Source organism: Micromys minutus (genome assembly GCF_963924665.1).
Source record: "Micromys minutus genome assembly, chromosome: 17".
NCBI classification, from domain to species: domain Eukaryota; kingdom Metazoa; phylum Chordata; class Mammalia; order Rodentia; family Muridae; genus Micromys; species Micromys minutus.
The window spans coordinates 31795020-31867108 of record NC_137952.1 but is presented as its reverse complement, the minus strand read 5'-3'; the positions used below and the strand labels follow the sequence as shown (position 1 = coordinate 31867108).

General features: G+C 44.6%; 1 protein-coding gene across 1 annotated transcript; it reads right to left on the bottom strand.

The window, feature by feature from the left end:
• Positions 1-13312: 13312 nt before the first annotated feature.
• Positions 13313-66862, bottom strand: SEMA6D (semaphorin 6D). Its single transcript, XM_080931028.1, has 19 exons — positions 66740-66862; positions 27221-27383; positions 26707-26818; positions 26127-26187; positions 25941-26003; positions 25734-25835; positions 25410-25500; positions 24852-24971; positions 24059-24147; positions 23120-23337; positions 22835-22966; positions 22348-22503; positions 22094-22267; positions 21204-21344; positions 21029-21106; positions 20575-20636; positions 20166-20222; positions 18530-18697; positions 13313-16904 (listed from the first exon to the last, which is right to left on the bottom strand). Exons 2-19 carry the CDS (start codon positions 27327-27329, stop codon positions 15616-15618), a joined length of 3222 nt encoding a protein of 1073 aa, XP_080787154.1. The 5' UTR covers positions 27330-27383; positions 66740-66862; the 3' UTR covers positions 13313-15615.
• Positions 66863-72089: the final 5227 nt, after the last annotated feature.

The following is a 72089-nucleotide window of genomic DNA, read 5'->3' as shown; positions in this document are numbered from 1 at the left end:
TTGGCAAGTCAGCAACCTAGATCCAGGTTCAGTAAGAGACCCTGTTTCCAGGCAATGAGGTAGAGGGTGGTACATCATGATGTGAGATGTCCTTTCTCGGCATATATTCTCCTAAACAAGTGGTGTTACTGCATACACACATACATACACACACACTCACAGACACACACACACACATGCACACACATGCACACACACACACATACACAGTGGTACTTTACTGTATAAGATGACCACAAATACTTTTAAATTGAAATATGTATGAAATTCTATATGTATATACTGTAGTTATAAGCAATAGATTTAGTCAAATATGCCAAATATTGTTTCCTAGTATGTAGAATTTGTTTTCTAAAAAGGAATGATAGATTGTTTGTTTTTAAATATTTATCAGGTACTTATTTGTTGAACGTCGACTGTTTTGATTTATTTTTTTTAATGTGTGGTATGTAATTGATGGATCTCGAAAATCTTCGCACGACTTCGTGAGTTATCAGGAGACTCCAATCTTAAATCAAACCAGAGTTTACTCATTAGGCTTTGCCTTTTGTTGTCGTTGTTGTTGTGGTGGTTTTGTTCATTTTGATTTGTTTGTTTTGTTTTGTTTGAGACAGGGTGGTAGCCTTAGCTATCCTGGACCTCATTTTGTAGATCAGGCTGCCTCCGAGGTGTTGGCATTGAAGGCGTGTGCCATGTCACCTGGCTGCCTATTTTGGAGCAGGTTTAGTTTCTTTACCAGGTCTTGTCAAGTGGTTCTTTTTGTAGGTGGGACCCTGAGGAATCTCACTGTCACCTCTCACCCATTCTGCATCCCTCCTTGCCTTCTTCCTTCTCCATCTCTTGCTCCTGCTCCTTCCTTCTCTCCTTCTTCTTTTGAGAAGTGTATATTTCCCAGGTTGACCTCAAACTCACTGCCTGACTACTTAGCCTCCAAAGGGCTAAGATTGGCCAATGCTGAGAACCTCCATACTTGGCCTAAACAGTTGATCTAGATAGAAAGGAATTCACAGGCTAGGTTTAAGATCTTGACTTGGATGGAGAGGTAGCTGTTGTAAAAGGTAGCACAGTGCAAAGAAAGGAACATGAGACTGAAGATAGAAGACCTCTTAATTTATTTGTCACTTATTTAATGATAATAAAGTGTGTTCCAGAGATAAAGCCATAAATGGGACAGCACTTTCCTGTAAAGCACACATCATGGTTGCAGAAGAAATGTGAACCAGCATGATCCTGGCGGTGGTGGCACATGCCTTTAATCCCAGCATTTGGGAGGCAGAGGGAGTTGGATCACTGTGAGTTTAAGTCCACCCTGGACTACAGAGTTAGCTCCAAGGCAGCCAAGAGAAAAAAAAAAAAAAAAAAACAAATTAAACAAACAAACAAACACAAAATCCAATAAGAGATAACAATGAAGAGGATGTCTGTTAGAAAGAGGCATTAGAACATGTCTGAGATGGGATTGTAAGGCTGACTGTGAAGTGTCCTTAATGGGGACAGCCTCCTGTGAGGTGGTACTGTTTGTATTGAGGCTTTTCAATGAACACTCTTAAGTATATGCACTGACTGGTTTTGTGTCAACGTGACACAGCTGGAGTTATCACAGAGAAAGAAGCCTCAGTTGAGAAAGTGCCTCCATGAGATCCAGCTGTAAGGTATTTTCTCAAGGAGTGATCAGGGGAGAGGGCCCAGCCCATTGTGGGTGGTGCCATCCCTGGGCTGGTAGACCTGGGTTCTATAAGAAAGCAAGCTGAGCAAGCCAGGAGAAGCAAGCCAGTAAGTGACATCCCTCCATGGCCTCTGCATCAGCTTCTGCTTCCTGACCTGCTTGGGTTCCAGTCCTGACTTCCTTTGGTGATGAATAGCAATGTGGAAGTGTAAGCTGAGTAAACCCTTTCCTCCCCAACTTGCTTCTCGGTCATGATGTTTTGTGCAGGGATAAAAACCCTGACAAAGACAGTATATGACTTTACTTTGAAAAGTACCTAACTCCCAGGTTATCTCAAGGATGAAAGATAGGAAAACATAAAATACTGAAGACATGTAGTTGTTTTTATGCCACCCCTGGGAATGTAACCTGCAAAATCAAAATTAGCTTGCTGTAGAGTTAGCAGTACTCCTGTTTGTCCCACACTATTCCACTAGCCAAATTAGAGAGTCAACCTAGATGCGTGTCAGTGAGTGAGTAGGTAAGATATGCCGTATATAAGTGGTGAGGTTTTATCCAGCCATAGAGAAAAATGAAATTATGTCATCTGAGAGAAAATGGGTGAAAATAGAGGTCCCTGTGATAACAAGCAAGTCTTGAAAGAGTCTTCTAGATTTTCTGTCACATATTGAATTCAGGGAAGAATCAAAACATGATCCATGGGGGCGATTAAGGTTGTGGAAAGTGAACGGGAGGGGGGTGGTAAATAAGAATACAAAAGAGTAATAGAGGGGTGGAGATGATCAAAGTTCACGTTCATAGGGAAATGTCATAAGGAAACCATTGGTTTGTACCACTAAATACAATGTGTTTAGATATTATTGTCACTGACAAAACAATGCGTTAGTTGGGATGGGCACAAGAAACTGAGAGCACACTGTCATTGTGGTAGTCTAAGTCAGGTGTAATAGAGTTTATACCACTGTGTGTAAGGTGTAGAGAAACAAAGTAGGGCTTTCCTAAGCTGTGGCCTAAGAGGAGCACAGAGCAATGGCTAGTTTTAGGCACCAAATGAAGAAGAATGGAGAAAGCTGAGCAGAAGGAACAGCTCAATGACAGGATGCCTCCAGTCTCAGCCTCAGAGTGTTGAGGGTCTACTCACTTCAGGACTGGCCCGGCATGGGAGGAGATTGCAATGCTGGACTAAATGTGGAATCTGCCACCAACAGGTTTGTCATCAAGGATGGGAGCTAGTATGTACACACAGGATTTGGTGAGTATGCAGAAAACAGCAAGAATTAAATGAAGCTATGGAGCATTCAGATAAAAACTAAGAAATTCAGCAGGGATTGTGGGATTGCTTCCAGTCAAAGGTTGTGGGAGTAACCTACCTTACCCAAAGATATTACTCTGACATGTTTCAAATTAATTATTGAAAGAGAGAGAGAGAGAAAGAGATAGAGAGAGACAGAGAGAGACACAGACACACACACAGAGAGAGACAGACACACAGAGAGAGAGACAGACACACACACAGAGAGACAGAGACAGTGGGGGGGAGACTAACTCTGGGCTGACATGGGGGGCACAGGGACTGTAGACTACAGATACTCCCTGCCCCTCCCCCACTGAATTACCAAATGCTTAGAAAGTCTGGGGTCTTCCATCTGGTCCTGCCAAACATAGGTTCTTGATCTTCCAGGTGATCTCATGAGGGAGGCCGTTTGTATCACAGGACTGCCTTGGATCCCAAGCTGACCCTTAAGCAAGCCTTCCTTGACTGTCATTCTCAGCTCTGCCTCTGCCTCTCCTTGCTGATGAACCAGCCGCAGAGAACATGGAGTAGCAGAAAGCAGAGTTTGCTGTGTTGTGCACATGGAGCAGGGCCTTCCTGTCACAAGAGATCTGCTTGTCACACTGTGCAGCTTTGTTGTTGTTGTTGTTGTTGTTGTTGTTGTTGTTGTTGTTGTTTCCTCTACTAACATGTTCTCAGCCTACAGATTTTAGAGAGCATGATCCTGTTTTTACTTTTCCATTAAAAGAGCAAAGAACCAGTCTACCATTACCGTGTGTGTGACCAACTGACTCAACTTCCTTGTAATTAACGTATACAGCTTATTTACACCCGGGGCAGGTACCTTCTCATTGTCTACAGGATGCAGGGTTGTCTAGATGCCGTACAGTTTTCCAGCCCAGAGGGCCTTCCTGTATAAGATGAGGATGTAGATACATAGAAACTGCTCTTTCAGAAAAAAGTATTGACTCCTCGCTTGAGCCCCCAAGTTACCTGACAGCAAAGTGAGAACCCAGCATTCTCCATATTCATTCCCAGTCTGTCCCCTTGATTTCCGTTGACAAGTCATTGTCCTTCTCCTTTCCTTCAGTCACCTGGGAGCCATACAGAAGCAGGACCTTATAGGACAGACCTCACCTGTTCCTACAAGAGTATTTACTATACACGATGGAGACACCCTACGCTGGAGTAACATTAGTGTCTTCCGACAACCACTCTGATCCCCTTAAGTAGTGACAATGGTAAAGACATCTTGAACCACCTTGCAGAGGCAGAATGGAGTCAGTGAGCAACCAGAGCACACCTTGACTGAGATAGCTATGTTACAACCTCTTGTCCATACCCACCCCTACTTCGTCCTCTATTTAATCCTCAACCTGACCTTTGGCTGTGAGTCTAGCCTTCAACCAATAAGCCACCTCTCAAGGTCAATCTCGTGTTAGTATCCTGGATGGTAAACATGCCATCACTGGACTCCTTCTCTGTTTCTCTTCCCAGTGTGGCCATATTGAATACGTCACTGTTCTCTCTTCCTCACTGTCACTGGTTTCTTTCATTGGTATACTGGACCAGAGCTAAGCTTCTTAGAGGTTCCAGAGCTCCAGCTTTTGCCCCAGAGCTCCCCGTTACAGGATGAGCTTACCTAGGAAAGGCTATAAAAAATTGCCCTGTTCTTTGCTGCAAGTTTTCATCATTTGCTTGTTTTTTTGCAAAGTCCTGGGCTGGGATCCTGACTGCACTCATGTCAGGCAAGTGCTTTACAGTGAGTTGAGCAGCAGCAGGGCTCTTGATTTTGGCTCTTTGCTCACCATGGAATCTCAGCTAAAGTGGATAACTTGAGCTCAGTGCGTTCTCACTAGCTTTCATAGTTTTCCTCCTAGGCTCAGTAGTAGATGCTCAGTTCAGGCCCATGGGATAAATGGATCGTACGGTTGGCAAGAGCTTCTGTATTAAGTGTACCCCAGTTCCCAGATGGTGTGCTTTCTTCTTTCCCAGAGGCCTAGCCTCACTACAAGAAGAAACAATACTTGGATCATTTTAAATCATCTTATGTTTTATACCATGCTGTGTTATATTTTCATTAACCGTGTAAACAATCTTCATTAACAACTAGAACAAAGCAGAGAACTTGACCCTTGGATTAGGGCCCCTGAGAGAGCTATAGGCTAGAATGCTGGCACTAGGTACCCAGTTTACAGTGTAGCTGGGCATTTTGTCCATGTAATAAGAGACTTTTTATATCACAGCTTGGAGTGCAGACAAGGAAGTGTGTGTGTGTGTGTGTGTGTGTGTGTGTGTGTGCGCACGCGCGTGTGTGCACATGCTCTAGACTTTTAGGATACTTCCTGCCACATTTTCTGATCTTTAGTCTCTTTGACCAGCTGGACATTACTATTTCTCCATTGCCTTCAGTTGGAACATGAAGGCTGGAGATTTTCCCCATGTTCAACTTGCCTGACATTTTCTCAAAATAATCTGTGTCATTGTGCTGCAAGCCTTGGGTTGTAGGTGCTCCCACTTGGGCTTATGTTAGGGGGAGACCTGTGTTGATCATTTTTTGAGTCTCTAGTTGCTAGTCTACTATATATGGTCCATAAAAGGTCTCTGGTACACTCTTGCTTGAGAAATGAAGGCTTCCATTAAGCAAACAATTCTGTCCTGTAAGCATGGTTTACAGACATCTGTGAGAGAAAAGAGGTCTCTACACTGAGGCCAGGGCCAGATTGGAAAGGGCCTATTATGCAAGATCTAGGAGGCTTGGTTTTTGTGCTGGTTTTGCTGTGGGAAGAACTAAAAGTTTTGTTTGTTTTACTTTGTAAGGGATCAGGGGTAGTTTAGTGATCAAGGCTGTTTTAGAAAGCCCAGTTCGATGGTTGTATCAAAGACAGCTTGCTCTGGTAATAGATGTGATGCCTGTCTGAGTCTTTGTTCCTTTCACGGTTGACAACAGGAACTTTTTACCAAATAAAGGGTTCTGGAACTCAAGCCTAGGTGCAGCCATCTTAATTCTGCTGTCGACCAGTGGGGATAAACACACCTTATCCACGCTCCATTGGCTAATGCAGAGAATAGTTTTAGAAGGCAGAGTGTCCCCCTTGAGACCACTACATACCAGCCTGCATGCTCCGTTATTTACCATTTCAATAGAGAACAAAGTCAGAAGGAACATCCTGCTTCTTAATAGTAAACAGCATTGTTCTCAGAGGAGGCAAAGGCAACGCTCCCACTTCTCTCTTTCATCATCCTCTGAAAGCCAGAATTCTCTGGTCTTCAGTCGTCTTAAGCACAATATGAAAATTAGATCACTCTATCCCAGGTAAGATTTTGGAAAGCTCACCTTAGAGAAGACTGTGGGTTTCCATACACCCTGTGAGTATCTGGGGCAATGTTCACATCTTCACGTACCCTTTGGCCAAGCACTTAGAATTCTTTTCACTGGAAGTATCATTTGTTTATCAGAATCAAGCGAAGAGCCTTTAAACGAGTAATGTCTTCATCCATTGTAGCAATAATGGTTTACTTTATTTAGTTGTTCTGGGATCTGGCCCAGACACTGGCATTTGTAAGAGCTCCCCAGGTGATTTTAATATCTAACTAGATTTTTTAAAGCCATTAATATAAAAGAAATTAATATATAGTAGGGCAGATAAACGGCAGAGACAGGGGATTTCCACCCTGTTTCTATTAGTTCATCTACTGTCAGCATTCTGTTTCTTAGGGTGCTCTCAGTTGGAAGAAAAGTTTTAATAAACAATGGAATAGGAAAGAGAGTATCCTTTTCATTCATAGAATAGACATAGGGGTCTTCCAAGTGAGTTCAGCAACTGTACAAAGCTGTCAAGGTATGGAGGGCTTTGCATTTCTTTGCTTGCTTTCTAAGGCAGAATGGTCTGCCTTCATTACTCTAAGATGGATTTGTCAGTAAAGGGTCTTTCATCTCTATTGCCTTAAAAAAAAAAAAAGCCCAAAACAATTGCATGCCTCTAAATTGCATGCCTCTGTAACCCCAGTGCCTTTAGAATAAGAAGTCAGATAGCCTGAACAAAGATATGAGCTCTAGGTTCAATGAGAGACCCAGTCTCAAAAAGTAAGATGGAGAAGAGATTGAGAAGACACCACAAGTGATCCTGTGGCTTCTAGATGCCTGCGCTCCCATGGGAGATAAAGGGAGGAGGAGGAGGAGAGAGAGAGAAAATAGGGGAGGGAGAGAGAGAGAATGTGCATGTATAGAAAAAATACCTTACTTACAAAGATATAAAACATTGAGAGCTTGTCTGTTAGAGATAGCCTCTAAAATTTCAATTTCTTCCTGACTATATGAGCTAAGATTTCCCAGAAATGTCTCTGGAGAGGAGAATGAGGGAAAGGAAGTGGAGGAGAAGGAGGAGCTTTTCTTTCTAGGGACTACTTGCTAAGTAGAGGATAGTTCCTCTTTAAAAGTGTGTGTGTGTGTGTGTGTGTGTGTGTGTGTGTGTGTGTGTGTGTGTGTGTCTGTGTGTGTGTGTGTGTGTGTGTGTCTGTGTGTCTGTGTATCTGTGTGTGTGTGCGTGTGTTGAAGGTGGGACTTGCCCTGGAGAATTTTGCAAAGGGGTGTAGCTCTCTTGACATCTTCAACTGGCTTTCAGAGAGGATTTAGCTGCTAATTACTTTGCATTTTCTGAAGTCCTCATTACCATAATCACCTCATTGTCTTCAAAGCTACCTGCTGTCTACCCTTCAGCTGCTTTGAATCTGGGAATAGAAGACAAAGGAGAAAACTGGTCTCTGAATCATTGACCTTCCAGACAGGGAGATGGATGAGACTTGTATAGAATCTTCTACTTTGTGAAGAGACTTCTCAGCTCTCCCAGGGTCCCCACAACACTTTCTTATTTTGGAACACAGTCTGTATGGCCATCCAGGGACTTGCTTTGTAGACCAGTGTTGAATTGCATTCATCCTCCTGCCTCTGCCTCCCCTGGGTTGTGAATACTGGTTACAGTGCCCTGCTGCTCAGCTCAGTCTCTCTTCCATCCTGCTTCAGTCCAGCATCTCCCACTGACTGACAGGCTCTGCTGAGAAGCTTTAGCAATCACAAGTCAAGCTTCACAGCTGTCTTCTTGCTGCTTATAGGGACTCTTTGGGCAGGTGGTTTTCAATAGTTCATCATTTCTGGAGACCAATTAACCAGACGAAATCAGATTTCTCCAGTTTTCCTTTTACAAAGGAAACAATAAGAATTTACAAAAATTAAAAGTACATATTTGAAAGAAGTATGTTGAAAATGCCTTTTCATTTTAATGATTATAGGCAGTTTAGTATTTTTTTTTCTTTCTAGAGACACACACGCAGATATGTATATGAATGAATAATTTTGAATTCTGTTGTGATAAATTATTCTCTGCCAGTGAGATGAGCCAATTTAAGCCAGATTAGAGTATATAAAGTCAGGTTTATTGATAAGTCACTCTTGGATAGGTTCACTGTCCCCAAGGAACAACGCCAAAAAAGTAGCCATTAGGAGGGGGACAGAGCGTGAAGGGAAAAATAGAAGGTGTATATTCACATAGATCATATAGGAAAGGAATTCTTGGGGAGAGGAAACCCAGCCCTGGCCTGGAAAGTTCAGGGTAGTGGGCTAGATATACCAGGAAAGGACTGAGGGATGCTGGGAGAACCTGGAGGCCAGGTTTACTTTGATACTTTAAATCTGCACCACAGGTATTTGTCCAGAATCTGAATGCCAACATAGTACAGTCTTGGTTTTAGTAATTTCATTTTCTTTCACTTGTGCTACATACTCATCTAAGTTAAGCAAACCTTGTGATCTCCTTGGAGATGGACTTCAGAAACTAAATGCTAGGTAGTACTCAAGAATTGCGAGTTTGCAAAAACATGCCAGGAACTTCACATTCTCTTTCCCGCTCCCTCAAGCTGTCCCTAAGACCTGTGGAATGCTCCTTTGAGAGGGCTTGAAGGGTCCTCAAGTCATCTTATTTGGGAAATGCTAAGAAGCTGTACACTTTTGTTTTTCTTCTCCCACTCTGGGGTGTATGTTTCAACAATGCTTGCTGGTCTCAGAAGGTACAGCTCTCCGATTAGGCCTTGCCATTTAAAGGAAGATATGACTCTTGGGCAGTCACCATATCTGTTTCCTGCCTCCCAGAAGGCCAGTCCAAATGATCAGAAAACAACGTGTTTAACTATCAATATGCAACCTCAGCACACTATGAAAAAGCAAAACAAATGTTCTAAATAAGCAGTCAGTGCCCCACCTCCACCCCCAGGGTCCCTCTGGCAGTTCAAGGTGATAAGCTGACATGTTGCCAGAGAGCCTTAGGTGGGAGGAATTTGACACACAGCTTAGGTCCTTGCAGCCCGTGCAGCATCACTCTCTCCATCCTGTTTGGTTGTCTTCCACCTACCCAGGGACTCGTCCATGGCTTTTCTCTTCTAGGGATTGGCGTGAAATGTATGACACCATGGTTGGCCTCAGTGAATGTTGATTTGTTCCGTGGCAGGCTGGCCTGTAACCCTATGACCATTGTGTCTCTGTGGCTCCTCCTGTCTGTAATGGATAGTGGAAAGAAGCCACGGTCCTTTATCAGACTCATACAGAAGGTATGCGTTTGTGGACTGGGAACGAATATGACTTTATGTGATGTGTCTTCATCTGTGAATTGACTACTCTTTATACTTCCATATCCGTCAGAGCCCCACTGAATTTAATTCCCATACTTTGAATGCTAAATCTTAATTTAAAAACAAAGTTTACACACCTATGGACATCCAATTTTTGATAAAGAAGCCAGAAATACATGATGCAGAGGCCCACAGCCAAAGACTAGGTGATGCCAGGGAATCCTTGCAGAAGAGAGGAGGAAAGATGCTAGAAACCAGAGAGGTCAAGTACACCAGGAGAACATGACCAGCAGAGTCTACAAAGCAGGGTTCATTGGTCTCACAGAGATGGAAGTGACAATCACAGAGCCTATATTGGTCTGAGCTGTATCTTCTGCATATATATTATGGCTTGCTGCTCTTATGGGGCTCCTAACAACAGGAGTGAGAGATATCTCTGACACTTTGAGTATGTTTGGGACTCTTTTTCTCTTACTGCGTTGACCTCGTCCAGCCTTGATATTAGGATTTGTGCCTAGCCTTATTGTAATTTGTTATGCCATATTTGGTTGATAATTCTTGGAGGACTGCTCTATTTTTTTTTTCCTGAAAGGAGATGAAAAAGTAGATCTGGGGAAGAGGAGAGGAGGGTAAATAGGAGTGGAGGTGGGGGGAACTGTGTTCAGGATACAATGTATATAAAGAATAAAAACAAAAAAAATTGTTGAAGATTAACTGAATATGGCTCAAAAGCCCCAGGAAATAATGCATACATTGTGTGATAGCACTGTATGTTATATTTCTATTCTCTATACAAACCCAGCATAGTCTGAAAGTATTCCAGAGATTAATCACTCTATAATCAATACCTAATTTAAAAAAGAATTATATCATAAGACAGAGTGTAGAGATATGCTCTTTTCCTTTGTATGCGAATTCTAGTTGATTCATGGTCTGAAAGTCCAGGACATTACTCACCCTCTCCCTTCATCCCCTGCACAAATCCTCCATGAGTTAGAGTGATATTATTATAGGTTCATTCCTTGTTGTTTATGGTATTAAAGCTATTTGATAGAGATCTAAATACTGACAGAGATTTAGCTGTTTAACATGTTATATATGCAAAAAGAGTAAACATCAAATATAGATCCGAGTTAAATAGCTTAAAGCGCATTGTTTATCATGCCTTACTTTATTGCTAATCTTTACATATATTGCTCATCTAAGAGGGAACAGGCCTCACACATTCATAAATGGCCCACAGAGCAAGCTGCTGAATGAGGAATATTTAAACCCAGCATTCATAAAATAAGAAATAGAATTACAGAGCTGACAGAGACCATAGAACTGTCAGAGAAATAAATGCCAAACTGTCCCAGTTCAAAAATGAAATGACTTAAGTAGCCTCGTTGCTCAAGCAAGAGAGTCAGTCAGGCCCATAGTTCTTCAGCCATGGTGGAGGGAGGGCTTACTGGAAATGCTGTTCTTTGCCACAATCTACATAGGATAAAGGACAGGAAGGGAGAAGAAAATGGAATAGATGACAAGAAAGTAAATCCCTCTGGTTCCAGAGCAGTATTTAAGCCACCATGTCACCGTCTGACTTGAAAGATGTTCAGTTCATCTCTGTCTCTGTCTCTCTCAATCTCTCTCTGTATTTTGTGTCCCACTAAGCTTCAATGCTGCTGCTTTCCATAGTAGTCTAAGTCAATGCACAGGGACAGGAGCATGGGTGTTCTGTCTTGGGTACTTGTGTTTGTGCCTTTACCCTGTAGCTTAACTATGTATTTTCTGGAAAATGCTCAAGTTCCCTTGCTGTGCCACTCTCCAATGCGATCTGAGCATCCACCTTGTGGATTCATAGATGCGGTTTTAGGGAACTCTAAATCCACTGAAAAAGAAAGTGAAATCTACTTTTCCATCCATGGCCTGCATTAAACCATCATGGTTTATGTTGAGAACAGCTTCCTAGGGGCTGGGCAAAGGATGCACTTTTAGAAAGGAAAGCCCAGGAGATCTAGAAAAAGGACTGCCCATAATATGAGCAGCAATATCACAAAAGGTGCACAGTGGAAGGAAGTAATGCAATGACACATTCCTCTTATGTCTTCCCATCAACTGCCCAAATGGAGCTACCAACCGACTCCTGCTCGGCCTTTTCTGAGACACAATGACTCCCTGACTCATTGTCCAAGCTCAGTGGGGTCCTTCAGAATGCCATATGCTGCTACAGAGCTACAAAAAAGAAACAAACAAACAAACAAAAAAGGACAAATATGCTTTCACCAGCTTCTTTTGAAAGAATTCCTGAAAGAAATATTTTTTTTTTTGAGTCAGCCTTGACCCTAGTATGCAGAGATTGTCTTGAATTTCTGATCATCTCGCCTGTACCTCTCAAGACCTCAGGCAGCGGGCACAGAGGCACACTCTATTCATTCGTGGGATGGAAAGGAGACTACAGGCGTAGTAGGCAAGTAGGTGACTGAGCTACAGCCATAGGCCAGCTTTCCATGACTCCTCATCTCTCTAGACTATTGCATCTTTAAAGGAAATGAGGGGAGCTCCTACCGAGGAACTGATGCTCAGGTACCGGTGTCTCTAACCTGTGCTTAAAGGACATCATGAAAAGGGTGAAACCCCTGACGGGATATGTCAGTGTCTGCTGCACTGCTTAAGATGCTACTGAGGTTCTCCAACTAAGGCCTCAGAAGAGCTGCAGGTAGACTTTGGCTGGGAGACGCTGTTGGAAGCAAACAGGAAGAGGTGATATGACCACTATATCAGAGAGGAATTGTGGGAATTGTGTCTACCCATGAGGCCAATATTGGCTGGCCCCAGCTACTTACACGCTAATGGAAATGCCACAGAATCCTGCTCTCACCTTCTACTTGGATATTTTGGGAATTCATTTCCTATCATACAATGGAGTGGAGGCCTTCCACATACTGAAGAGCAAGAACAGTTTGCCAGTTTTAATTCTGAACGAAAAGTACATGTATATTTTATGTGATAATATAAATCATGGTTTTCTTTTGGTGTGGTGTTTGTGCATGTTGTATGTATGTGTGTACATGTTGGATGTAGTTGCATGTTTGCCACAGTGCATGCGTGGAGATCAGAGGAAAATCATGGCTATAGATGGTCCCTCTTTACCATGCTTCAGATATGGTCTCTCAATCACCAGAATACACTAGATGAGCTAGTCTGTCTGGGAGTCTCTCCTGTCTCTGTCTCCCATCAGTTGGGAGCTTTGGTCTCATGAAACACTCCCGTGCTAATTTCAAAGTGTGGCAGTTCAGACTCTGGTCCTCATGACTGCACATCATACATTCTACCCACTGATCCATCTCCCCATCCCATAAGGTGGAAACTCTAACTTTTTCCTAAACTCAATCAAGGTCCAAGTTAAACATCTGGCTGCGGATGCAGGCTATAGGTCATGGCACTTTCTGAACTGCCTATCTTATTTCTGGCTCCGGCCACTAACAGTAGGAGCGAACGGAGCATAATGTGACCAGGTAGTAAATATTTCTATGTTATTAGATTTTGAAATACAGCATGACTATCTTAAAAGCACGATGCAGTATAAACCTCTTAATGTCAAAAGGCAGGATGTAATGACTTGGATATTTTATTTTGACTTTACATGCGGTGTTAAAAACCCAAAGTACATATTATTTACACATCCACAATACAAGTTTACAAGATATCTATACACGTTAAAGCACTCTATAAAACAGTATAGAGCCACTTCACTTTAGGGTTATTTTTTTTTATGCCGTACCATTAAAAAAGATACAATCTGTGTTTACCTTTGCACAAATGGATAAAGCATTTAAAAATTAAATTAACAGAATAGAGACTAGAATCCATGTTAGAAATTTCAACATAAATACTGATAGAACTCACAGTACAAACTCTAAGGCAGCACAATGTTACAAAATGTTATCAGGGGGACACACAGAGTTACCACGCTGGGATTAATATTGGTAAGGTAAATGCACACAACATTGTTGGTGGTAGATGTGTAGTGCTTATTGTTGGTTGGTTTAATTGATTATTAAACTGTAATATTTTTAGTTGCAAAGCTGAAGTGTTTCAGCTTTAGAGCTTCCAAGAGATCACAGGGAATCCTTTTTTCTCTAGAAAAGAATGTTCTCGAAGGAAAAGATCAACCGGATCAGTATTCTACATCCTGTATAAAAATGATCTGTTCTGAACCCCATCCTCCCCCAAGTAATGCATACTATTGTCACTGTCCCAAGATATCGCTTGAACTTTGCCTGACCGGGTCAGGAGCCTTCCTCGGCCATGGAAATTTCTAGATTAGGTTGGGTAAATGACTGGGTGATATGCAATAGGTTAACCAAAGCTGTCAGTAGGCAGCACACCTTCAGCCATCAGTGGGCTCTACCAAGCTACTTGGTTTCCGCAGGTGCCACGTTCCCTGGGAACCCTCATCTGACTTCACATTATCAGAATAGCAGGGGCAGAATGTTTACCATGGTAAGTGGGGGGGGGGGGGGGGCGTTGCTTCTGATCCTGGAGGGAGGGGGCGGTGTGTTCAACAACAAATCACTCTAGTTTGCTTTATGACTGTAAGAAATCTTCAGATGCTGGCTGTAAAACATTTACAAGTGGCACATGGGAAATGATACTCTGTATTGGAAACACTCAGCATACCGCGGAACTTCTACCACTCTCGTGAATAAGGCACAAAATGCACAGATCCAGGTAAACTCACATGGGGTATTTACAGTCTATTGTCATTGCCTGCATGACTCGGAAGAAAATCCTCACAGAACACAACACAGAGGGAGGACAGGACCACAGAGAGCTCTACAGACCCTCTTGGCTAAGCCAATTGTAATTGCTTTTCTGTCTGTCCTTTTCTGTCTGTCTCTTACTTTAAATTATTTAGTCCTAGTTTTAGGTTTCTCTTTCGCCTTGGGGGTTGGGAGCAGGAGGATTTAAGAGAGGAACGTTTTTACTATATGGAAAATAAAATAACATGACCAAAATAAACGCTGTTAAGGGCGTCCAAGGTTGAGTAGCGTGCCTCAGGCTTTGATTCACAGTGGATGGGTAAATGTTACTGCTGAATACTGGTAGATACATCAAGGATACCTCTTAATTTCTCTAACTTCTTTAGCTGGCAAAGGCTGAAATAGACGTTCTGATGGATAGCAGCACAAAATTACTTAGAACTTTTAAATAGTCTGACACTGGGTACCACATAGGTTATGTTAATCACTTGACAGTCAAAGAAGCCTTGAATATTCCTTATCAGAGCTGAACTTAGTGGACTGGTGTGGGAGGACTTGGGTTCTTGTTCAGCCATGCTTACTGTAAACAACCCCACAGTACAAAAGATGCAATGGGCACCTAAATAAATTCTAATGGGTAGATATCTCTCTCTCTCTCTCTCTCTCTCTCTCTCTCTCTCTCTCTCTCTCTCTCTCTCTCTCTCTAACACACACACACACACACACACACACACTTAAACACGCACCCCTCTCTCAACAGTTTGTTGGTGGCATTGAAAAAAAAAAGACAGTGCCACACGCAGAAAACAAAATGCTACAGTTTGGGTCAAAGATTGAATTTTCAGCAAACTGCTTGGTCACCTCCAAGCTCATTTTGTTTTGAGACATTCCCATCTTTCCATTTTGACATTTGTGCAAGAGGCAAGGTGAATGCATACATATTAAAATGTTCACATTTAATGGGAAGACCACACAGAATGGCAGTCTACATTGAACCCATTTTCAAGTATTTGCTCAGTCTTCTGAGTACTCTCTCGGCTCTTTATCCTGGTGAAGGGAGCCCTACCAGGCTACATATCCCTTCGGCTTCAAATGAAAGAAATGGAATGAGAGGGCCCTCCCTCAGACAAGTACACAGAAGCCTTGCTGTGATAGCTACATGTGGCAAGTTCTGGTGTTACCAAAGTTACAGAGTTTCTTTGGCTACTTGTTTCCTTTAAAATACAAGCAGGTATCTCCAAGGTACCTTCACAGCCTCCTTGCGACAGCAGGGACAGGATAAAGCCACACAGGAATAGCACACTTGAGGCTTAGTAAGTGTATTTGTTCAGTGGTCTGACAGATGTGGTTGGAGGAACAAAGGAAGGCTTTGGTGGCACATCAGGTTTTAAGGATGGTGTCCTCTTTAGTCCCGTCCTGGGTAGGGTGCCATTACTGGTGTAGCTGCTCTGTCTGGAGAGGGGGGGCTGCAGATGGACACTCACTGGTGTTCCCTGAATATAGTCCACTTTCGCCCCTGTTGGGGTGGGCATATATCCTCCACGGTTCATACTCGGCTGTCTAGATAACAAAACCCCATTTGGTGAGTTTAAGTTTTTAGGCACGGCAGATATGGAGTGCCTCTGGGAGGAATTTTTGTGATAACCTCTTTGTCTTTCCAGGGAAGTCATTGGGACCCCAGGAGTGGTGGGGACATCTACTCTCTTGGTTGGGCTATTTCTGGGGAGCGTTGAGGGAGGGGAGTATAGGGATGCCTCCCGGTTAGGGACCTTGGGTGGGACCTCAGACATTGGTCCCACTGGGTCCAGCATGAGGGTTTGATGGGCCATGTGGATTTCTCCCATGATGGCTTTGGGGTTACTATTTGGGTCATTTAGGTGCTTCAAGAGATCATTGAGGGTATTTCTGGAATCCACAGAACGCCGGTGCTCCCTCTTACTGGATGACTTTGTAAGAGGGTGATCGATGTTCTGAAGCTTCTTTTCAGCTTTGTGAGCGTTGGAGTTTGAGAACGATGTATTGTAGTCATGAGTGGCATTCGGAAGAACAATGGCACTGGGGATATGCCCGTGACTTAAGGGGGAATGTGGTGGAGGGCTAGAAGGGAAAAACTGGGGGTGTTCTTTCCTTGAAGCACCATGGCCGTGGGCCTTATCAGAGTGGCTCTTCATGGCCTGCAGGGTCTTCTGGTGGAGTACAGGTGTGGATTCTGGCGTGGGGAGAGCAGCCAGCTCTGGAGGCTGGCCTCGGTGGTCCATGGCCATGGATTTTGTATCCGTGTTGGGTGGCAGCTCCTTCCGACTGGTCAGTAGGTTGCTGTAGAGTTTAGGGGAGTCGATGTTCTGCTGGTATTCCTTGACAGGACTGTCAAAGAGACCATTGAGCTTGGCAAAGCTCCCACTGGAGTCTGTGCATGACTGGGCTGATTCTGCATCCTTATGAATCTTTCTGTTCTTCCGGACAAACACGTCACGATAGCAGTATACAGCCACGCCTGCGATGAATGCTCCCAAGACAAAAGCCGCAAACACACAGGTGATGAGGACGTTCATGTGGACCATCTGGTTGGAATCTCCAGACTGCACCTCCCACCGCACACCTGAAACAGACGTGTGAAGACTTTGAACAAAGTGCTTTTTAAAATATTAAATATAAAAGAGCTCATACTAAGTCAATACTACCTTCAAACTCTCCATATGCCTAGCTTACAGGAGTAAGTAGAAACCAAACTTTCACAGTATCCCACCCCCTGAAGTCTCAGTGAAATTTCCAGAAACATGTATGATTGCTGCACCAGTCATATATGGGCATATACTTCTCTCTCCTTTCACCCAGCCTCTTAAGCAGTTGTTAGGAATTTAAAGAGTTTCTATCTAAAAAGCAGAGTTAGATCAGTCCAGAAACCATGTTATCTTATGATGCTCACCTAATTCTTAAACCAGGATTAAAGAGTTGCTGCTGGGGTTAAGGAAACGTCGGAATTAACAAAAACACACATCACGCTCAAATAACTATGCTAATACGGTTGGGTTAACTAGGACAAAAAACGTAAGTGGCCACAAACTAAAAGCAAGTACTTGGTCAATGTTAAGTACAAATGTACACCTATGCATTTGTTTCATCTTGGGATGAAATATTCACGAAGTATCTACTATGCAAGAAAACTGGACAGTGTAAGAAAGTAATTATCTACATGTTAGTTTAAGAATACTCTTAAGTTATCTGGAGGCATTTGAGAAATACTTAAATTAGACCTAGAAAGTGAAGAGTGAGTTAGTTTGTAATTATTGGCAATTTTAATGCAACCACAGACATCTAACCATAGATTAGAGAAATGTTAGGTTAAGAGGTATTCAAGTCTGTTATATGTAATAATACAGTTATCCCGGAATAACTGAGTCAGAGGGATTGGGAAGGTTGTCTGGCATCAAGTTAGTAATAAGGCCTTTGGATATTAGTTGGTTTCAATCAATTGTCAAAGCTGTGGAACTTAATGGGATTGTGGAAAGAACCAGGAGAGAAAAGAACAAAGAAATGGTATTACTGAAGAAATCAAAACAGAAATAATGATTATAAAATTGTTTGCAATGAAAATATAAAAAAAAATAGAACAAAACGAAATCAACAGAAATAAATCATAAATGACAAGGCAGTGGCATGAGAACTGGCTGGAAACCTGATACCGTAGCTTATGCACAAAGGAATAGACATTTTTTTTTCCAGAGTATTAAATCTTACAATCAAATCGATGAGACAGCGTTTCAACGTCACCTATTGTGGGCTGAACGTAGTCATCACAGACAAGTACTGTGCCGTACTTTGCCACTTGTGGCATTCAGACAACCTGTCACCCCGCATATGCTTTCCACATTACATCTGAAGATGAAGCTAAGAAGGGACTGAGACAGCCTCCTAGAGAGGATATTTGGTAACAGGTATTTGTCATCTGTGAGCTTTTGTCCTTTGACATTGAGAGGGTCACCCTCAACATCCTTTGATATTCAGCAGGCTCTCGAATCTGCAGGCAGAAACCAACGCAGATTAGATTGTCTGAGTGGCTGTCTCAGGAGCCGAGTCTTGGGCAGGAATGCACTTAGACTTAAACCACAGAAGAGCAGAGTCACTGTGGCCTGTGTGACTGCAGCTCCACTCCACTTCACCGAGAGCCAGGCTAGGGATCAGGTTTCCGTGCAGTCAGAGATGAAGTGCCTGTCCAGGCCTTACCCTTTGGGATACCTGATATAGAATCAGTAAAATCAGAAGTGTTTGGGTCATCTTGAACTACAAATTTCCGGGAGCTCGTCAGTTTAGGTCTCCAGGTATCAATCACTTTAGATGTAATTTCTGGGCTACTTGCCACAGTGGTAACAGAAGATGAGGATACCTCCATGTCTGTGGTGGCAAACAGATGTCCATTAACATGGCTAGCGTCAAGAAGACTTTCCTAATGGCTTCCTTGCATTCGGAAGTCAAGTACATGCTCTCAGAAATCCTGTCCTAGATTTTTTATTTTTTTTGTAAAAGCCCCCTTGAGGGAACCGGACCAACTCTTTTTCTTGCAAGAGAAGAGTAAAAACTAAAAGTTGACAATGAAGATACATTATGCAGATTTCCAGAGTAAAAGACACAGGAACATTCTTCCTGAAGCCTCCTTGTGGAAATGTGATGCAAGCCCAAACTAAGGCTGACTCTGGCTCCCTGCAGCTAGCTCTTGGCAATGTTTATTGGTACCGTGTGATGTACAGAGAATCTTTGTGAATGGCTGGGGTCTTTGTACCCTTTCCTTCCCTGGAGAAGCTACAACGGAATGACATTGAGAAAATACCTGGTCAGGTCCAAGAAAACACTTGATCTTGGACCTGAGAAACCTGCTCTGCCTAAGAGGCCACTCTGCTTCTTCAAGGCCTCTGTCCATTTGTGGGTTTCTTAATACCCTGAGAGCCTCCATCCTCATCGCAGCACAAACCTTGCTGTGTTCTCCAAAATGCCTGTGGAGTTTCTTCGAAAGAGTTAGCAGTAACTCATGCACAAGCAATGGTATTTATATACTAAATCAGGATGTTGGGATACATGAGATAGGCCATCCTTTTCTCCCCCCTAAGAGATGAAACGAATGTGAACCCTAAACACAGCGTAGTCAGAAGAGCAACTGAACCTTTCTGTGTCTATTATGAGCTTTAACCTAGTAGATGTCCATGAATATATAAGCATATGCTTTTAGAGACAGTACAGACTGATCCAATAGTTAGAGGAAGAGACGTCTAAACACACACAGACAGGTGTGCACAGAGACCCCACTGTGCATCTTTGAACATCATAATCCAGCTTCATTCAACTGAAGCTGGCTGGCTCCTTTCACGCCACCGAGAACACGGCATTTGGAGATTCCTGGGACTGCCACAGAAACATTCCAAAAAGATCTTTAAAACTCAGAAATACACATTTTTTGGGGGGGAAATGTGTATTGTCCATTCCTTGTTCATATGGAAGGTGGGGAGAGAAGGGGAAAACTATGCAATTCTGCCATCCATGGGATATGGATGGCTAAAGGGAGCATTCACAATGCAAAGGGGCGAGAGAAGGAAGCTGGGTGGCCGGCGTGCAACTGAAATGTAGTATACGTCAACCCCTGTGACTGTTCTCAGGGATGTGCCTTGGTCAATGATGAACCATTCCATGCTACACACGGGGGAGGGCTGAGTAAGAAAACATCTTTCGGGACCTTCAGAGGGTTATGAGTCAAAGCAGAAAAATGGAGGGCTGCCAAACTGCGCAAAAGGAGGGGGGAAGAGGGGCAGAAAATGCTGAACTGAAGGAAAGAAAAGACGTGTTAATTCAAAAAAAATTAAAAAAAACTAACCAGATGTTGGACCGCCAAATATTTTGTAATCTGGTGTAGCTGAAGTAGGCAAACTTTCTAAAGGGGATCAAAGGAACAGGTCATCAGTGAAGAGTCACGGAAAGAAAGCAAAAAACGTTTATGAACTCCAAGCAATAGAGAAAAGTCCAAAGAAAAGACTACAAACTAAAAGGCTACCGGTGACACTACCTTTCTCTAGATTGTTTTGCTAACAAAAGCGCAAATGGTGAAGGAAAAGAAAAACTCAGAATCTTTTCTAATGGACCCCCATGACCAAAGAGCTCAGCTTTTGCGAAGTTTAAAGTTAAATGCTAGGTGGTATGCATCCCTAGTCGTCATAAAGGCTGCTTGTAAAATAATGTTTGCGTGCAAATGTGGTCAAATGAAGGAAGGGAGGCGTCTGTCTTACCGTGGCAGTCCCCTAGATGGGCTGTGTTGCCATATTCAGTGTCCTGCTCGTATGCTCCAGCGCTGTGGTTATGGAAAGCAAAGAAGTCTTCAGTTAACAGCCTTCATAGGGGCACAGGGGACAACCAGGACAGAGCCGAGAACACAGGCTGGTTAGTGAGAGTAAGCGGAGAGAGCACGCTAACAATTCAACAAACGCTCCAACAGAATTTCTCGTCGGTTTAGCTAGGGTGCTTAAGAGAGTAAGATGTTCTCTCTTCACAATCTATTGCCTTCAAGGGCTGTTATATCTAAATCTCATTTCCCTTTCAAATTTTAGATCTTTTTAAAAAAAAAAAAAAACTCCCCCCCTCCCATACCAGACTAAGAAAGGGAAGAAAAGCAGAATAGCTGGGAATTTGGTACTTTATTTGTAAGCTGTTGGTCCCTGAGAGGAAACAGTCCAGTGTACTCACAGCATCCCCACGGTCACCCTCTCGCAAACTCCCTGGCTTAACCAACCACAGTACGGATCACGGGATGCGATACAAGACCTGCAGAGAAACCAAACAAACAGTGATGCGGGTTCTTCTCATCAGCACCGGGCCTGCCACTGCGAGAGCAGGAATAAATACGGAAACGGAAGCTTACTTTTTACAGGCGCTGTAGCGTTCACAGCGGCTGAGGGGGATGCGGACCACGCAGCTGGAGAAGGCCACGTATAAAGCATGGTGATCCTTGTCCAGCTGTAATGAGACGACCTTTCTGTCCTCCTCACTCTCTGTGCTGCACCTGTTTGGTGGTTACATTTGGAAGGCACACACTGAAGTCAAGCTTGCACCAACTACGTAAGAGGCCTGGTTTGGCAGCCAATCGAACCAAATTATAACTCGAGAAATAATAATGATGGGATATGGCTCTATGTTTCTGTGTAGCTGGTTACATCTGAAGCTGGACAAAGGGTCTTTAAAGTGGCTTTCCTGGCTGAATGGGGTTGCAGCTGTGAAGTACTTGTTAGACTCTAGAAAACAAGAAGGATGACATTCTAACGCATTTAAATCCTCCCACGCTAGAGGCCCCTGGGTGTCTCATGCATTCAACATCCCTCGCTCACTCCTTATGTGTTTTAACTGTCCAAACGATCTCGCTAAACTCTAAGCATAGTCTCTGTGCGCATGCTTACGACCAACTGTGCCACATGCAGCATCCCAAAATAGATCTGCAAGGTAAGATGGTGCTAAAATGTTCTCATTTTTCACAGGTTAGAAAGGAAGGAGGGGTGCCTTATTTTTAAACTCATCAGCTGTTCACCCTCCTGGCCCTAGTGGGCTTACAAAAAACAAACAAGCCTGAAAAGCATTTCAATGGGTGAGGCAAATAATAAAGGAAGAAATAAAGCCCAAAGGGAACCTGTAAGAAACACCCCTAATTTAGAAGTCTGAAAAACAATGGCCAGATAAGATGTACATTTTTTTTTTTTTTTTTTTTTTTTTTTTTTTTTTTGAGCAGGGCTAAAGAGAGTTCTTCCAAAGCATACTTACTTGGCTGGGTTATAAGCCTCAATCTCTTCGAGTAATACACTGTCATTCAAAGAGAAAGGACTGGTCTTTGCCAAAACTTTAAGCACCACGCCAGCTTCAGAGCCAACAAAGATGACTGTGTAGTTTTGATACGGCCCCGCTGAACGGTCCACCTCGATGGCTGTCAACCTGTACCTGGCCGAGGAAAGAGGCAGGTCAGATCAGGAGGCCCATCATAGGAGACATGGGTGGGAGTAGATGACCTACAGCCTCACCTGACCCGTGTCTTCGTGAACCAAGGCTCATCAGCAATGGGAGGGACAGCGGAGTCCATTAGTGGATGGGACTTGATGAAAGCCAGGGTATCATCTGGAAAGTCGATGGAGGTCTTGTAAGCTTCCGCGAGGCCGTGTTTGGCACAACAGCCGGGCCTGAAATGAAAACAGCAACCTTCAATCACTCTGTCTCCCAGACTGGATGTCAGGAGTAAGCACACACTTGTGTAAAGAAGAGGTCAAGAGAGAAAGGAGGGACGGAAAAACCAGAGGAGTAATGCCATCACCCCCGAATTCTGTGGGCTTTGCACAGCCACATGCACAGGGTGTAGCAGGATAACACTTATTGGCTTCCTGAGGACAGCCGCAGAGGGATGCCCTGCTGGGGTGGGAGGATGGGTGACATAGTCAGAAGATGGTCCCAGTGTTCTTAGGGGGGATGGGGAGGAGGGTAGGCTGTTCAATACAAATATCTCCGCCTCTTTACCTTGGTTTTGGTACTTTGTCTTCAGGAACCGCTGTCCAAACAGAATCTGGGGTTTTCTGTTCTTTGAACCGCCCTTTGAACACTTTCTCAATGTCGCCCATGCTAAAGGCACAGACGGCAGAGCCGGGAATGCTGAAAAAGGAGAAAACCATAAGGACAACCGTGGGGGGGCCACGCCCAGTTCCCACAGGGAGCACAGAGGCCGTGTGTGTGTGTGTGTGTGTGTGTGTGTGTGTGTGTGTGTGTGTGTGTGTGGTGGGGTACCAGGGTTCTGCTTCTTCCCACCTGTTGAGCTGCGTGGTGAAGACCCCAATCACGGTGGGGATGCCATTGATTAGGATTATGTCTGTTATGGACTGCAGAACATCGAAGTAGAAAAAGGAATCTCCCGGAACCGAACAGTTAAGCCGAGCCTTTAGGAAGGAAGTCCAGTGTTTCTCCAGGACCCGTTGTGAGCCACCCATGTCGTTTTTACAAATGCGAGCCACTCGGGAATACACAGCCTGCACGGAGACCAGAACCAAGCCATGAGACCGCGAGCACCGCGAGCGGAACACGACAAAATGCTGCCGCTCAAGGGACACACGGAGAAACCAAAGGAGACAAAAGGAAATAGATGTCTGGCTCAGGACGAGCGGCCTCCTCCCTGTACTGCGCGGTGAGAATGGACGAACGTTTTTTCTCACTCTGCCAAGTGTGAGAAAAGACACCTGAGCTACCTGTCTTCCTGGCTGAATGAAAACCAGGTCTGTGCTTCTGACTCTAACTTTGTCTATTGCCTCTTGTGGTGTTAATAAAATGCACCGTTCTCGAATGCGGTCACAGAAGAGTCTGCGGTCCTCAAGAAGCACGCGGGCTTTTACAGAAACACTCCAAGTTGAACAGGGGCTCCCGTTCTCCATTCTGCCTTTGACACTGGAAAGGATGAGGCGTCAATGGCTTTCTAAAGAGTGAAAAAAAAAAGGCCTCCACTTTCTATGGTGATAGAAATAAAAATATGAAAGCTTCTGAAAGCCTGAGGAGGCAGCTGTTCCCACTCTGGGCATTGTGAGGCGTTTCCCAGCAGTTAGCTGGTGCTATCAGCAACCCAGATCCCTTACTCGCCCTTAAATGCACTCAGGCGAGCACTTTGAAACAACCAGGAGAGCACCCGCCACTCTCCCAAAGTGGGTGGGATTTCACTCCGTCTAAGTCCACAGTGGCACATCAGACACATATACTTGCCTTGCCTAAGTTGTTATGTTCCACGGCAATCTCTCTGAAGAAGAAATAGACATAGTTTCCATATTCTATGGCATGGAGAAAGTGTGGTTCTGAAAGAAGATTGAGAACAAACCATTCTTAAAGGATGGTTTAATTAGTGTGAGACCCCCCCGGCTGCCAGCTCAGTTGTGTAACTACACTTGGAGTGTGGTTTTTAGGGAGTCTCAATATGGGTGTGTCCAGGCTTTGAGAGCCTGTGTCTTTCAAGTCAGCTAATGGACTGTAAAAAAGAAAAAGGCCTGCAGGGAACTGAGCTACAGCAAAGGTCTTTGTTTCACCAGATTTATTCATTAACCTATTTAACTAGGGAAGAAAAATCTCATATTGAGAATTTTTTTAAACCCCTGATTTTCAGAATTTAATGAACAAGATGACTCTATAAATATGAACTCATCAATTCTCCCTAATAAAGTTCCAAAAGGGTAGACGAGTATGGGAAGGGAGTGTGGTATAAGAGAGTGCTGTAAGCATTTGGAGTTAGACAATTTGACTCCTGAAGGCAAGGAGTCTAGGTGTTTGCTTTTGATTTGGTCACTTGCATACCTGCCTGGATGAACTTATTCCCTGACAGGACTCCCAGTCTGTTCATTCCCTGCCAGGGTTGTATTTAATAAACAAAACACCATGTGCTTTTTCTAGACAAGCAAAGTCTTGCTCTGAACTTCCTGTTGGCCTCGGCTGCCATTGCCCCTTAAGCCTTCTAACAATCTCCCCGCCCCCACCTGTCACCCTAAGGCAATGCTCCTTTAGGTACCTTTGATCCATTTGGAATCGTATTTTATTGTGCGGAGGGCAGACCCGTCACCCATGCTTCTGTAAATGACAGCATCACTGGCCAAGAAATCAGCCACTGTGGCAGAATAGAGTTTTCCATCTGCAACCAAAGTTATAATTTGGTAAGATAACCATGGTTACCTATGGTGTGTTAGCACAGCCACCCCCTGCACGGTTTCATCCGGCACCATGAGCTATGCGATACACTACTCTGGTGCTCACCCTCAACCCCTAGCTGGCTGTCCTATGGTATTACCTAATTTTACAGGTGAGGGATCTAAGTACCCAAAATTAAGCAATGCGTTCAGGGTCAGCGGCTTAGTTAATGACAGAGCCACGAGTAAGAATCCGTATGTATACCAGTCACTGAGATACACCTGTTTTTTTTCTTATTATTAATTTGTTCAGAGGCGTTAGCCTTTCAAATGCTTTTGTCCAAGTGTATCATCCAAGGCTTGAGCTTTTGTCTTCCTTTAAATTCTCTTGCGCCTTCATGTCATTTATCAGTGATATTCAATAAGACACTGTAGCTTCTTACCGGCGAAGAGGGCAACGTTGGTTTGCCGGGCATCAAACGGGCATCGTGCCAGGCCACTAATTTCTTCCCCATCATACTCTAAGGTACTCAACTGCAAGAGGAAAAAAATAATAGCGTATGTCACATCTGTTCAATGTACTTGTTCGAAGGCAATGCTGCTTTATTTATATTGAAATTCTAGTTGAGGGAATCTGTTTTATATTCTCTTATCAGAGACAAAACAAATCTCTGGTTTACAGCAGAGAAGGTTCAACCCTAACAGCATACCAGTGATGGAAATTATAGTTGAGGAGAAAAGAAAGTCATCATATAAAGCACACGTACCCTATAGTATCGGCACATCGGGTTGAAAGCATTGGTGCCACACACGAAAACCATCTCATCATTTCTTGGGACAAAGACTTTGATGAAGTTGTGACATTCGTCCTAAAGAAAAAATTGTTACATGGCGGTCAATCATCCCCTATGGTGATGTTGTGGTGGCGAGGCCACCAAGAGGGACCATGACAGGCACCCGTCCGCTGCACTCACTTTATGCTTGCCTTTCATAGCACAATTTTCTCGATCCTGCTGTCTGGACCTCCACGTCAGCTTCTAGATTAATCAAGTAAAAATCAAAGCTCAGTGTTAAACTGGACGCACTTTGAGTGGGGGGGGCAGGCATCAGGGAAGCTGGGGGAGTGTGGACCCACTTGCCCTCGGCAGCGAGCTACTCACCTTGCTTGGTATCACCTCTGTTTGGGGGATTTCATTCAAGTTCACCGTATAGACTTGATCCCTGTTGGAAACAAGGCAGTTAAAGCCATATCCTGTGAATGCTGTTTCTTATTTCATCTTTACAGATCTGCCATTACTGCATTTTGAAGATCATCTGGCTTCTCTATGGCTTGAACAAAGTCAACAGGGCACTTTCTCGTTAGCAAGATGCTTCTGTGCATGGCTGCAGCCAGGGTGACACAGTCTTTCTCTCCAGGCTTGGGGCAGACTGGGTACAAGCACACGTATATTTCTGATATTTGCCTGAAAAATTCTAAGTTAGGAAAGAATAAAGAATCACCCCCTCTTCCCCATGCTGCTTTGGGACAAAATAATGATGTATGATTTCTGGATGTGTCACTAAAGGCTTTAACTCTGCTTTCTGTCCTGGTACCTAGCACGCTCTTCATGAGACTATTTTTGGCTACTTGCAGTTTTTTGATCACAATCACATATTAGTTTTTCATGAACTAGACACATTAATGCAAGCACCACAAGAGAAAAGAATTTTAATCTAATAAACCAACGAAAGGAAAATTACCTGCCAGCAATATAAAGTGTGTCTCGAATTTTCAACATCAGCTGAAAGTCCAGCCTGTGCTGCGATTCGTTGCCTGAAGGGCGTCCTCTAAAAACCGGATATTGCCTTGAATCTGCAAGTAAAAATGGGCTAAACCATCAGTCAGGATTACGGAGCTGAAGGATCAATAGACAGTATTGATTAGCTGTATATAATACTTGTAGGAAGGGTTTTAACTAAATTCCTCTCTTAAGGTCTTGAATATAAATTAGTGAAAAATGGAGAGTTGTCAGCAAATGGTCTCTTTCTTTTTTTACTGAAAATATAGAATCTCTATGCCCAGGCTGCTTCAGGATGGCACCCAACACAACCAGCTCAGTTTCTGCACAGCCGAGGAGACTGCAGACAATTTAATGTGCCAAACTTGGTAAAGACGTCTTCAGATTCGTCTCTGATGTGGGAAAATGAAAAGACGCAGAAAAGGAAAAACAAAGGGCTTCCTTTGTAAGCAAGGAAACGGCCTTAGGTGACTTACAGTGATAGTCAACCGTGTTAAGAGGTTCATCGTCTTCTGGGAAGCTGACTGCCCGTATCCTGGAGGCCAGAAGGAAGAGCATGCAGGACCAAAGCAGAAAGAACCTCATGGTTGGCCAAGAAGAAATCTGAGCTCCCCCTCCTCAGAAGTCCTGCTTAGCTACCTAGAAGACAAAAGCATTAGGGGAAGACCTTTATGTCGTGGTGAAACTGGTTTCTTGTTTGTAGCCTGTTCAAATTTTTGCCCACCTCTTTCTATAGCTCCTTATTTATCAAGAGACCTGGCAGTGGTAGACCACTATCTCCAAGAACAGACGAAAGGCAGCTCGGAGCTGGGCCTCGCTCATGTGCCTGGTGACCATATTGGTGCTTTAGGTTTTTGCCAGAATTTTGGAGGCAACCCTGTGTCATCTCAGCAAAACCACCAGAACCCCAAACAGAAGTGTTGGCTGCTCACTTGGCAAGGAAGTGGGCAAAGGAGGGCTCGGCATTTTAATTAAACTCCAATCTGCATCCCTTCCCCCAGTCCTGAAACACAGATACAACACGCTTCTTTCTCTCTCAAAAGGCCCAAACAGCCTTGGAAAGCCTGAGCTGCTGACCTTGCCCTGGGCCACCGTTACTGTAGAGGCTCTAGCATCTAGATCTAGCTGCTGCAGATCTAGCACCGCCCCAGTCACAGTTCGAGATTCTGAATTAGGTGTTTTGAAGATCAATGTGGGAAAAGAGGTCAGTGACCTTGTATTAGGATGAAAGGTTTTCTGTGAAAACCAATCAGTAAAGCAGGGAGTGACAGAGTAGGCCAGCTGGTACCCAGCCTCTAGGGACACCTACATTCTAACCTAAGACCATTCAGACCCAACCCCATAACCCTAAGTACACTGTCCTCTTAGCCTTTTTTTTTTTTTTTTTTTTTTTTTTTGAGCTGTAGGGGCCTTGGGGACCCTCGAGCTTAACACCTTCCATTGTTAAATGAGAAAACTAACAGGGTGGCAAAAGGAAGGAATTCACTGTGACTTTCACGGTGACTTTAGGGCCAGGCTTGGGTCCAGGTCAGACTCATGGCTCCAAACTAGACTGAGGAAATAAATGGGTGTTTTTCCTTCAAACAGATGGTAATACAAGGAGACTCCTTTGAGAGAAATGGCCGTATTCATCATTTTTATCGAAGTTATGTTTCACAGATATTAAATCACACATTAAATATGTACAGTTACTGTAGATCAATAACCCAATAAAACTATGAGAACACAGCTAAAAGATCTGTAAATGTTAGCAACACATTGAAAAAAAAAATGAATTGGGTTTTCTGGACCAATGGGAGAAGCGTGATTGTGAGATTCCGAGAGAATTGCTCTTCTGCAACTCCGTCTTCACACAACCAAAGCTGCCAATGGTTCTTATAATAGTTTCCATTTGTATACCTAAGAGCCATGGGGGCAAGTTATAAATAACCATCTCAAATTCTGGAGAATACAATCATTCAGTAAATTAAAAAAAAAAATGTGAACATGCACCGCACACACTATTTTTTTCTGAACTAAAGTATAAGCCAAATAAATATTCGTGAGTAAAACTGTACTTTAAAAAAAAAAAAAAAAGGCCCAGTTTTATATGGAGAGAATAATGTTTCTATAAAAAAATCTCTGTTGATAGGTCATAGCAGTTAAGTTAATAACACAGATGCTTCTCAAAGTATGATGGAGCAGAAATGGTGGCAGCCCCATTCTGTACTGGAGTTTATGACTGGACAGAACACTAGTATTGCTGGCTAATGGGCCCCGGGAATGGGCTTCAATCTCTAAGGGAATCAGACTCCTTATTTATAAAATATGGAAAAGAACGTCTCACCAAGATAAAAACGAACTAACCGCGCAGTAGATTCTGAGGAAAGGTAGTGACGTGGACTGCCAGGTTGACCTCAAGAGTCTGAACACAGTCCGGTGAAAAGACAAAGCTAAAAATGGATGGCAATTTGTCCAAATTTTCTTGCAAGTAAAAGGATATTAAAAAATGCTCAAGAACTAGGCATAGAATAAATTTAATAGCTGGCATCTGCTTATCAAACCTTCTCTTAAGAATTTTACCAACTCAACTCCACGGCCAGATGTATTAATTTGTCCTAATATGTCTGCCTCCTGTGTTTTCGGTTGTAAGAACATACCCTCCATCCCTTGGCCACATCATTCAAAGCAGCCTCTCCCTGTCTTGTTTCTAACGCTTTCTGTTTGTTCAGACCCTAGACAGTTCTAGCAGCCTAAAAAGACTAATGTGCTCTAAGCACCAACTTTGCCTGTGGCAACGGTCCCAAACTGCATCTTCCGGATGGAAAGTCACTTGGCTCTTTCTGCCCAGAATCATTAAAAAGGATCTCAAACACTCACAGCTCCTAAAGAAATGTGGAACTACGTGTGTGGAAACAAAGTTCTGTGAGGCTTTCTTCCATAGCTCATGTCAGCCAGGAAGCATCTCTGTGTCCCAGCGCCGGAAGTAGCTCTCACCCACAAGAACTGAAGCCAAGTCATGCTGACTCACAGCTAGCCCCTAGCTATGGCTGAGTTGTGATATCCTGAAGCACCCTTGACACATAAATCACCTCTCCCCATACCCTGCCTATGGCCAACCTAATCCTTTATAAATAAATCCTACAACAAATTTGCTTTCTGTCAAAAGAAAGCTTAAAATTAAAAAAAAAACAAAACAAAAACAAAAAAACATTTTGCTGTTGATATTATACATATAGCAAAGCAGGAGGACTAAGGGAGTGAGTGAATGTGCGTGTGTGTGTGTGTGTGTGTGTGTGTGTGTGTGTGTGTCTGGAAATACACAAGAGAAATGCACCAAATAAAGGTTTGATCTGCATGGAAATCCTTCAGTTGATTAAGAGTTTTGAGACTTTGTATCACCCTGACTGGCTTCCCATTTCAGCCTCCTAAGTGCTGGGATTGTTGCACCCTGTCTGGGAGCTGAAGGAGTCTAGGGTTCAATGGAATCAGGACGCTAGTTAGGTGATGTAGGCAAACCACGAGTCAGTCAAACCATGGGAAAGGGTGTCCACAGAGGAACAGAAAAAGCTAAAATTAGTCTGTGACACTCACTCCCTGAGTTTGGACGTCTGGCCGGCTCAGTTTATCAAATGTACAGTAGAAGCAATTGTCTTTACTAGCTCACTGGCCCCTCTGGGGAGTAAATGAAATGAATCATAGGAGGCACTTAACACAACGTGATTGACAGCAAAATTCTAGTAGCTTTATAGTAAATATTGCAATTGACAGTCTCATCTTATTAGGCAACAAAGATGTGAAGGCTATCCCATCACCACCTGCTGTTAGGCAGAACTGTCTGCAAAACTCACTGTTGTGCTTTTACTATCATGATGGGGTTTTCCTTCAGAGCAAGGTTCACTTTCATAAATGCTGACCCTCCACTTAGGAGGAAGAACCAGTTCCCCTGTCTTAATAAAAGGGCATCTCTATGGGGCTACTCTATCTAGTCAAAAAGAATGGTGTTACAAGAATAAGCATATTTTATCATATTTTGGTTATTACATTACCACTGAGTCAAAAAAAGCACCCTTAAAAGGAGCTCCCAGGACCCCGGTGTCTGAGTGACGGTGTCCACAGTGGAAGATGGTTGCAAGGACTGAGCTGCAGTCATGCCTCATTTTACCCTACAGAGCTGGCCAATTATAAGATCTATACAAATGAGAACATGAGTAGAAAGAAAAAACGATACCTCTGGCAGTCTGAAGAGTAATATATACAAAAGATCGCCACAAGTAAATATCAAAAGCCCATCATTTATAGCCCCATAAAACTACAGTCAGAGAGACGGAGAATCAAAGAATTCACAGCAACTTTCAGCAATCTAACCTCCAGATTGACAGCTGAAGATAAGGTATGGCTGACATAGTCTGTTCTGAGATTAAAACATCCAATCCTGCAGGGGAACTCTTCAAGCAGGAAGGTAACCACCATGGCTGCTGCTGCCACCGCTACCACCACCACCATTACCACCACCACCACCACCATTACCACCACCACCACCACCACCACCACCACCACCACCACCACCACCATTACCACCACCACCACCACCACCACCACCACCACCATTACCACCACCACCACCACCATCACCACCACCATCATCACCACCACCACCACCACCACCACCACCACCACCACCACCATCATCACCACCACCACCACCACCACCACCACCACCACCACCACCACCATCATCACCACCACCACCACCACCACCACCACCACCACCATCATCACCACCACCACCACCACCATCACCACCACCACCACCACCACCATCACCATCACCACCACCACCATCACCATCAACAACAACAACAACAACAACAAAATGGTTCCCAGAAATCCTTGACTAGCTTTAGTAGTCTCCTCCCTGCCAGGGGAAGCAGAGCCCAGCATCAAGAAAGATGGGGAGGAGAAAAGCTACACAGAAGACTCTCAGACAAGAAGATCCTCCTGGAAGAAATTTAGACCTGGGAAGTACATGCTCCAACCTGTTGAGCTGTCTGCAGGCTGTTCAGTGAGCTCCAGGTTCCCAGATTTTAAGAGCCCATGCTAGGGGGCTTTGGTGATGCTGACTTTGAGTCATGTCTGCTCCTGAAAGCAACCACTCACCATAAAATCCATTGGTTCATAGACATGGACTTCAGTGGTAACCACACTTTGATCTACTGTGGGTTCCCTATCTAGGGTGAGAAGTATGTTTCATCGCCCCAGGAAAAATTTTGGTACCCAACAAGTAACTTCACCAATGAGAAAAGTAACATCACCCAGACACCCCAAAATAATTGTTTATATAATATTCAGTGTCAAACACCCATTAGGGGACATTCCAACCCAATATAAAGACAAAATAAAACAGATAAGTAATACATTAGAATTATCAAGCATATGTTAAAGAAAACACTAGTGTAGGTGGGTGTAATGGCACACATCTTTAATCCCACCACTGGAAAGACAGAGACAGATGAATCTCTATGATTTGAGGCCAGTCTGGTCTACTTAGAGTTACAAGGTAGCCAGGGAAACATTGAGAGACTTTCTCAAAATGAATAAAACTGCGCTGATTTTATCTAAGGATATGTAACGATAACAAGAAGAATTTCACCAAAGAAGCATACTCCATAAAATACAACTAAGTGAAAATCTTACAGCAAAATTTACATGTAACTAAAAATTCTTAATAAGTGTGTCTAATAAAGTACTGGTAGTCATCAAAGAGAAGATTAGTGAACTGGAAAAGAAGCTAAAAGAAGTTATCAGACAGGAAATGTGGAGAGCTAAAAGACTAGGAAAAGCAAATCAGAATGAAAAACGTACATATATATGAAGGCATATTTAATAGTCAATACTTTTTTTCAAAACTGACAAAAATTAAGCTGCCCATTAAAAAAAACTCTAATAACTTCTAAACAGAAAGGAAAATCATGCTCAGACATATTAAACTTTAGATCCTGAAGACAAAGACAATTATAAAAAATGGTTAAAAGCTCAAAAAGATGTATTACTTTCAAAGGAACAAGAATGGCTTGGCAGCCGACTTACCAATAGAAATGATGGAAGGCAGCAGACCATAGAATGAGATTTTTTTTAAGTGTTGAAAGAAAATAAATTCCCAGCATTGAATTCTGTGAGCAGTGAGGGCAGTATTTTTTTTAAAGACACAGAAACATTTATAGAAACAAACACTTAAGAAGTTTTCTGTTAGTAGACCCAAACCAAAACAGAGATTTTAGTCAAGTGAATTCACCCGGAGTCAAACAACCTCTTTTTTTATTTATAGTATATAGTACATGGTATATAGAAATCCACAATTCCCAGATATAGAAGCTAGTAAATACTCTCTGGCTTTCTGAAAGGCCCTTGGTTTCCAAGAAGGAAAGGAAGCTAAGAATCCAGCCCTTCCATTTTGGTTTCGATTGTCTTCCCTACCTAGATCCCACACTACCGCCATGCCTCACAGGGAGCACCTCAGCCCCTTGCAGCCTTCCCACCCAGGATCTAGAAGAGGAACTTCCTTCTTCTGCCTTCCCGGTGACTCTTCTGGTCCTCCAGCAATGTCTCTGCTTGCCAAGGTTTGCCTCCTCCTCTACTGTGCTGCCTGGTAACATCGTAGTTTCTAGAGCCTTCCAAAGATTTTACTGGTTCCTTTGCTCATGAGACCACCCAGTAACTTCTCCTCAGAAACTGTCAAGTTAAAACTCAAGCAGGGTCCAGGTGGGTCAATCCCCTGGCTTGCCAGCTAATTCTCACTTCTTCCCCTCAGAGCCCACTAACTGCTCTTTCTTCTCCAGTCTCAACATTCCTTGAATATGTCTATAGATGCCTCAGCTTCCTCTGCCTGCAATAACCTTCTGTCAAAGGCCCGATCCTGAAAACGCAGCCATTAATCTCCATATCTACCCTAGAGCATGGGACACTGGGAAGGCGTTTGTTTCGATTTGGCTGCAAGGAACAGAGCACTTGACCACCAGCTAAAGATGGCAGTTTGAGACTCCACGGAGATCCTGGATTGTTTTCTAGATTTCTAAATAAAATACTCTCTAATAAACTTAAACTTTCTACTTTGCATCAAGGACGTGGCATGCTTTCACAAGGGACAGTCCACACACGCTCATTTCTGCTCTCCGTGACAGACTCAAGTCTGACAATGGAGTCTCTTAAGTGCCTTGCTTCACTCCGAGTACACTGACCCTGCCCCGAGTTCTTTAACCAACTCCTGCACTCTTTTTTTCTGTATGTGGAAGCATGTATGTACGTGTGCTTGTGTGTGTGCGTGCACATGCATTGTGCGTATGAGTTCATGTGTACATGTATGTTTCTGAATGGAATGTGAGAACATGCATTAGCCACACTGCGTTTTCCTCCAGCATCTCTCACTGAGCTTGCAGCTCATGTGGCTAGACCTGCTGACTGATAGGCAGGGATAAGTCTGCAGCTCCCATACCTCCTCCTCCCTTAGCCCCTTACTCAGCACTGGGGCTAGAGATATGTTGTCCTGCCCAGCTTTTTACATGGCTGCTGAGGATTCGAATTCAGGTCCCCATGTCTGTGCAGTAAGAACTTTCTCTACAGACTCTGCCCCTTCAGTCTTTTCGTGAACAGAAAGATCATGGGCTTCCCACACCCTCTCTCCTTTCTCTCCCTGTCTTTCCTATAACATGGTTTAACTTTTTAACTGCCTGAATGATGTCAGGGGTTCACATCTGTCTCAAACCCCACCACATTAAAGGGACGAAAGGTCCCATGACCCCAGATCCTGCAGCTGCCTGCTCTTTGTTCCTTTCCATCCACCGGTCTAAGTTGTTCATTCTCCACTGGGCTCCCTCACCGCCTCCTCAGTCGTCTACATCTGAGCTCTTACTCTCTCTAAATGGGGCACGCTGTGAAGACGCTAGCCATCTCTGGGCACTTACAGCCCTGGGGCATAATCTTTTCAAGGTGCTTTAGTCACATCTGTCTATTCATAAAAGTCCCTACCCCAACAGAGACAGTCTTACACTAAAGCCCATTGTCCTTGAAATTCAAGTCCGGGCTGGCCTTGCCATCAAAACTCCCGATGCTGTGATTTCTGACATAAAACTCCACACTTGGCTCTTCGTATACCTCCTAGCTCCTTCTAGCACATTCTTCTGACCATTTATTCACCTGATTGTTTGTCTCCTTAACTGTTTACTCCTCAGAGTCTCACCAAACTGGCCTCAAACCGGAGGTCCTCCTGCTTCATCCTATGCAGGTCGCTGTGCCTGCTCTCCCTCCCACTCGTTTTGTAGTTGCAACCGGAACCATCTTTTCAGGATGTAAACCGAGCTATGTGACTGCAAAGCCCTCCAATAGCTCCACAGTAAAACCCCAGTTCTTTGAATGTGGCCTTCTGGACTGTGCTCATCCAGAGTCCTCTTCTTTTCAGCCTCACGGTGAGCCTCTGTCCCTGCTGCCTGGGATTTCTGCTACCTTGGCACGGTGTTGGGCACTGGAATGGGCTCCATGCCATTGGCACTGACAAGCCATTCTCCTGCTTACCCTGGGCATGGGTTCTTCTTCTCGTTCTCTTTGTCCAATTCCCCCTTTCCTCCTCATCCTGTTTTATTTGTTTGTTTGTTGTTGCTTGTGGGTCAGTTTTGCTTGTTTGCTTACTGGAGAGGGTCTTGCTCTGTAACCCTGGCTGGCCTACAACTCACTATGTAGCCCAGGCTTCTAACATCCATCACTCCTGCGTAATTGGCTTATGCACACATGCATACACATTTTGACCGACCTGAATACGGGTTCTTGACCACCGTTCTTAGCTTCCTTAATCATAAGATTTCAGAGTCCCCCTCCCCCCAATCTTTTCCTGCTGTGTTAGAAGGATGTGTGGCTAGGTCATCAATGGCAGAGGCAACTTCCAATGAGCTATGAAGAAAGGAGTGAACCAAGGGCTGTGAGTTCTGAATCACTACAACCCTACTGACTTACTTAGGGCAACGGGAGCTTTTTGAGGTCTAATTTAATTTAGATTCTTATCAAACTATTAAAGAGCAATGGAAGGTAGCCAAATCCAGGAGGACAGGCATCTGAGGCTCCACTCTCAAGCAGCATTGAGTTCACTAAGACTGTTGTGCATTAAAGGGTGAGAAGGAAGGGGGTATGGAAATAGAAAACGCCACCCACTCTGGAGTCTAGCATTGATAAGAATAATGCTCCTCCTCCTCCCCAGGGTTCCAGAAATTATAAGTCTACCACCTAACAGTCTCACATGGCAGAACAGAACAGGAGCAATGGGTTTAGGATGACTGAAAGAAAGCAAGAAGCAAGCTAACTCCAATGTAACATGGTGTCTACTATGCTACAGGACTGTAACTAAAGATCAGGTTCAGAAGGGGGATCTAGATGTATTCAGCCTGTCCCATTCTATAAAGGACTTCCAGCTTTAATTGGTAATTAACAATAGCAATGTAATCAGAATGGTGGGTGACGGGACTTTTGGCTCATAAGCAAGTAGTAAGCCCACTACCATGTGTGGTGACATGTCAGGACCATAAGCCACCAGCACACGTGTAGAGACTTCCAGAAGACCCTGTTGAGTGAGGGTCATGTGGGTCCTACACAGTATGGGTGTCTTCTCCCATCCAGGCTCCCCAGGACCTTGCCTGATGAGGTGTCTTGGAGAAAAGCTGTTCTGTCCTTGAGGAAACCAGCTCTGCACACAGGCTTTAGAACCAGTTTGTAGATAGGAATGAATGCAGACTCTTATCTTACCAAGTGAGAAAAGACCTGCACTCTGAGATCCTTCATCCCTCTGGACATATAGACGGTGAGAATAAAGAGATGTCCGGCATGACTGTGTTAATGACAGGCTACAGTTAACCCTCTAAGACTCTGTTGTATGATACACTGGGGAAATGACAATATAGCTGTCTCACTCAACTTCTATTCGGCACGGCCCTGCAGCACGGGAGAATCTGGGAGGATGTGCCCGCTCAGTACCATGAGGAACAAATCAGGACATGTCCTACCATCAGTGACATTAAGAGAACAAAGAGACCTTGTCACTAGAGACGTAGGTCTGTAACGTGCTGTGTGTCACACACCAGTTGTTTCACTCCTCTGGCCTGAGTTTCTTCAAGTGTTGCATTAAAGCAAATAGCATAGGAACCTTTACCTTTTGAGGGTCCATTCTCTTCCTCTGAGGGTCAGAGGTCAGATTCTGAATTCTCTACTTTCTTGGATCAATATTAGCCTGCTCTAACTCCAATGCCCACTGGGTTCCTCTCGCTCATCATAAAAGCAAGCATCCTAACTGGGTCCAGTCACAAACAGGCTCTCCCTCACTCAGAGGCTGTTTGCAGCATCTCCCTCTGTCCCTTCCCTTGACAGGCTTCTTTGATGACAACCTGAACCCAGTGTCTCCACTTTATCACCTTTAACCTACTTCAGTCCCATCAATAAAGCCCAAGGCAATCCTGATGTTAAGCCCTGCTTTACCAAGGCATTTGGTCATCCTGAACAATCTTGCTGACTATTGCTTTGGTTCTTGGTATTTCTTCTTGATGAGGAGCTGGTCCAGAACTCTCTAGCTGCCAGAGAGCAATGTCCTCCCCGCAATTACCTCAACATGCCTAGTTCTTAAGACAGGGCTCTTCAGGTCTCAGCCAGAGTCCCTAGAGAGTCCCTCACCTCATACCTGTCCTTCTCTGTCACCGGCTCCTTGAATCTCAGATCCGCATGTTCAGCACAGACCATGTTCTTACCCCAGATCCAGGTGCCAAATTCTCTGCCATGTCCAGTTCAGGTTTCTACAGGTCCGAAACGAAACCAGATTCCTTATTTTGACTTCCTCTTCTGAATAACCCCTACAGGGTCAGGCTCACTGCTCACAGTGCCTGGATTCAAATCCACTTAGGATTGTCTCCCAGTCAAGCAACACTGGACACACCCCTCAGTCATGACACCATGTAAAACTGTCTTCTACCAAATTCATCACTTTACATCGTGCCTCTATGAAATTGCAAGATAACACTTCATTAGCAGATGTTTGCATCCAGTGTCACCAAGAGAGATGAGTTGATTGAATGTCACCTCATTCTCTCTCAACCCAGCATGAGGCTTGGCCTCCAGGAGGCTGCCTGTAAATACTTAAGAGTTAAGAAAGGAGTCCGACAGACCGATAGTACATGCCTTATGTGCTAGGGTGAGGGCTGATACAGTGGATATGCTCTCTCACAGCTTGTGTAAGCAATTTACAGGAGTCCTCAGGCACCGGCCTCAGGCTGTGAAGCCAAAAAAGTCTACAAATGCAACAGATGTTTATTTCCACATCTGCCCGTCATTGGGAACTCAGACCTTCCTACATGAGGAACCCAGGACAAAGAACTAAGTGGTTCCATTTCCCCCATCATCCCATCCCCTTATCCCATATCTACTCCCTTCCTAGCTTCCCGGACACAGAGGAGAGCAGAGCCGTCTTTGAGAGAGGTGCTTTGGGTGCAGAAGTCTGTCCAAGAAACCTACTTGATTTGATTAGATTACCTAGCCAGCAAAAATCATAGCAAATCAGCCTGTCTCCTGGTGGCGGCTGGTTTAGGCCTGAAATGCTGCATGGGGGAGCTCTTTGCTTTGGTAGGTGGCCATTTTCCGTCTACAGTCAAGTTGTGCTACAGCACAGTGTAGGTTAAGTCAGCATGAATGCATTCATAATTTCTTTTCTTAGGGCTAGATCCTGACAGATGAGAAAAAAAGGTGGCAGTCGGTGCCACACAGGGAAGGAAGGAAGGGGCTGAGGCACAGAGCCTGTTGGGTCCATTATTAATAGCTTGTTTGAAAAGTCTATGCTTCCTAAAACTTGAGGCAGTTCCGTTGAAAGCTTATTATATGTTCGTGAGAAAAGCCGGGAAGTTGAAGTTTGGTGAAAAGCAACAGGTTTTTATTAAGTGTCTGGATGTTCTTACATCAATGACTACTACTATCAGAACTGGTAATGCTCCGGTAATTCTATTAATAATTTGAAGAGGAACTGAAGGGAAAAACAAATGGAGCAGGAAGGGACAGAAAACAGGATATAACCTGCCTTGGCCAAATTCTAAGCAAACTGAATACAGGTTGCACAACGTGTCCTGTAATCAGAACCATTGCTCTGGGGCAGATACTTCCAGTCAAAACTTGCCTACAATCTTTTGCTACTCAGTCCCAACTCAGACAGGATAACATTTCTTTTTTTTAAAGCTAAATTGTTCTAGCAACAATCCTCACTGAAGGTTAAAAATATAACACAAGCAGCTGATGGGAAGATGAGGCCCAGATCACAGCAGAAAGAAATGTGCTAACCAGGACAAATGGCAAACCATCTTGACAGATCAAGATGAGGACCAGATCTTTGAGAATATAAATAAGAACCTTTGCAATAAAAAAAAAAAAATGAAAAACAAACAAGAACCGTAGCTCTGGTGGCGGGAATGAATAAACTGGGTAACAGTGCCTTTTTGGTTCATGTTATTTTTACCCAGACACAATGGTTTTCAAGACTAACTAGTTAGGGGAGACATTAACAGGAAGGTCATCCATCCATCATTAGAACAGGTGCCTGCCAGGCTGCTCCCTCTCTTCAGCCCCCCCAAAAAAGTAACTGCTCTAGACAAAAGTGGAACCCAAGGCTCCCGGGTGACAGAATGCCAAAGGCCTCAGCTTGTCTTTGGAACACCAGCTTACTCCACCAGATGACCTGCTGTGGCTGCCATATGGCCTGTGTGTGACATTCTGCTTGGGATAATGGGGTCTGGGTGTGTGCCTGGTTCTGCCCACAGGGTCTTGGATGACAGAAGTAAAGAATGTGTGCCCCCATTCTACTGACATGTCAGATGCCATCCCTCTGTAGCCTTAGCTTTTAATATTACTCAAGGTCCCTTTTCAGAGAGCACGCATATTAAGCAGGCACAGGGAAACTAAGGAGGACGATTGCTATCTTTTCTGTCTGGCAGAGGAAGAAATAGCGGGGAGGGTAAGGGACTTAGGAAGTAAGACTGAAGATGGTGCACAGCAGCAGTATGGTAAATGGGGTCCAGTGATCTCCGCTTAGCTCTTGGGAAACAACCACACCTCACTCTGCAGTGAGGAGCTGGAGTGGACTACGCAAGTTCTCGGGATCTCGGCTGTTAATTCTTACTAAGTAAATGCAGGACAGAGGTGTTTGCAGGGTTTGACTCTTCTGTTGTTACCAGCTCGCTCCATCCATTGCTCAACAGTGGAATGTTACAAACACAGGCTCTACAGGCCTATGGACATGGATACTATAGGCCGATGAACATGGGTTCTATAGGCTGATGAACATGGCTTCTATAGGCTGATGAACATGGGCTCTACAGGCCAACGAACACTGGTTCTATAGACGGATGAACCCAGGTTCTAGCTGGGCTGAGGAGTAGGAATCTAGCTCTACTATTTGCCAACTAACCCAACCTTGGACAAGCCAATTAACCCCTTTGCACCTCTGTAACTCTGTGAATGGGAGAAGATAGAAGTAGCTGCCTCACAGAATTACCAGGAGGATAGGACCAGCCCTCTAAAGAGCTTATCAAATTTCCTCGCACAGGGGAAACACTGGTAATTATTATTCAGGGTGAGTATCAGGAAGCCTGTTCAAGGCTAAGGCCACAACCTTGAGGAAGGGTGTGGGGCTCCAAGGCTGGTAATCATGCTACAAACATTTAACCACTCTTATCTACGCTTATTCTTCCTGCCCTTTTGTGGGTCACCCCCGCGGGGTGCTAATCTTACCTTCATTGTCAAACACACCTGGAGGTAAGAGGAGGTTTTTAAAGAGTCCGGAGGCCATCAAAACAAAGCCTCTCCTCTAGCTTCCGTTTCCTCATCTACCAGATGCTGACAGAGGCCACGGGAAAGCAAAGCCACGCCTCCAGCTCCTTCATCACCAATCAGAGCTGGAGTTAGCATACAGATGTTCTCCAGGACCATTTCTAAGTCATCAGATTTTATGTTTGTGGATTTGGTGCCTAGGTTGAAAAGGGCTCTTTATCCAAATGATTTTCAATTCATACTTCTAAATTTCTGCCATAGTTTCTGTGTTGCCTAGGATACAAAGTGCATGCGCTTGTTCTCAACCGGGAGACAGCAGGGCTCTGCTCCGAAATCTTTGCCCATGATCTTCTAAGCCAAACCACAAATGGAATTTCCAGGGCAAATGAGTCTCCACTGGGACTTAAGGATGTGGGCCTAACACTCTGATGGGGTCCCAGATGGAGAGCAAAGGACACATTTGTTCCCCTACAACCAGGTGGCCATTGGACACATGGACTTTAGAAATCACCCCGAGCTTCCCTAGCACCAGGGGTGAGATGCAGAAGGCCTCCCACAGGGTCTCACTTTCTTTTGTAATTAGGGATAACACATGGTGGGAAGCTCAGTTCACACACACTCAAAAGCTCCAGCTAGGCTTCTTATCCCTTTCCTGTACCCAACTGATAGTTGACAAATTATTCCTGGCTTGAAGGAGGGGGCAGCAGGCGTAACTCTCTAGTGATATCCAGCCTAGCCCAGGGAATGAGCAATATTTCATGTTCATAGGATTTTATACTTACAAGAAATATTTCTTATCTACTCTGGTTCTTAGACCCTTTAAAGGTTTAGGCACACACAGTAACGCTAGCAAACTTACTGTCAGTGGCGTGAGGGCAGAAGTCTTGACTGGGCTATTCTCTGCTTATCTTTAGAGCCTGCAACTATGCCAGGTACCTGGTCTCTGTTTCTATGACTACTTGCTGAATTAGAAATGAGTCTCCACGTTACAGACCAGGAATTAAAGAACTACCTGAGGGCACATACTTAATAAGGGATTCTGGACCCAGGTCCTCAGGCCTCTTGCTCTCCCTCTCACCTCAATAGCTAATCTTAGAGATCCTCTGAAGGGCTTTGCATAGACAAAAAATAAATAGTTCCCATGGTGTCATCAACAAAGCCCTTGCAATTATGATGCCCAAGAAGAATCAGAGAGGAGCAATGGATGAGGTTTCTCTAAAGAGCCTCTTTTCTGGATAAGGGAAGACTTAATTCTGATTAATAGCACACTAGCCTTCAGCCTTCCTGCCCTCAGGTGTGCCCTTCTCACCACCTGGGGCACTTAGCTGTGTCTTCCCTTTTCCTTCTTCTCATGGAGAATCCCTAAAGAGTCACACACCCTGCACCATGCTTCCTTCCCCTTTATCATGTCCAAACATTATAGCCTTTTGTTTTCTCAAATGTCTCTCTAACCACTCACCTAATTGTGAGTTGCGTGTTGTGGGCTGTATCCTTTGTCTATACCCAACTTCCTGAAAGAATGCTCGGTAGGAGGGATTAGGTAGTTGGTTAAAAGAGTTGTGGCCAACTCTGTTCCTTTATCAGGAAAAGAAAAAGCCAAGAAACTTTCAAACTGAACTATTCCCCCTATGATGGTAAGATTCTTGGTTGTCAACCTGACCAAAAGTACAGTTGTAAATTACTATTATTATTATTATTATTATTATTATTATTATTATTATTATTATTATTATTATTGATCAGGAGATGTGAAGTGTCGAGAACCATGCTAAATGCCAGCCCCACCTTTCAGTGGTAGCTCAGATAAAAGGTGGTCCCAGGGAAAGGCCTTACTCTGCTTCAGTGGCTTCCTACTGATGATTCCATCTCCCCTATCGTTGCTGTTGTCTCTGCGCAAACTTTCCTTTACCATCATTAGAATCCAGCTTTGTGGGACTTCCAACAAGGGATGGAGACCAGGAATCCTTCGGCCTTCATCAACTGCTCAGGTATCCACGTCACAAATGGAAGAGCTATTGGGTTCCCACTCTCCAGTCTGCAGATAGGCATTATCTAACAGATCCTATGCCCATATATTAAGTCTTCTTCCGATGGGTAATCGCTCTAGCAGGCCTGTTCTCCTAGAGCATAGACAATTAGGTGATAAAGTCACCAGTAGTTACCAGCTATAAACAGATACACAGCAACCCATTAAATTACATTCTATCACGTAAGAGCCAGTCTTATGGTTTGGGTCTGACCACAGTGAGGCTTGGGCTGTCCCTGATGCTGAAATTCCTGGGATAGACACAGATGCTTAAGATGTTCCAGGAGCAGGCTCTGGCTTTGTCTCTAATGCCTAATGCTTGGGATCTGGCGCTTCAAATTCTAACCTAGTCACTGGAAATGTCCCAGGAGTGGGTGGGTGGTGGGCCATGCTGGAATACAATGTGGCTATAGACTATAGACATGCAAAGAGCACAAACAATAGTAAAATCCCTGGAAGGAAATTAGCCTAATTACCTTAGTAGGGTAAAGTGGATTGCTTTTCTTTACACCTCCAACCCTTACCTCTCTTTGATGAAAAGAATGGATTACAAAGCCAGGGTAGGCAAGAGTGTGGGACACTTTATCTAAGAGGAGTTCACAGGAGCAAAGCTTGGGTACAGGAGTAGGCAGAACTCTAGCAGCTCCTGGGAAGGGGTGGGGAGATAAGAGGGCCCTGGGCTGGGGTGAGAGGCTTCCTGTGGCCTGACCAAGATGGGTGAAGGCCCCAGGTAATCTTCAGGGCACTGAAGGCACAGAGACCATGTGTAACACAGGTAGGTGTTCTTACCATCAATCGCATCCTCACTACTATCTCAGTGGACCTGTGCGGTCCCTTTCTACAGCTTTCCTGCTGCCCCAGAAAGAGACAAGAGTGTTTGTGAAGGAAAGTAACCCCCTGCAGCAAGGAACTTCTGCACACATGGGAACTTCTGGGGCCCCCAGCTCCCAGTCTTACCTTCTCTGAGGTAGCAAAGGGGCACTCCTCTGATGACTACCTCATTAGGGTTTCAGAGGGACAGGTGAGAAAGTATGAATAAAAATACCTTGAAGTTGTGAAGGTGCTACCTAAGCAGGAAGAGGCTGTGTCGTTCCGAACACTTTATTTAGCCACAGTTTTGCGAAGCCCAAGAGAATGTCATGGCTCCTGCCTCTGCTCAGATCTCCCAGCGTTCTTTGGACCGGAAGTTTCTTCAGGATTTTCCTCACCCTTTAAGGCCCATCCATACCTTGGCGAGGTCACCCTCTGATCTCCACTGACCTCCCTGCACTTCTACAATGGATTTGCTCTGGTGGGTTCCACTCTCTCTGGCTATGTGCCTGACCTTTTGACGGAACCGAGTTTCCAGAATCTACTACACATAAGATCTACAAATTCAGGAACCGAGACATGGAATATTACTAAATAGAATATTCCCAAAACATCGTCGGTTTTCCGTGTGACGCACCCTGGAGCTCTGTGTAATGCATAGATGTTGGTATGGGGCAAGTAACAACAGACTGCCATAAACCAAGGCTGAGTTTGAACAAAGGTCTCTGGGCCCTGCACTAAGCAAGCACTCACTGGGGGCTATTTTTAAAGTTGATCAGTGAGGAAATGAAGTAGTAACTTGTCTTCAGTCACACCATGAAATAGCAGGCTTGAAGTCTTTCAGACTCCACTGTCTGAGGACTTGGTAAGTTTGGCAGAAAATAAGTTAATACTGATTAAAAGGACGTGACAGGAGAAAGGCATTTTAAGTTTTTAAAGAAGTATTTTTTCCTATTTTTAGTGTGATTTTGTTATTTTTTTTTAAGACAGGAACATTGCCCACACTTCTCCCACTAGTCAGACGATTTGACAGGTAGCTACCAGAAAAGTAAATAAATCAAAGCTTCCATGAGAACATAAGGGAAGGCTCCTGCCAGAAGCCAGCCCAGATGTTCCCCTTCAGATCCTTGAGAGTTCCAATCCTACCTGCTCCTCCTGCCTTTGCCTCCGAAGAAGCCAAGGGTCAGCCCTGAGCACAAGTCTCTCCCTGGTGACCACTGACCAAGACCTTTAGGTTGTTTCCAGGGTTGATAAGCTGGGGCTACCCTTCAAGCTTGGGGGAGACAGTGTTCTGAGCCCTTACTGCTCGGCTGCTCCAGCCTCCTTGGAGACAAACTGAGTGTCAAAAGATTAGGCTCCCCTCCTCCCAGGCCCTTCAAATGAAAGGATGGTTTCCTTAGCAACTTAGCAAAGGGCTTCTTTTAAATGCTTGGCTGCTCTGGCAGAAGGGACAGGGGTTGGGGGGAAAGCACATAGTATGTCTTCCCCATGCAGCAAAGCTTGTCTACTTCTGGGACTTGGAGTGAGGTGGACGCTCTCATCCCCACTCCCAGTCAGCCGCGTTTGAAAACGTGTAAACATGAAAGAATCTTTTGGATGACAGCCCAGCTTCTCACCTTGTCCCACATGCCTCAGGGCCACTGTCCTCATGAAACACGGAGAAGAACCAGACTTCAGTTTTGATAGAATTTAGGACTGGCAGCATAGCTCGGTAGTAGAGTGCCTGCCCAATGTACACGAGGCTCTGGGTTCCGTCCCCAGCACCTCAAAAATGAAACAAGCCATCAAATAAAATAAAATCATTCAAGAAGTAGCGACAAGGACATTTAGTGGAGGGGAGGTGGTACAGGCCTTTGTGGTCCCACCCACAATGGACTAAGCCCTTTCCCATCAATCACTACCTAAGAAAACACCCCACAGGCCTGCCTACACCCCAGTCTTATGGAGGCATTTTCTCAACTGAGGTTCCCTCCTCTCAGATGGCTCTAGGTTCTATCAGGGAGACATAAAAACTCACCTGTATAAATAGTAACAGACACCTTGAAATCAACCCTGTTCAGCAGTTGGGCAGGGTTCTCCCAATGCACTGCCAGCACGTTCAAAAATGACGCTTTACCAGGATGAGAACCATGCATATACCAGACGGTCTTTATTCTTTTTAAGTATAACACGCAATTGGCCCCGCCCCCACAGCCTATTGTAACAGAAAAGGGCAGGTCACAGGAAGCTTTACTGAGTAGTTCCGTACAGTGGGTTATGAGTTGGGTGGGAAAGCATCTGGACAGCCTGGGATGGACTCCTTGCAGTGGGAACAGTAGTTTAGGCACTGAACCTCTGAGAGGCAAGCACATAATCCCTCCCAGACTCGGCCATTCCGCTGCCCAGATTTTCAGCTTCTCAGAGGGTTAGAAACACAGTATGGCAGCTTAGGCATATTACCACCAAATGTTTTCAAACTCTTCACATTTGAAATTGGGTGGGCCCTCTCTGTTGAATCTGCTGACCGAGAAACAGAATATGGTTGAAGAGGCGCTGGTACCCGTTCCCGTCCAAGCCTTAATAATGGGGTAGCATCCACTTCTGATGTCTTCTGGTGTTTGTCATGGGAACCCAGCCACTCATGGGAACCTAACCACTGTGGCCTGCATGGCTAGATTTGTGTGTAGAGGATCTACAGGCTGTGGTGCTCAGCTGTAATGAAGCATCTTCATGATGGGTGGTACCCAGTCATCATCTCAAAACTGGATCTTCCAGCCTCCAGCTACCTTAGGAACTAAGCTGAGTCTCTGCTGAGCTCTGTCTGAATTCGGGCTCGTGAACTAAATAGGAAAGTGTGAGACTTTCAGACACTGGGGTTTGGGATGGTGTGTGTGCGAAAATCCTTTCCTAGACTGTCTCAGTTCTATCTCTGTCCTGAACCACTACCTCCTTTGTTCTCTCCTCTCAGTTCAGCAGTGGAGTAAAATTAGCTGTCAGACCTGGGCAAGCTGCCGACACAGTGACTTTGGTCAGAGCACAGATGCTCTGACAATTATCCAGCAACAGCCTTCAGACGGTTCTATGTCTCACACGGGATGGAGTTTGTCCTTAAAATTTCATGCTCCTGTCTCTTAAAAAAAAAAAAATCAGGCTCCGGTTAACAACCATAGAAGTAAATACTGATGTAAGGAAGTGATTTTACACCTTTGTTTGGGGAAGAGCAGGTGTGTATTCAGCTACACATGCATGAATGCATGCTGTAAGTGTGTGGATGTGTACAGCTTGCTTTACATTGAGTTACTTTTTGAGAGAGGGTCTCTCTCATGAAAACTGGAGTTCACTGACTTGCTAGATTGGACAGCTAGTGAGCTCTTCGTATTTCTGCTACAATCACATGTCTGCCTTTACCACGTCTGGTTTTCTTAACACAGGACATACAGTAAGCCCTTGACTCACTGTGACATGTACCCAGCACCCTACTAGTTTTTAAAGGCTACTATGGATGAAATCAACACATGGCACATGGCACAGTAACTTAGCACAAACACTATAGGAATTTTTTCTGGAGGTGAAACACAGTGGGAAAAAGACAGCAGTGTCTTCAACCAAAGTTGCTGGTCAGACTGAAATGCCACATGAAGAAGAATGCAAATTGACACACACTTCTCACCCTGCACAAAACTCAACCCCAAATGGATCGAAGACCCCAACATAAAACCAAAAACACTGAACGAATAGAAGAGAAAGTGAGAAAAGCCTTGGATGGACTGGCACAGAAGATGGCTTTCTGAACACTGAACACTTTCTGAACATTAGCAGTGCAGGCACTAAGGTCAACAACTAATCAATGGACCTCACAAGGCTACACTGCAAAGGACACCATCATTCAGAAAGAGTGGCAGCCTACAGGATGGGAAAAGGTTTTTGCCTACTGCGCATCTCATGGAGGGCTAATATCTAAAACATATAAAGAGCCCAAGAAGCCAGATATCAAGAAAGCAAACCAATAAACAGTGGGTCCTAAACAAGGAGTTCTTATTAGAGGAACTGTTCAACACCCACAGCTTTCAGGATAACACAAAATCAAAACGACTTTGGTATTTCATCTTAAAACCGTCAGGATGGCTACGATCAATAAAACAAGTGATAGCTCATGCTGCTCAGGATGTGGAATAATGGGAATGGTCATTTAATGCTGGAGGAAGAGTAAACTTGTATAGTCACTGTGACGGTTCGAGACCTGAGGCAGCATACTCGGGGCCTGCCCGGGTCTGCACCAGGCCCTTTGCACATATTATGCCATCCGGTGCAGCGCTTTCATGGGATTCCTGCATAGGTATGAATGAATGCGTCTCTGATTCTTGGGCTCTTTTCCTTCTGCTTGTATGGTCCCACTTAGAAATACGAGTTTCTGTTTTAGCTTCTTATATTTTACTATTGTTGGTTAGGAGCCTGCTTGCTTCCTAAGGAGAGGCAGACAGCGAGTGGATCTGGATGAGAAGGAAGGTGGAGAGAAACTGTGAATGGGAGATGGGAGGGAAACAGTAATCAGGATAAACGATGTGAGGAAACATGTCTTCAATAAAAAAGAAGAAATGAACAAACAAACAAAATTCCTCGAGGTCTAATCTGACCCTCCTGTTCGGATATGTGTGCACACATCAATATTGCCAATCCTTAATTCAATTTTACTCCTGATAACTTAAGCAAATAATCTATGGTAGAAAGGAAAAAAAATACATTATAGTAAGGTAGTTAGTTATTGGCAGGCAAATAGATAAAGCATATCTAAACATAAAAAGTTCGGATAAAAGTCTATTTCATCACCCTCACAGGGCAAAAAATAATAATGATTCAAAATCCTCAATTTATGATGCAATGCTAAGCGAGAACAAAATCAAAATGTAAAATTATGTTTGCATTTTCTGATCGCAGATATATAGAAACATCTATATTTATATAATAGAAAATAAAACCATAAAAGGTTGTTTTTTAGTTATTTCCCCTTAAAGTGATATTTTGTAAATTTTAACAAAAGTGGAGAGAGGTTAACAATTATGTAATCCTAGCATTCAGAGGCTGAAGCAAGAGGATTGCTGCAGGGTCAGGATTAATCTGGGCTACGTCGTGAATTCCAGAAAAGCCTAAACTACAAAATGAAACCCGGCCTCCAAAGAACCAAAATAAATGTCTATGAAATAAAGGTGGAGAGGAAATGCACCATGTGTCCTTAAGGTCTCCATCCATCCATAGAAGCCAGGTATTTCTTCATGAGGATGGCTGGCATCAGTCCATTGAGTGACAAGAATAAGTCCCCAAATCCCATCTGACTGTTCCCCAGAACACCTGACCTATTTTAGATGTAAATGCATTAGAGAGGAGGTTGCATGTCGGACTTACATTGAAGGAGGCAGTAAGGAAAAGGAGGTCTGAGGTGTCATCTGAGCTGGCAAACTGTAAGCAAGATGTCCCCTTGCTCCTCTCCCATTTCCAGTCCTTACTGTTGCTGTGCTAAATTTCAAGCCTTAAAATAAAGCTCAGGCAACAGCTCCTCTTTCGTCCACTTTAAAGGTAATTGTTTCATGGCCTCTGCCTTGATATTGCCATAGGATAACTTAGAATTTACTTATTTTTTTATGCGTATGACTGTTTTGCCTGAGTGTGTGCATGCGTATCTAAAATTAGGAATTACAGTCAAGCAGAAGAAGAAAATCTGTTCTAGACACCTTGGTTGCCAAATCTACATCACCAAAATAAGGCGAAACCACACTGCAACTAAGCACATGAATACTGAAAGCCAAAAATTACTGGTAGACCAGTTGCTCAAATATGAAGATCTCCTTTCTGCTCTCTAAAATCACACGTGGGAAGATGTCCACAAAAGTGTGGCACGTTGTAATCCCCACACGGCCTGTCGAAGTCTTGACTATGACGCCTGCACACAGGACATCTGACCTTAGCTCCTTGCTCTTCACTGAACCACCAACCTACAACATCCCAACCCAGAGAAGAGTTCAGGCTCTCTGCAGGATGTACAATTTATTAGAATGTGTAAGTAATCATTAACTGGGTGTTTTCAGAACCAATTTATATGGCTGGGTTTCTCAGCAATTTGACGATGATGCTGGATGTTGGAACTCTGAATCCACTGCAGACCTTGGTCACTAGGAGCCACTTTTTCTCAGTCCATACAACCAGTATTGGAGCTGAGAAGGCTGATTTGTGTCCCTGCCTTTATTTGTTATAACAAGTCTCAGACTTCAGCCATCTCTGTAGGCAGGTCCATCACCTGTCTCAGTGCTAAGACATCCATAAAGGCTTCCTTTAGATCACGACTCCTCAAACTGTGGCTCCTGTCCTCATTTGGGGATCATGATGTGGTAATTTCAATAAAAGGCTCCTGGATGTGCAATAATTAACTGAGAATCCAGTGTGCTAGGGTTTTTCTGGTATTTTTCTGAGGTATTTTCTATATTTTTCTGAGGTATTTCTGGTAGCATTTGCTATGCTGTGTCATGTGACCTCACCACAGCCTTTATTCTTAATGCATTGTATTGGCTCTTTCTGCTGTGTGTGGCATCAGGCACCTAGCACTGCCTAAGGCTGTCTGAAGCATGCTGGTTCAGATTTCAAACCACCGTATGTTACAGTGCAGATACTGTACTTACATGGTTTTCTGTTCTTACGGAACTCTAATGGTTTACAGAAAGCAGAGACTTTTAGTATCCCCTGCTCCAAATCTGAAGAATTCACACAACAGTGGCATAACTTCTGACTGTACTGCACTAGACTTCATTGACTTTAAAAACTACCACTGGAGGTGTTAACTTGAGTTTCGCCTAAAAAAAAAAAAAATCTTCAATGATTTTCTTTTGACATGAGAGGTGGAGTGAATTTGCAACTGTTTCTGAAATGGCCCTGAAAATATGTCTCCCATTTTGGACTACGCAATTATGCAAAGCACTGTTCTCAGCATTGACTATTATATAACCAAAGTACTAAACAGCTCTGAAAAATGCTGAAGGTGCTCTATGCCAAATATTCAGCTAAGGATTATATATGTAAGAATAATCTAGCCTGTCCATCCCATTTGTGTGCAGGCTTGCTTTCATCGTTAATAAATTACAAAATGATACATGAACCAAAATTTATTTTAAAGTAAATGCCTTTATGATGTATTATCGATAAATGTTTAATTCGTATATCTATTTCATACCCAGGACATACACTCATACACCCAGGGGCATGTAAAAGCTCGTCAGATAAAAAAAGGGTTGTGAATGAAACCAAATTTTTAAGTTCTGTCTCAGAAAACCATTTGTTAAACTGGACATCGCTTACAGTTGTCATCCCAGAAACTGTAAGGCAGAAATAAGAGGTTCAGCACAAACTCAAGGCCACCCTGGTCTAAAGAGTGAGATCCAGAACATATGCCAAGGCTGTACAGCAAGGATGCGTTCCAAATACCAAAAGAGCTGGGGCTGGGTAAATAGCTCATGGTTAAAACATAAAACACTTACCAGGCCGAGCAAGAGGATTGGACTAGGAGCAGATATCAGCCCCTTACTGCCCATGCGAGCATCAGATGAGCATGAAAACCTGCCTGTAATTCCAGGACTTTGACGACAGCAGATAGGAGTTCCCCCGCCCCTCCGCCCCCCCCCCCCACAAGCTGGTCAGGTAGACTGGCCATACCAGTGAGCTTTGGGACCTACTGAAAAGTCACACCTTAATGAATAAGTAAGAAGTGACTCCCAGTTCAGCCTTAAGACTACATATATGTATGCATACATGTGAAGATGTATTCCCACACATTCAGACATGCATACATATAGACATACACACACACACACACACACACACACACACACACACACAAAACATAGAGAGGCCAGCTTTAGATGCTAGTGTTTGGGTGGGTGATCAGAGACACTTGGAATATTGAATTTTCTCTTCCCCCAGTCTAAAATTTGCTCAAGAGGCTAAAAGAGATGCCTTAGCAGTTAAGAGCACCGAAGAACACAGGTTCAATTCCCAGCTATTCCTGGCAGCTGGCAACTGCCTTTAACTCCAACTCTAGGGGATGTGATGTCATCTTCTGGTGTCTGTGAGTGCCTAAACACGGTATACACTCACATTTCACACCCATGCACATAAATAAAAACCTTAAACTAAGATGCAGTCACATTAAGGTGCTGGCAGGTAATACCGACAGTGTAGTTAGAAGTGCTTTAGGAACCTCAGGTGACTTAGCAGGTTTTCTTTGGGCTCTTATTCCTTTAGTTTCCCAGGGACCTCAATCCGGAAAAATCTGGTGTGCTGTTAAACACCTGTGGTCTGTAACCTGTAGTAATACCCACAGAGCTCGTCTGCGTGAATGAACTAGTCAGACCCTGGTTCTCACACTGAGAACATCAGTGTACCTCCCTCTTGCCTGATAAAAATAGATTCTGAAGAACTGATTTGGCCCACGCACTGCACTCATATCTTTAATTAACCCAGAGTTGTAAGACCGCAGGGACCATACCCAGAGCTGGCATTTCCTGAGGTACCACGTGATGTGCACTGTTTTGATTGGCTAGCATGTCTGCCAGAGTCCTGAATGAAGCTAGATGATTCTCGGGGATGCCAATACTTGCATATGAGAGTTTTAAAGTCTTAGATATAGATTATTTTTTTAAAGTATGGCCAAAGTACAGGGGTGAGTTAAGTGTCCTTGGGGGAAGTTAGGATAAAATCTACAGAGTAAAGGACAGATCTGAGTGCAATGAGAGGAAGGAGGCTGGTGCCCATCAATTTGACTGCAGGTATCAAAACCACCTGCAGCAGAGACCTCTGCTAGAAATCAAAAGTGTCACCTCATACCCCAGCTTTCTCAAGAGAGGTCCTGATTCCAATTATTCTTTTGATCCCATACCTCCCATGTCCAAGTGTCTAGCTCGGTAAGTATGGTTGCTATAGAGACAAAACCCAAACTCCAGATGACGTCACATCTCTGCTATCTTCCTCTTCAACGGGGTGAAAATTGTGTCTCCATCCAAAGACCTGGGAAAATTGGGGGGTTTCTTGGCTGGTGAGCAGTGGGCCCTCAGAACTAGAGTTCATGAGTCCTTCTAGCGTTAGCCTCCTCAGACCAACACTGACCCTCGTGACCAGTCGCGCAGTTGGCAGGGCCCACGCACAATGGAAAAGGGGGTCTGCTAGGAATGTCAAGAAAGTGACAGCGGACTATTCTTAGCAAGAACCGAGGGCCAAGCAGAGGCCACATGCCCACAGAACTGGCGCTGTAAACAAATATTCCAGCATATGCCATACTTTGGTTCTTTGGAGGCAAAAAGGAAGACATGCAATATGAAGGGGAAAAAACGAATTTAAAAACCTCACTGCATAGATAAATACCACAAATAAGCAAGAGTGTGGAGGGTCTTACAAGCCTCTGGAAAATTACTAAGATCCAAGGATAGGTTGAGCTGATACAGTAACTCGTTTCAGTGACCAGGTCCATGAGCTGTGTCATAACCATTCGATAATGTGTAACATAGTGAACGTTTTGCATGGTCACAATGGAGTCCAACTGGCAAGGGGCCATGTATACACAGTAGAGAGGATGTGCCTTCATGTCGTGTTCCTATCAGAATGGTGCCTGTCTTCTCTTTGTCTTTATGCACTTTTAAACAGCCATCCAAATAAGGTTTCCAGGTAACCGACAGAAGCCTTTCCTGTGAGAATACTCCATATATGGCCACACATCTTTGGTCTGAAGACAATAGTGGGGCAAATCCAGCTACCACTTGTTGAGTTCCCTGCCAACTGTTTTCTGTCGGTTACACTGAGGAACAGGTTGTAGAGTTCCTGTTAGGGAGAAAGACTATTAAAATTTATCTGAGGCTCCTGAGGGTGTCAGAGTCCAACTCTGAGCTTAGGAGCATTTGGGCTCATGGGTTGCCAGGGTTGGGAAAGAAACTGTGAAGGCTGTACGGGCAAAGATTCGGGGCAGCTGCCATCTCTCTCTAGAAAGCAAGACGGACTTGAGAAAAGTCTGCATGCCGTTTCACCTCAGTGGGCAGAAATGCAACTATAAAACACCAAAAGCAGAAATCTCAGATATTGAAAATCTAGATAGTTAATTTTTATAGCTCCATCCAAAGGCAGAGCAGCTGTACAAAGACAAGCAGAGGAGGGGCCTCCTCACCCGGGTTTTATGGTGTCTTAGAACTGACTTATTGTTTAACTGAACCAAAAAGAGAGGCTAAAACTGCATCAGCGAGGCGGACTGCATTCAGGTACCCTGTGAGGGACTCTTATGTGACAAAGAGGTCTGAAGAGCGGTAACTTTCTTTGGTAGATACAGGACTTGGAGCTTCAAGGGTTAACAGCTTTTTGTTTTTGGTTTTTTTTTTTTTTGTTTTTTTGGTGTTTTTTTTTAAGTAGGAACATGAGAAAACTGTGAATTTATGATCATGAAATATCTCTGCATTTCAGAAAACGGAGTTAGCATTTCTGACTCTCAACAGATGAACGCGCCTTTATAATTATGACTATATTTACTGTGATGTTTCCAAGTTGATCTGGCAGGGGGCCCTTGTGTCTCTGCATACACGAGCTCCAAGGAAAAGAAGGAAGCATGAAGAAAGCGAACGTATGTTCTATCTAGTGCCCACATTTGGGAGCATTTTCCTTCCGTGTCAAACACCTTCTATATTTCTAGCTGGCTAGTCAAATGTAACTTCTGTTTCGGCTGTGTAAAACTTTTAAATAATAGAGAAAAACATTCCTTGCCAACCATGAAACTTTTATGCTTTGTATGCACCCACAGTCATACTGCTACTTACGTACACAGTAAAGACGTAACATACATGTGTGACAAGGCATGTAAGTGCTCTTACGCATGCTGCCAGAGGCATGCCAACCTCCTCGACCTGTTACACTCACAATGGTCCCATTCCATGTCTCAAAGCCGTTTAGACTCCAGATTTGGGTGGGTGCACAATTCTGTCCAATGAAACCCAAGAGAGGGCATTCTGGGAAGACCTGGCATCCTCATCTGCTAGATTGTCACCTGACACATTGAAGACTCATAGGAGCATGGGAACAGCTGCCCCAGGAAAGACCACAGCAAGCACTCGATACTTCATAACTTGTTTAGCTAGAAAAGGGAGCAACCTCAAAGGCAGCACATCTTAGTCCTTAGAGCCCGACAAGAGGTCCTGAGCGTTTAAACACCTCCAAACAGGGATTTCTGTTTGCATGCCAAAGCTTTCTCATCATAGGAACCAAGCACGCTGAAGTATTGGGTTCCAGCCACGGCCAGGCTGGTTCCTATGCAGAACGCTCACCGGTTCTGCATGTCATTAGGGAGACCTTCTCCATTTTAAAGGATGGGAAAGCAGGACTCAGGAAGACTGCTCAGGTTCTCAGCCTGTAAAATCCACTGAGCACATTTCAATCTCCGCCTATCCTGACTTCAGGGGCTCGTAATCAAAAGCTCTGTATGAAGAAAGTATGCTGTATGGAGTGTGAAGTGTGAGTGTGTGGTCATGCCGGGTCACTTTATGAATCCAGACTGGCAAACACCCGTGTAAAGGATGTATCTATAGTAGTTAATTTTCATAATTTTGAGTTTGACAAAAAATGTGAAAATCGTGAAGATAGCTGAGGGGAAATGAAGCCAGGCTTCAGGTTCCTCTGGTAGGAGTTAAGCAGTGGTGACTGCACACCTGCACATGGGTGTAGATACTTCCTGTCTGTGAGCTGACCAACTCAGGGAGACTGACAAAGACATCTGTGTTAAATGCTACCATTTATATATTATATTTACATATTTGAAGATATATATTTTTGTATATATATATATACTTTGTAAAGGAAATATTACAAGTTTCTCTTGTAAACAGCGCCATTATTCTATGGTTTCAAGACCAAGTGTGGTCTGGAAATATTGACACAAAAATTCCAGAAATTCATGACTCATCAGTTTTTTTGCTAAGCACCCTTGGGTAAGGTGAGGAAATCTCAGCCATTCCATTCACTCTTGGTCTGTGATAACAATCTGGGGATAAAACTGCTGGGGAAGGGAGTTTTATAAGGGACTATCTGCACTAGGTTGGCCTTTGGGCACCTCTGTGGGAGATTATCTTGAATGTGTTAATTGAGGCAGGAAAGCCCCAAGCACCATTTCCTGGAAATGAGAACCCAGACTGTAAAAGAGTAGGCTGGGCGTGCACGCATTCTGAGCACTGGGATGCATTCTGAGCATGCATGTATAAAAGCATACATGCTTTATGTGTGCTGCATGCATGCTGAGTACTGGCATGTATTGTGAACATGGATACATTCTCAGCACTGGCATGCATGCATTTACACACTGTGACTAGTTGTCTTTGGTTCCCGATGCCTTGACTTTCCTATAACCTGGAATTGTGAACCAGGGCACCATCCCAGCTGGTGCAGAAACCATCCATTTACGCATCGACACCGAGCTGTGTAAGTCATCTGCCTACCAGCCACTCGGCATCTGTCTTAATGATCCGCTGGACAGCCACAATATCACAGCGCCTGAACCCAAAGGAGCCCTTTCTCTGACTTAGGAAGGGCTTCAAAGTCTCACAGTGACGTCCCAGTCAGTGGACACATCTTCCTGAGAGCCATTTGGTTGCCACTTCTAACGGAAAAGCAACAATACAAGTCGCTGTTTTGAAAGGTACCAGATTAGCACAGCATGTGTCAATGTGTACTGCTATGATACTTTCATTTTGTTATTAGCCATTGTTATTAATCTATTACTGTACCTGATTATGGGCACTTATTTCCTTATGAGGGAAGGCACGGTATATATAGGGTTTTGGTCACCCACTGGAAAAGGTTCTGAAAATTAATTCCCCATGGATGACGGAGTCTATTGTACTCAATCAAAGATGACAAATTTGTTTTGTCCTCTTTCATAAAAAGATTTTGCTAATCAATAAAAACACTCCCTTTTCTCCTTTGGACATCAGCCCATAACTTTCTCAAGTACAAGCTAAACCAGACACAGCCCGTAAGCCAGGTCCAGCTCTGTCCTTTGAAGCTCATCTGCCCTCTCCGTACGACACATTTAAGGTGGGGGGATGGCTCTGCGGGGACACAGGTGATAATTACAGAGAGGCTGTACTGCAGCAGCAACCAAGTCCCGAGAGCTGAATGAGGTACAGTTATTGCTAACTGAAAATATTATCTATGTATTTCTGAAAATTGAGTCTGAAAACTATATTAACAGCAATGAAGTGTAAGTGATCCCCAAAGAAAAGGGCAGAGAGCTGTAAAATGTGAATGACAATAATAAATTTGAAAAGTCGGGCTATCTGTTGCCTGGGTCTGTATGCACGCAAGTACATCACACTCAAGTTGGGGGCTCATGGTTTTTAAGTCACCACAGTGTTCGCTCTTACGACTGAGGAAGATACAATATGGAAATAAGTGTAGCATCAAAGAACCCCATTACTAGAACCTTGGAGGTTCCAGGTCCCAGTTTGCCCTAAAATTCATTTTGTTCTAAGAAGAAAATGGTGGCTCGTCAGCCAGGGCCTGTCTCAAGCCTCAAGTTGGTGGTCAAGCAAGGCTAGCTTCCAGACTCATAGCTTTGTGTTCTTAATCTGTTTTCAATCTGTTCTGAAATCTTTTGTGTTGATGGGTATACAGTGTGGTTTTCAAAATTAGAAGTGCCTTTACACATCAGATAGAAGAGAGGCCCCGAGAACCCGCCACGGCTCTTTGAGTTCTAGCAGAGCCCAGGACACTAATTGAATGACTGGCCTTTGGGGACTTCAAGCTTCACAAACCAGAGACAGTCATGGTCATCAGGGAAGGAGCACAATAGTCTTGCTTGAGAAACTCCATCCAGTTAGCCAAGAGACGGTGCCAAAATCAGCAAGTGACAAGACAGTTGGGTCTGTCACGCTTCTCCATTCGCCCCTACTGAGTAGACAGTTGCTTTGAAACCTTTCCCCACAGGTCTCAGGCTTCAAAATGGCTCCGATCCCCAAACTGCATTCAGCCAGTTTTGTCAGAGAAAAACAAGTGAACTCACGAAGCACTTTCCGTTCATTTAGTAAATACCCACCCTAACAAAACAACACAGCAGTAAAACCCCAACTGTGTAGCATATTCAGTGCAGATCATGACATGAAGATCAGCGTAGGTAAGGTCTGGGTTGTTACAAACTAGCATGACCATATTTAATATCTAAAGGCCCCCAAACAACATAGCTTTTCTCATCACTTATGTCTATGGTTTTTATTGTTTTTTCCCCCATCAATTACATTGAGGAGATTTACAGCCAGTGGTTGAGATACAGGCATCAAAGTCAGAAATTCTGACTCTGCTATTTTATGGTCCTCATAAGGTTTTGAGCGATGCTAGGCAGAGTAACATCCTCACCCTTGAGAAGCATCAACACCTGGGTCCCTGCCACCTTTAAAATATGCTACCTTTCTTGGCAAAAAGGAGATTAGGCTAAGGACTTTAAAACTGGGAACTAATTCTGGGTCATCTGTGAGGCCAAAGTTACTGTAATGGTCCTTAACATGTGGTAGAGAGATGCCGGTAAATCAGAAATGCAGAAGCCAGACAGTAACTGCAAAAAAAAAAAAAAAAATGGAGACAGGAGCAATAAGCAAGAACTGAAGATAGCCATAGAAACCATAAAAAAATAAATAAAAGAATGAAGAGTTTGCCTCCAGCACCTATATGCCTTGCTATAGGCCCATTGACATGCATCTCAGACTTCTACTCCTTTTGACTATAAAGTTATAAATCCCAATTGTTGTGGGTTACTGGTTCATAGCCATCTTTGAGAAGGTGAAAGTCCTTAAGGAGTTCCTCAAGAACTGGGACATTCCCTACAAAAGAGGAATAAAATCAAGTCGGTATCCCGACACCCTAACACAGGGCCGAGAGAGTGTAAATAAAACTCAGTGCTCCACACAGATTAAGAACTCGATGCTAAGTCATTATGTCCACGATCCCATTGCCGCATAAATGTACTGATGGCTGTTTACAATGAGCAGTGATTTCATTATGCTGTAATGGCACCTTACATTTGAACAGCGCTTTCATTTCCACGTATTGTTGTATCTGACACTAACTATAATTTCACGGGGCAGCAGAGCATCAACAGATGGGGAAACTTGATTGGCTGACCATGGATGAGATTCGAGGCACCTGCTTCTAAGTGCAGTGCGTTCCTGACCTCAGCGCATGTGCATTGTATCAGTAGATACAGAGTAGCTGATGAGGTTGCATGTTCCAGACACGCTTCTTCTTCCCATGTGGGCTCAGCCAGAGGAGTTTCCAGCCAGGTCTCAGCCCCATTCTCCCAAGCCTGGGAGAACACACACACACACACACACACACACACACACACACACACACACACACACACCTGTCTAATGTGTGGAGTCAATTGTGTAAAGCACTAGGGGAAGAATTCCATCCTGACCACAGCAGGCAATCACCTGATGCCCTGAAGCATGAAGTTTGATTACCCTTATCTCAGTTTATCATCGAATCAAGAACTGTTGATAGGAATCCTGGCCCAGGGCCCTGCTTATGAAATGATACAGGCCAGTCAGCAGAAATAAGCCAGGCTCTTTTTCTTTCCTGATTTTTTTCCCCTCATGGTGGAAATCTTTTACAAACTAGAGGGTTTTTTTTTTTTTTTTTTTTTTTTTTTTTTTTAATCAGCCTCTTTAGCTCACAGTGTGTTTTATTGCTTTCTCTTTTCTTTCATAAGCTTACTGAGATGCCCTGGGCTGGCAGGAAGAGGCCATGTCTAGATAGCAGCCTGTTCACACATGTCTTGCTATAGAGTAATTCGTTGACATGGGAACCTGCATCCCTCCAGATACTAGGCCATCAGCAAGTGCACCTATTGGGGACACTCTGGCTACACTGGAGGCCCTTTTCTCAAAGGGTGGTCAACGGACAGCAGGTGGTAGTTACATGGTAAGCCTAGGGGAGAGTTAGGGTTCTGGGAATCTGTATTTTAACCTGGGCAATGTTGATGAATTTTAAAGTCCGGGGACTACCCGTGGTCAGAAACCTGGACTAGCTCGGGGGGGGGGGGGGGCGAGCCTGAGTAGTTGATGGCAAGTTTCACCGAGCCAGGAGCCACCAGCACAGAACACACACCAATGATCTCAACTGTCCTTTGACAGCGCCAGCGGTGGACTCCAGACTCTGATGTCATGTCCCTCAGTCAGCAGACATCTGGGTTGCAGATCTTCAACAGAGGCGTGGAAGGGCTGAGGTCCCTTCGCAGCCTGGTTGAACCAGTCACCAGTGTATGGGGGTGCTGTGGGGCTGACAAACCACACCCTAGGCAAGGAGCAGAGCCAGAGTCACGCACAGCACGGCGCGCAGAGTGAAGACTAAGAGAACAGGACTCTGAAGCCAGACTCTATTTATTTTTACCTAACAGACAGTGGTATATTTAAGACACTGCTGCGTGCCAAACGCTATTACAAGGGCTTTTCAAATATTAATTCATTAATGTCTCACAACAGTCTTCAGACACAGGTACTACTAGAACGGCCTTCCCTTTATAAGCCTCAGAGAGGTGAAGTAACTTGTTCAAGATCACACAGTTTATCTACTGAATTACACTCCCTCTCGCAGATCTTAGCTCCCCCGCATTCACTACTGACTAGTGGTTTAACTCTACTCTCCCGTGCCTCGGTTTCTTCCTCTGTACGACGTTGTTAATAGTAGCCATCTTAAAGAAGGCTGATCACGTGATTTAGCATACTCACTTGCCTGTCAGGCACATGGTGAGGACTCACATATGTCAGCCCCTTGCTCTCAGTCTTACATTCTCGGGGGCGGCGAGGGGATTGAGTGAGAGAGACAACGTATTTAAAGTGCTAGGCACAGTGCCACAGTGCAGGACGAACACATAGCATGCACTGTTATTATTAGCCCCGCTGAGCCCGGCCAGCTTATTTTAGATTGGGTTCAGAGGCAACTGTGCTGGGCACAGGGGAGCAGTATGCCTTTCGCTTCCAGCTACTGTGCAGCCAGCAGATCAACTACTAGACTTAACAGGGTCCCCTTTTCCAAGTCGGTGGAATACTCCCAAAAAGTTTGTTCCCCATATTGGATTGGTTCATGGTCAGGCCTCTCCCTACGGACGTATTTTGTAATTTCTGACTGATGCTTAATTGGCAAAGAGTCTTCGCTGAGACGATCATGTAAAGCACTCACGTGTGAGAGACTTGCACACACTTTGGAACACGGAGCCAGGGGTGAGCACAAGGCTTGGGAAAGCAGCTGACTTGACCATTCCCGATGCTCCCATTTCCTCTTATTCCTCCTTCACTATGTCTTCTAATAAGCACGCTTACACCACAGAACTCCTGTCTTTCCTGAAGTTTATTGCATTCGGCATTAAACTTAACTGTGTGTTGATTCTCATTTATGTTAACCTCTGGGTTAACAATGGCTGAGAATCATCTATGCTCCTACTCAGCGTGGAGGAAGATTTGGGGTGGGGTAGCGGGGAATCACAGTGTCAGGGAGGAAACGGTACAGAGAACCAGGACTAGGGGCAGAAAGTTTGCCCTGGGTGCTCAGAACCACAAAGGAAATGTTTGCTTCCTAAAGGATGCAGTTATAATTTCCCAAGTCATTCTCCTCTATGAGGGATAAGCAGCCCGGCCTCAAACCACTCTGTGCGGTCTGCCCGCCAGGGGAGACCATTTCTGCAGTATGGTAAAACTCACTAATACAGTCACTCCATTTGCTGAACATATGTGCTTCTCTCTCTGCTGACTTTAACCAGGCCGCCGCCTTAGGGAGCTGCCATCTAAACGGGCCTTACACTCCAGTCCATCTCATTATCATGGCTTCAATGTTTCTATTCCCATCTCCATTTCCTGTCTCCAAACCATCTTCTCTCCCTTCCAGAACGCTTATACAAACACGCATTAAAAAAAACAGAAGAAGAGCCTATGTTGAAAATCTGTTTGTGTTAAAAACAAAAGACAAAGCAGACAAATCAACAGCCTAGGTTGCTTCTGCTCAGTACCACAGGCAGCAGAGGTCTCGCTGGGTCCTCACTCCTGGGTTCGTGTACACATGATCCACCTGCAGCTGACATGGGGTTTTCACCACTCATTATGGAGCAAGCTGAGTTGTCACAGATGGATCCCATACATTCTGGTGGCTTACTCCATGAGGCCAGCAGCTCAGGGACACCTAATACATCTTCGTGGGTTGCACAGCCCAACTGCTACTGGGCACCTGAAATACAACTCTGCAGGAGGTAAAGACTCAACCGCAAGACAACTGACCTTGACCCCCAAACCCATCCCACCCCAGGCCCTTTGCTTAAGCTGTTCTCTATGCCTGGAATGCCTTCTCTTTCAACACCTCCCCCACCGCCTCTCACTGTGCACCTGTCCAAGTCCTACCTAGTTCAAGGACCAGCTCAAATATCAGTAGCTCCACAGGGCCCTCCCTGACCACCCTTGCCAGAAATAACCTCCCCTTTCTCAGCTTCCACAAGACTGGGTGTATCTTCTCTGGGGCTTAAAGCACACCCCATTCTACTGTGGCTATTTGCTCGGAGCTCTGGGATCATGTCATGATCGTCCATGGGCTCATGCAGAACAGACCCTTGGTCAAAGTCAATGGCACGTTCTTGACAGTCACAAGAACGGAAAGTGGGGAATAGGATCACTACTTCTGTGGCCTCTCTTTCTTTGCCTGTTGCTTTCAGGGCTATCTTTCTTCCATCTGCTAATTACCCAAGGGGCTTCTGAGATCTTCCAAGCACTCCCATGGTTGTAAGTAAGATGCTGGTGAAGAGAGAGAGGCTAGCTTCCTGGTTTGCTGATGGACCACTGGGTAACACAAGTGTCTTCTTGACGAGCCTCTTCTACTCCAGTCCTTCTGTGCCAGTACAAACCATTGCTTCTAGTACTAAATGCAGACTCCAGTGACAGGCTAAGTGGTTGCAGATCCTCCTGGGGCCTTATTATACATGTACTGACACACTGAACGCTTACTCTTAAAACCTATATTTCCTTCCCTTAAATATATGTTGAAAACCTTACATTTCAGCATCGTGTGTAATGGCAGTGAATATCTGGGTTTTAAGTTTTTCCTCCCATGGGAATTCTGAAGAAAAAAAAAAAAAAAAAGAAAACACAGCAACAAAGAGCCTCTGTACGGGAGAAGAAACACCTCAGCATCGTATTTGATCGCTGGTCAAAGATGGCTGCTGAAGCCGTATGAGGAGCAGTGTGTGTCGTTCTGGAACCCGAGGTCAGGATTCAGGCAAGCGTCTTCAACCCCAGAGCTAAGGCCCATGATCGCCTCTGGGAAATAAGACAGACGTATGTAATGGATTGTCACCCGACACAATCGGGAACCAAAAGTGCACCCAGATGGCACTCTTTCAAGAGTAAATGTTGCCCCATGATTTTCCCTGTTGCCATCCCAGAGATGAAAACCCTACAAGGAGAGAAACATTGGGAAAGGTTCGGTCTGAGACCTCTAAAGATGTCATGGCTATCTGACCAGCAGGAAGACATGACTTAGGTTAGCAAGAAAGACACAAATCAGGGGCACACCCACATTAGTCATCCAATTAGCGCATTCTCCCGAAATGTAACTTTATTAAGAAGAGACGGAAATATCACAGCGATCCAATACTGTGACGAGGCAGTGTGGGGATGCTCAGAGGTTTGAATTCCCTAATGGGTAACTCAGTTTCCTCATATTGAGTAGTGGTAATGAAGCTACCTCCTTGTAGGTGTTTGAGTCTTGCACATGATCAAGATGGCGAACTTCTTAGAGCATCTAGAGTTGAATCAGCAGACTCCGCTCATTGTTGGGCGTTATGGTTTCTGGTCCCCCTCTTTCTCCTCTTTCTCCTCCATTATCACCACCCTCCTGTCCCTTCTATCCTGTTGCTGAGGTCAATGATCCCACCCCCTCCGCACATCAAATCTCCTAAGAAGTATTCTCAATTAGAAGAGCTCAAACCAAGCCATTGAAATGCTTGGCAATATCTCACTTACCTAATACATTTTCATTCTTTCTCTAACAAGCAATAGCTGCCATTGCAGATGTAAAGAACGGGAAAAACGACAAGATGTGATCAAAGCTGTGTTCTGTGGACCACTAGCCTGTGTTTAGGCCCATCACACAGTCTACGAAAAGGGAAGAAGCCGGGGCATGTGCAGGTCACTGAAGAGCTGGACAGGTCCTTTTTTTGTCTCTAGTTCTGGGTCATAGGCCAAATGCTATTCTTACTTCTTTACCTTTCGGATCGAATGATGCTCGTGAAGGGTCTGAAAGAAGCTTCCTCATTCTATTAATCCTGTGACGAAACTATATCGCGCCCAAAGTATCACTGCTTAAGACTGGAAGAAGCTCTCCTGTAAGTGAAAGACACCTTGCAAGCAGGTGGACTTCCCACACTGAATGAGAGGCCTGGCTGGCCCAGGTTGTGAAAAGATTGAAACTTCCTGTTCTGGGTGTTAGCTTTAGTTACCTCAGCCAGACAATGTTGCCGGTGGTGTGGAAGGAAAAATTGCTGTAGCCAGCTGTGCTATTCACAGTTGGATGGATTTTGTGCACCTCTAAATGGTGCTAGAGCCAGAAGCCTGTTGTAACCAAGGACAGGATGATGGATGATCTACATACTGGGTCCAAGTGGAAAGGATGGCAGGAGTTCACTTCAGGGTTGTTAAAATGCTAATCTGGGCGAGTTAACAAAGCCCGATAGAAAGGAAAAGTTTGAGAAACTCGAACACCTCACGTGGGTTCTGCACTCCACCGAACTGAAGGCCCTTAGCTGTAATCGGCTTTGTTTTTTTTTTTAAATTAAGAACTTATAACAGTTTTTCTGTTGGGGAGAAGTGAATACAGCCTCAGTGGTCAGCTACACTGTCCCTGTTGTCAAGGTCTGATAGGGACAACAGCCTCACAGCAGCCACCTCAACTGAAAGGTGACCTGGCACTTTTCCTCCCAACTGGGGTTGTCACATGTCCTCTTACCATATCCTAAGATGCAGGTTTGGGTAGATTTTTTGATGCTAAATCTCCATTCACATAGGCCTCAGAGAATTCCATATTCAGCTGCTGTGACAGACCAAGTGTACAAACTAAACTGACAGTCCATTCATTAATGCTGAGGGCACAGAGAACTGCACCAGGAACATCATATACATACCATCTTGCTCTCAAGTTTTGTCACAGAGCAGTTTGCGCAAAAGAGGAGACATAGCTCTATGTCTTGCCCCCGATCTGGTTTTCGAGTCAGCAGTGTTGTTTAAGGTGAAGATACAAGAGCAAATCTGGCCACAGGCTTTTGGCTCCGGGCTCTAGCCTTGCAAATGGCAGGTACTCAATGAACAGAGATGGGCTGGCCTACCTCAACCGCCTCTTGCTTCCTCTAGGAGTAAATCTAGTCTATGCAAGCTTATCCACCCTTAACAAAAATAAAAGATAATGTTTTGTCCTGCAGCACGCTAGGGTAGGAGTCTGCCTCCTAGGGTTGCAGTAGGAGGCATCTAGCCAGGCTCTCAGTCCTGCATGAAATGCATCTGAAGAGTGAAAAATGACCCTATTTCAGATGCATTTTCCACCCTTTGTATCTTAGTGAGACTCACATGCAAGAACAATGACTAAGCTAATTACCACGGTTCATTATGAACGGAACAGTAAGAAGAGCTCCCTCGGAGTCAGTTAAGTCCTCTGAGACAATCATGAGGATCTTTTGGAATCAAAGTTCTGATTCCAAGTGACTTGTGCAGGGCCTTTCAAGGAACGGAAACCACCTGACAGGATCCGGAGGCCCGCTTACCCACATTAGTTACCGGACAGAGCCTCCCTGTGCAGCAAGCTAGTGAACTGAAGTCTTCTGGGTTTTCAAGTTGCCCTCACTCTAAGGACTAAGGCTGACGTCACAGCCATCTTTCAAATCCATCAAACCAAGGAAGGCAGGACCAGATGGTGCTGGTACTATCAGAGGGTACCATAAAAGGGGGGGGGGGAGTGGCAACATGCCCATAGATCTAAATCAAACTCAAGCTGACCAGATGCCTGGTGATGGAGACATCACAGTCTTCCTGCTACATTCTCAGGCACCACAGTAAGGCTCCTCAGAAAAGGCACCTATGTCGCATTCTTAGGAGAATGAGATGGGTACCAATATTCTACAGGATCCAGTAAGAAATGCTAGGGGTTGTTGCCCTTCCTAAGCACGCCAGCAGAGAAATGGGGGGGGGGAGTTTAGGCGCTCGAAAGGCTCCCATTTGACAGAGCACATCTCAGAAACCTAAACCAAAGCACTGGTCCTCTGGAAAGCAAATCTCAGCTAGGAGTGAGCTGTCGCTTATCTTCGGATCTCTCGGTTCCTAGTGACACAGGCCCAATCTCGGAGCTTTTCCGTAATTTTTAGGTATGTAAGCCAGGGCAAATGCTTGTGTGTAACACATGCATGCTAGCTCGAGAGAATGGGTCTGTCACTCACTACATTAACTGCTACTAAAGAGGAGTTAATTTTCTAGGGCAGACACTTAACATCATGAATAAACAGAGCTCCAGAATCTACTGTTTTATGCCATCACAAAGACGATAAAACACTCCCCCAGCTGTCTAAGTTTCCACAATACAGGGAAGAAAAGCCTTGGCGATTTTCTCCAAGGGGAGTAGTTCTCCTTTTCAAGGGGCAGACACTAAACCAGCTGAATAAAAAATGTTAACTTTCCCTGAGACTTCAGCATTGAAATCAAGCATTCTTCTTATTGCATTAAGTATCAAGAAGAAGGAAGGGGAAAACCACATATATTTTGGTACTGCAGACTTAAAATGCGTAGTAGCTAAAAGTTTAGAGAGGAAGTAGCCCTCGGCATTTCCCATAAGTAACCAGAAGCAGCGTTGTATTTAAGGAAAAGAAGTCTTAGTGGTTGACGCAGGGTCTAGTTACTGTACACAAAGTCGGGGGTGGGGGGTTATATCTAGAAACCGATGTGCTGTTTCACTCCGAAGATGCTGGAATTGACTACTGGCCAGTACAATTCCACCAGTACTCTAACTCATAACCTACTGAAATACTTCCCTCCAACCCTCCCCAGCGCGCTCCGCAGCACTAAAAAACGTGTTAGATTTAAACAGTACTCTACAAGCAATGATCCTAGTAGCCGAATAATGAGAAAAAATCCAACTCACTTTGCATCCACACCTCCAAGTTCTTAGAACCCAAGAGTTAGATGTCCGACTGGAAGCCGAAAGCGCTTCCAAAACCCCACGGGGCGGCTACTGCCTCAGTTTCTTACAGAGAGAGGGTCATTGCAGCGGAATCTGGAAGTTTCCTTACCTGGTTGTTGGGCACGGTTTGCCTGCCTCGGCTCCCGGCTACAAGACGCCTCTGGCCGCGAAAGACGCGGCTCATACAAAATTGACTTCCTTATTTGTTTCCATCCATAATTGATGGGGAGCTGAGAGCGTAACACGTCTCCCGGCCGAGCCCTTGCCGCCTGGAGAAGACCCGGTCCACGGCGGCGCTTCGGTGGAGCATTTTTTCAGCCAGAGAACAAAGCACGCAAAGTTGCGGGGGAGAGTGACTGAGAACCCCGCGGGTGGGTGCCCAAGGTCCCCGAGTGGACAGTCAGTGGCTCAGCGCTCCTAGGCTGCCCCTGCGTCCTCCCGGCCGATGGTGGCCGGGCGGCCTGTACTGCGCTGCGGGCGGACGGGTTGGAGGCTCCAAGCCCCGCAGCGTGGAAGGCGGGCTCAACCTGAGGGCTAGCGGAGCAGCGCCGAGCCGGCCCTGCCAGAAAGAAACTTTTCCTTGCAGCCCAGGGTGTCTTTTCTTCCCTTAGGGGTGCAGCCCCGAGGAGGGGGTGCGCCTAGGAGGAGGGCCGCCCCGCCGCCCCGCCCCGCCCCCAGGCTGCCCATCAGCCAGCTGGGAACGGTCAACCAAGACCTCCCGAGGCGTCTCGGGCACCGCTGGAGACCGTGAGGCTTGGGAGAGCATTGAACTCCGGGGAGCTGCGACGGTACGCCGCCCACGCTAACACAAGCGCCCGCACACAGCTGCGCTGCGGGCTCCAGGCTCGGGGTCCCACCCCCATCACGCACCCAGAGCGTCGGCGGAGCTTGGGAGACTGTCTTACCTCTCATGGGGAAGCCTGCTTTCAAAAACAGACAAATAAAGCTTGTCACGATCAGACGGAAAAGCCGATCAAGGCAGCGCACAGAAAGAGCAATCCCACGGTCTCGGGTCTCGCCTTGCGATCTATCCTGAAACTCGCCCGCTCCAGCTCTGGCGGCTGCGGCGGCGGCGGCGGCGGGACCCAGCGCGAGCAAAACAAACCGCTGCTCGGCAAATGGTGTAATTCGATCCATCTCCGAGTCGCTCCCCGAGATCCCAGCTCCCTCGCCGCTCTGCAGCTCCCACCGCGGCCAGCGCCGCCCAGAGCCCCTCGCGCGCCGCGGCCTCGACCCCGGTGGCCGCCGCGTCCCTGATGGCGCTCGGCCGCGCGCCCAGGCTCTCCCACCTTAGCTGAGCCGTTCCTCCCGCGCCTCCCGGAGCCGGGTCGCCCAGCTGGCGCCGCCTCTGTAGCCCGCAAAGCCTCCTCTCCCTTCTTCCCTCCCTCTCTCTCCCTCCAGGCGCCCTCACTACTCTCCCAGCCTGCCCCAGACGTCCCGAGGACAAATCGCTGCAGCCCAGTGGTGCCGTGGGCGCAGTTGTACCCCGAAGTTTTGTCTTAGTTTTCTAGTCTAGGATTTATTGTTCAGAGCTCATTTTTTTTACAAGCCCCTCCCCCATTTATCTTTATAACCACTAAGTAAAACAGCTGGGAAGAAGCAATCAAACTTAGCTTTAGCTTTAGAAAATACAAAAATTGCCCACTAAAAATCTTATTTCCACTTTGAATGAAAGCCATTCAGTACAGTGTAATTTTGCAGGCTAATGAGCCAGTTTTACGGGCAAGTGTTTCGTTTAATACGTTGTGGGAGAAATGACAATGTCCTTGAAGCGACATCATTTAAGATGTGTGGACTGTCATAAATGAAATAAAAGAATAATATATTCCCAAACAAGAGAATCTTAATTCAAAGTTCATTTCCAAGAACGGGCTATGTTTATTAATTTCCAATCCAATCATGCATCACTTAAGGGTTCGAAGTGGCTGGAATCAACCCTGATGCCCCCGCTTAAAGAGAGAGAAAGGAGAAAGAACATTTCATCCAAAGTTTTGGTTTTCCTTTGAGAGTGTTTAATTACCGTGGATAGAGGGACCGATCATGGAAGCATATCCTTGTCTACGACTCTTCCTGCTTTTCTCCCGCACACAGATATATGTTTACATTTAGGAGGAACACTGCCTTGGAGTTGAAAAGGAACTCGAAAAAAAGACACCCCCTGTTAACACTTGTAGCCAAAAGCAAGCCGGGAGAGAAAGGGCAGTCTTTTAAAATGCAGGCTTTCCCCGCTGTTCCTCCTGTTACAAGAAAGGGGTAGGGGGCGGAAAGAGCAGCTTCTGAGGTTTTTTTCTACTGCTAAGTCTTTTGTTCCTGGCTGGCTGGTGTTTTCTGGTTGTGTTGGGCTCTGACATCACTGCAAGATACTTGGCAGTCAGGGTCCTCCCCTAGCCAACTTCTGACCCAGAAAGCTGTGGCTGTTTCCTGGCCAGCAGGTCCTTTCTTGTTTTCTGCACTGCAGGCCACCCCGTGAAGATGCAAAGTGAGGACAGGGGCTCCTTGGTTGGCGGGGAAACAAGTCACTGGACAGCTTTGCAAGTTGTCCTGTGTCTGCAGTAGCAGCAAAGGTTCATTTCAGATTCCAGAATCCATCTCCCACAAGCATCCCTAGACAACGTCTCACATTGTAGCTCAGGCTAGCCTGGAGCATGTTATTTAGCTCAGGCTAGCCTCAAACTTAAAGGCAATCCTTCTGCTTCAGCCTCGGAGTGTTGAGATTACTAAAACTGAGTTACAACATCCGGTATGGATTGGGTTCCGGTACATGTGGGCGGTTTCAGAGGGAAAGATACCCAGAGATTACAGTTTTACCCCAGACCGAGTCTTTAAATCCGGGCATAACAAGAAATGATGGTCTGGTGGGTTGCTGGAGACTATGCTGATGGGTTCTTGGAAACCAGGAATTACATGTTTTCACTCTAAATATCAGTCTGGACCTCAGAGTCATCCTTGTGTTTGCTCTGCTAGAGGCCGAGAGGCCAAGCATGTCATGGGAAGAAAGGTCAAAGACGACTCTTGAGGATTTACCATGTCCATGTTGTGGGGGGCAGGTGTTGAGAGGAAAATGACATGCTTTCTTTAGCCTGTAGTAGAAAGATGTCCAAGAAAAGCACGCAGGCAGCTGTCATTGCTGTGGTTCTATTTCCCATCTTTTCTGTGCACTGCACACCACTCAGCTCATTGCTCCTGCTGACTTCTGCCAATTCCCTTCTCCCCACACCCCTTATACTCCAGGTATCAGCATTGGCTCACCCTCACTGTCCCCCAGGGGAGCACACTCTCCTGGTGTTCCTGCTTTCTCTGGTACCCTATAAAGTGGTTCGGCTTCATCTCTGGTTTCTTGACTGAATAACAAATTGTTTAGGTGTCCGAGTACCTTCAGCCCACAAACCCTTTGTATGGGTCTGAATGGCTGTCTTCTCTGTTCCAAAGTGTTATTGACTTTATCTTGTTTAGGATGCCTCCTTTTCTGGACAGGCCTGGTGCTCAGAACTGGGATGCACACTCAGTAAATACTTGTGGAACAGGTATGACACTGGAGCCGGAAACATTCTCATACTCTCTTCTGGGACAGATAAAAGGGGTGGTTATTACTATATTCTATACCTCTCCATAGCAATGTACTCTAGGCACAAAATTTGTCTTACAGTCCCACTGAGGATATTTGTTAAGTGGAGTGAGTCAGTAACTGGATAGACACACTTAACTCTTTTCATCCCCTCCCCCAAAGGCTGACTCTACCTGGTTAGCAAATACACTTTGGTATTTTTCTGTGTGTGTTTTTTCCCCATCAATAATCAGTAATAAATCATTTCCAATTGAATTATAAGTATGAAAGGTATCCAAAATCTACAGAAAACGTCTGCCTGTGATTCTCAGTAAAATGTATCAATTATCAAATAGTGCAGTTTATTAACCATTAAATGATTAGCTACTAAGCCATTAAACTTAAAGCTATTAAACAAATACCATGCTTAACTTCTATCAAGCTATTCTAAGCATTTCAAAAATATTAGCATGCAGCAGCAATTCTATGAGGGAAATACTATTATTAACGCCATGTTAAAGGTAAGGAAACTCAAAAATCAAAAACCAAAGGAACGAACACTTAACGAGGTCTGAACAGCCACCTTTAAGAATGAAGTTTTTGGAGTTGGTGCAGTTTGCATTCAAACCCAACCACTTGCCAGTAGATTTGTGATTTGGATAATTTCTTTAACCACAGCTGGCTTCAGTCTCCTTATTTGCATGATAATAAAACTTGAAATGGTTTCTGTGGCCGACTGGACACTATAATACAGGTTACATGAACCTCTTGCCAGGAGTACAGCAGGCACGGAGTAAACACTGAGCAATACGTTTCTGGACACCACAAAGGCGATACAATATTGGGATGCTGCAGAACTGGATCAGAAACTGAATCCAAACTCACAGGAAATATGAGTCTCAGGACTTTATGGGTGTGTGATAGATTTCTGTTCATTTCTATCTTCACTTCTGTCTCCATGGGTATGTCTTTTAATTCAGGTATACATACCACTCACGATTCAATAGACGGGAACAATGTTTTGCATGAATTTTCATGAATAGCATAGCGTAGGATGGAGATTTTCATGGTTTACAATATAAAGATAAGGCACTAGAATCTGAAAGAGAGGCAGCCTCTCCCATGACTCCAGTGTGGAATGCATGTACCCTATTCCTTACACTCAGGCATTATAGAAAGTGCTCCTGTGGCAAGGGATTGCTTTCAAAACTAATCTAAGCTCGCTATGACATGATAAATCATTAATAACACGAACCCACATCTCTGCATCTGCATAGACACAGCTGGCCTCCTTGTGTCAAGAGTTTGCATATGAAAGTGACTTTGCCAAGATATTTCATTTTAATGAAAAATATTTATCATGGTAAATCTTAAGCCTCAAGACTTTACTGACATAATTCATTTCTATTGCTGGTTTACCCTAGTGTAGCACATAGCCATGACCATACTTGGAATGATAAAATTGTACTTTAAAAAAAAAAAAAAACAAACTTATTTTGATGACTACTCTACCTTAGCATGAAAAATGTCTGCCACTTCCTCTGTGCAAAGGAAATGCACCATGCGTTGGAAACAATCATCAATTACCTATTTCCCTTTAGGAATGCCTTCACAGGAGCCCCTGCATGGACACTGGAGGTTTTCAAACACAATGTTTTTCCATACTAGATGCACAGCCCTCGGCTTTAATATGACTAGGTCTTTTAGAAGACAGACAGAAGATGAGCATTAAGCACCATTGTATCTGTACATTATAAACATCCTATCATCCATACAACTGTCTGAGCCACTGGTAAACTATAAGGGAAAAGATGTATTTAAACCCATGCAAATCTATAGTAAAATAAAGCCCACTGTTTAAGTGGCAAGTGTCTGTGTTCATGGTTAGGGTCACGGGATTTTTCCAGACCATTTC

Bases quoted from the DNA above. Each gene is read 5' to 3' on its own strand.
- SEMA6D (XM_080931028.1), bottom strand. From the start codon at position 27,329: ATGAGGTTCTTTCTGCTTTGGTCCTGCATGCTCTTCCTTCTGGCCTCC. The intron at 25,501-25,733 runs GTACGTGTGCTT...TTCCTCTTGCAG, and splicing joins CGATGTGCCGATACTATAGG to TTGAGTACCTTAGAGTATGA. The intron at 20,637-21,028 runs GTGAGTACACTG...CCATAACCACAG, and splicing joins AGGGTGACCGTGGGGATGCT to CGCTGGAGCATACGAGCAGG.